This window comes from Capra hircus, chromosome 2 (genome assembly GCF_001704415.2).
Source record: "Capra hircus breed San Clemente chromosome 2, ASM170441v1, whole genome shotgun sequence".
Lineage (NCBI taxonomy): Eukaryota > Metazoa > Chordata > Mammalia > Artiodactyla > Bovidae > Capra > Capra hircus.
The window spans coordinates 7,644,308-7,716,396 of record NC_030809.1 but is presented as its reverse complement, the minus strand read 5'-3'; the positions used below and the strand labels follow the sequence as shown (position 1 = coordinate 7,716,396).

Here is a 72,089-nt window from a genome sequence, read left to right as displayed (position 1 = left end):
CCAGGCACGGAGGCCATCCAGGAAAGGTTAGGGGGTTTGGGAGTGGGCGGTAAGAAAGGGAGGCACCTAGGACCTGCAGTTTCACCACAGACTGCCTCCAGACAGAGCCTGTGAGGAGGGTGTCGTATTTAGTTACTATTTATTGAGCAGTTACTAAGTGTTGGGCACAGCGCCAAAGACTTTATGTCATTTAGTCCTTATAACAACCATATAAGGCAAATGGCTCAGTAATGAAGAATCCACCTGCCAATGCAGGAGACTTGGTTTTGATCCCTGGGTGGGGAGATTCCCCTGGAGAAGGAAATGGCAAGCCACTCCAGTATTCTTGCCTGGAGAATTCCATGGACAGAGGAGCCTGGAGGGCTAGAGTCCATGGGGTTGCAGAAGAGAGTCAGACACAACTTGGCAACCCAACAGCAGCAGTCTGTCCCTAGGGCTGTTGTGCATAGTTGCTCACCGCGCAAGGGGGCCCTTCTGTTGTTCTAGTCGCTCAGCTGTGTCTGGCGCTTTTGTGACCCTATGAACTTTATAACCTGCGAGGCTCCTCTGTCCATGGGGTTTCCCAGGCAAGAATACAGGCGTGGGTTGCCATTTCCTTCCCCAGGGGACCTTCCCAACCCAGGGATCGAACCCACATCTCCTGCAGTAGCAGGCAGGTTCCTTACCACTGGATCATCAGGGAAGTGTCCCCTGGCCCTATCTCTTATCATTCACGTTTCCTCTCCACACCTCATCCCTCTTACCTGTAAAGTGGGTATGTCAATTAGAGTTCTTAAGAAACCAGGACAGAAAGCAACTTGGCTTTCCCTAAACGACAGCAAATGGAATGCCTTGGAAGGGCCTGGGTCTGCCCAGAAAGAATGGGAGGAGGAGCTGAACGAGGCCTTGGAAGGGCCAGCAACCAGGGCCACTCAGGGAACCTGGGCTGGGACCAATGAACAGTACCTTTAAGCTGATTCCCTAAACGATCAACCAGGCCCTGTTATCAGAAGAGGGCGTGACTGTTGTGTAGCCTCAGGCAGCCCGTGTGCACCTCGGAGGAAGATGGTCTGCTCGTAGGCATGGTCTCCATCAGGTGAGCTCTGATGGGGAAGCTCTTTGCAGGCTGTAAACGAGCACGGAGACTAGATGAGCAGGGAGATCAGATGGTTGGATGGCATCACAAACTCAATGGACATGATTTTGGGTAGACTCCGGGAGTTGGTGACGGACAGGGAGGCCTAGTGTGCTGCAGTCCATGGGGTCGCAAAGAGTCGGACATGACTGAGCGACTGAACTGAACTGAACTGAAATGACCAGGAGACCCATGGGCCTAGAGGAAACAGGGCTGTCTTCTGCTTCTGCTTTGCCACTGACCACTTCTGCACCCTCGGGCAAGTTCCTTCTGGACCAGTTTCTTCATTTGTAGGAGGAAGGCGATTATGTTCGAGGCCCTCTTTTAGCTCAATAAGGTGTTGGTGACCCACTTCAGAGGGATCTGGGGATATTGCAGGATGTTTCTGGGAGCCATTGCTCAACTTGAAAGAATGAATCATGAGCACTAGAATTTCAGGCATCCATGAAGATAATATGGATTGGGTGGGGTTTGGTGTGGTCCCACCAAGCGGAAAAGCACCCAGTTCACCTAGAAGACCAAGTAAGGAGAGGGGCAGTGTGAGTGCAGGGCCCTGACCTTGTCCCTCCGGAAACTCTGCCTTCAAATGGTTGTGGAGATCCCCGCTCAGAGGTCAGAAGTTAATCATGGTTGAAATTCTTTTGCCTAAGGATTTATGGGCAGAGGAAGCATGGTTACCTGACAGGAGAAAGGCCCTCTCATGTCGCAATGTCTGTTTTTATGTTTGCTTTTTGTTTTTTTTAACTTTTTGGCTGCACCCCACTGCGTGTGGGATCCTAGTTCCCTGACCAGGGATCAAACCCACACCCTCTACACTGGAAGGCAGAGTCTCAACCACTGGACTGCCAGGGAAGTCCCCAGCATGCCTTTGTTAAAGGGACACATCGACTTGTGCCTAGACAGAGGCACTGTGCAAAGAGGACATCCATGCTCCTCTCTGGGCCTCAGTTTCCACCTCTGTCAAATGGGGAGAAGGTCAGTATCATGCCAGGCTCATAGGGTCTTTCTGGGTGTTTTTTTAATAGTCTCTTCCTGAGGATCAAATGGGACAATACACATGAAAGAAAACTTGAGGAAGCCTAGGGCCCAAGTGCTGGATAAGGACAAAAACGTAAGCCTCATGTGGCAGGGCTAGTGTCTGCCCAGTTCTCAGCTGCATCCTCAGTGCGGTAAGGGCTCCAGCATAAAGATTCTCTGTTGAACTGTTAATAGCTAACATGTAATATGTATTTATGTTTCAAGCACTATTCTAAAGGTTTCCAAGTATGTGCTCTTTTGATCTTTATAATAATATAAATACTGTTATTATCATTCCTGTTTAGAGATAAGGAAGCTGAGGTACCAAGAGATTATGTTATTTGCCCAAGGCCATGGGGGATGTGGGAAGGAAGAGGGAGAATTGGGCTTTGAACCCAGGCGGTCTCTAGAGTCTGGACTGTTAAATATACCTTTCTGTCTGAATGGGCTACTAACTGAGTGAACAGAGTGGATGAGTAAATGAGTGAATGAGTAAATTAGCATGGGCACTGATGAATGAGGACTGCGGTTCTAAGCTGAAGCTTCCAGAAAGATTTCCTCTTTTTTCCTCAGTCTATGGGCAGGCTCTTGTATTTATAGAAGACACTTAGCAAATGCAACATTGTGTCCAGAACTGATCTCATCATCTCAGCCAAACCTGCTCATCTCCTGCTACCACAGAGGGCAGTTGCTCAAGACAGAAACTTCCAAGTCATTTTTGACACTTTCTCTCACCTGGTGAGTCTCTGGCCAACTCGTAAAGGTCACAGCAGAAACTTTTTATCTCACGCCAAGTTCCTCCAGATGTCACTGCTTTCAACCTCCAAGTTTAACAGCTTGCTGGAGGCCCCCCTTGTGCTTTAAGATCTCATGAAAAATGGCCTGTCCCACTGTGAAAAGATTCATAGTTGTTCTCCTATTCCAGTTAAACTGTTGCTGTAAAATGAATCAACCAAAAAACTTAGTCACTTAAAACAAAATCATTTGTTATTATTTCTCACAGATCTCTGGGTCAACTGTGCTTAGCTAGGCTGGGTTCTGTCTCAGGGTTCTTCGTGTGGTTGCGATCAGATGGTGGATGGAACGCTTCTGGGCCTTTTGGCTGAGATCACGTGCAGATAGTGGAGTTGCAGTGTTCTAGAGGCTTCCTCCACTCACACGTCTGGCAGTTGATACTGCTTGTCGGCTGGTATGTCAGCTGGGGCTGTCTGGCAGAACATTTACACATGGCCTTTTAAGGTTCCCTGGGCACAGTATGGCAAGAATAAGTATTCCTGGAAATAGGAAGTGACCTTCTAGTCTCTTAAGATTTGGGTCATTTCCTAAATTCTGTTCGTCAGTCACAAAATCCATGTTCAAGGGGAAGGCGTACAAAAGCCCACGTTTTTATGGGAGGGGCAGAAAGCATTTGGGCACAATGTTTTAGGACCACCACGCCTCCTAATCTCTATGGGGGTTCTTGGGAAGGGGGTCAATTTCCCCTAGTCAGCCTCTTCACTTCCTCCTTTCATAAAACCTACTCCTGCTGAATTCTTGATCACCTTCAGTTCTCCACTCCCGTAAAGGCCCTTTCCACTCCATTGGCAACCCGAACGTTGAACATAGCCCACCCACTTTGTAAAAACTTTCTCCAAGGTCATGTGTGAGGGTGTGGTAGACTTTCACTGATCCATGGGTGATGTGTGAGGGGAGTTGCCTTTCAGTGAAGCTGTATACAGGTAGGAAAACTGATCCCAGAGAGGGGAAGGGAATTTCCCAAACACAGAAAGTTAGATGCCCAGCTGAGGCTTGAACTCAAGCCTCTTCTCTCTCCTGGTCCAGCTTTTGATCAATTTAACTAAGGGCTGATGCCAAAAGGAAAGACAACACTGAGTTTGTTTAGGATTCAGTTCTGTGGAGCTTGCCCATACATGGACTCTTTTCATCTTCTCAGTAACCCTGTGAGATGAGAATTAGCCCCAGCATCGACTTCCCAGTTGGCTCAGTGATAAAGAATCTGCCTGCCAGCGCAGGAGATGCAAGAAATGCAGGTTCTACCCCTGTGTTGGGAAGATCCCCTGGAGGAGGAAATGGCAACCCACTCCATATTCTTGCTTGGAGAATTCCACGGACAGAGGAGCCTGGTGGACTACAGCCCCTGGGGCAGGACGTGACTGAGCAGCTGAGCACAAACGCACACACACAGCCCCAACATACACAGAAAAACTGAGCTTCAAAGAGGATGAGAGACTTGCTCACAGCGGTTCATGTGACTGTTGCTTGAAATGATCAGAGCTGTGTCCAAAACACACAATCGGCAGGGAAAAGGTGGAGAAACACTAGGAAGGAGAAGAATAAGCCTCTGTAAACAATGAGCAAAGAATTCTGGTGGGGGAACTGGCCCAGACCCACAGGAAAATCAGGATAAGAGGAGAAAACACTTGCAAAAGCCAAAACTAAAAAACGACGCCAAACATCTCTGTTCAGAAATGGACGGGGCTCTGGTCTTTGGACAGCCGTCTATAGGTTGGCTAGCAACCAACGGCCAAGCTGGCATGAATGCTCTGGCCAACAGGGGAAGTACTGGCAAGCTAACGAAAGAGAGAGCCAATCACATCCTCTCATACATGAGGTTTGGCTCTACAAGGTGTAAAAATTTTTTAGAAAAAAGCAGAATGAGGAAACAGGTTGTTGTCTTAACTTTAAACTGTGTAAGTGCTGCAGCCACAGATGTGAGCATATGAGCAATGGTGGGTTCAGAAGAAGGGATTACTTAAGAGCCTTCAACAAATAATGAGTAATAAGGGGCAATGGTCCAATGCCGTAAAGAACAGTTGCATAGGAACCTGGAATGTTAGGTCCATGAATCAAGGTAAATTGGACATGATCAAGCAAGAGATGGTAACAGTGCATATCGACATTTTAGGAATTAGTGAACTCAAATGGAGAGGAATGGGTGAATTTAATTCAGATGGCCATTATATCTACGGCTTCCCTAGTGACTCAGTTGGTAAAGAATCTGCCTCAATGCAGGAGACCTGGGTTTTATCCCTGGGCCAGCCATTATATCTACTACTGTGGGCAAGAATCCCTTAGAAGAAATGGAGTGAGTGAGTGAGTGAGTGAAGCCGCTCAGCCGTGTCCGACTCTTTGCGACCCCGTGGACTGTAGCCCACCAGGCTCCTCCGTCCATGGGACTCTCCAGGCAAGAATACTGGAGTGGTTTGCCATGTCCTTCTCCAGGAATCAACAAAAGAGCCCAAAATGCAGTACTTGGGTGTAATCTCAAGACAGAATGATCTTGGTTTGTTTCCAAGGCAAGCCATTCAACGTCACAGTAATCTGAATCAGTGCCCCAAGCACTAAGGCCAAAGAAGCTGAAGTTGAAGGTTCTGTGAAGACCTATAAGACCTATATGACCTTCCAGAATTAATGCCAAAAAAAGGGTTTCCTTTTCATCATAGGGGATAGGAATGCAAAAGCAGAAAGTCAAGAGATGAACTGGAACAACAAGCGAGTTTGGCCTTGGAGTACAAAATGAAGCAGGGAAAAAGCTAAAAGAATTTTGCCAAGAGAGCACACTGGTCACATCAAACATTCTCTTCCAACAACACAGGAGATAACTACACATGGACGTCACCAGATTATTTTCAATATATCAGTATTTTCAATACTGAAATAAGACGGATTATATTCTTTGCAGCCAAAGATGGAGAAGCTCTACACAGTCAGCAAAAATTAGACCGGGAGCTGACTATGGCTCAAATCATGAATTCCTTATCAAAAAATTCAGGTTTAAATTGAAGAAGCTAGGGAAAACCACTAGACCATTCAGGTATGACCTAAATCAAATCCCTTATGATCATACAGTGGAGGTGGTATACATCTCTCAAATATGTTTAAAGGATTAGCTCTAGGAGACAGAGAGCTTGAAGAACTATGGATGGAAGTTCATAACATTATGAACCATAATGTTATGTGACCAGAACCATCTCAAAGAAAAAGAAATACCAGGAAGCAAAGTGGTTGTCTGAAGAGGCCTTACAAATAGCTGAAAAAAGAAGAGATGTGAAAGGCAAAGGAGAAAGGGAAAGATATACCCAACTGAATGCAGAGTTCCAGAGAACAGCAAGGAGAGAGAAGAAAGCCTTCTTAAGTGACTAATGCAAAGAAATAGAGGAAAGCAATAGAGTGGGAAAGACTAGAGATCTTCAGGAAAATTGGAGATACCAAGAGAACGTTTCATGCAGAGATGGGCTCAATAAAGGACAGAAGCAACAAGGACCCAACAGAAACAGAAGAGATTACGAAGAGGTGGCAAGAATGCCCAGAAGAGCTATACAAAAAAGGTCTTAATGACCCAGATAACCACGATGGTGCGGTTACTCACCAATAGCCAGGCACCCTGGAATGTAAAGTCAAGTGGGCCTTAGGAAACATCACTACGAACAAAGCTGGTGGAGGTGATGGAATTGCAGCTGAGCTATTTCAAATCCTAAAAGGTGATGCTGTGAAAATGCTACACTCAATATGCCAGCAAATTTGGAAAACTCAGCAGTGGCCACGGGACTGGAAAAGGTCAGTTTTCATTCCAGTCCCAAAGAAAGGCAATGCCAAAGAATGCTCAAACTACTGTACAACTGTACTCATTTCACATACTACCAAAGTAATGCTCAAAATCCTTCAGTTAGGCTTCAACAGCATATGAACTGAGAACTTCGAGATGTGCAAGCTGGATTTTGAAAAGGCAGAGGAAACAGAGACCAAATTGCCAACATCTGTTGGATCATAGAAAAAGCAAAGAATTCCAGGAAAACATCTACTTCTGCTTCCTTGCTTATGCTAAGCATTTGACTTTGTGGATCACAACAAACTGTGGAAAATCTCTGAAGAGATGAGAATACTAGACCACCTTATCTGCCTCCTGAGAAACTTTATACAGGTCAAGAAGCAACAGTTCAAACCAGACATGAAACAACAGATTGATTCAAAATTGGGAAAGGAGTACAGCAAGGCTGTATATTGTCACCCTGTTTATTTAACTTACATGCAGAGTACATCATGTGAAATGCTGGGCTAGATGAATCACAAGCTGGAATCAAGATTGCCAGGAGCCAATATCAACTACCTCAGATATGCAGATGACACCACTCCAATGGCAGAAAGTGCAGAGGAACTAAAGAGCCTCTTGATGAGGGTGAATGAGGAGAGTGCAAAAGCTGGCTTAAAACTCAACATTGAAAAACTAAGATCATGGCATCTGGTCCCATCACTTCATGGCAAATAGATGGGAAGAAGTAGAAACAGTGATAGATTTTATTTTCTTGGGCTCCAAAATCACTGTGAATGGTGATTGTATTCATGAAATTAAGAGATACTTTTCCTTGGAAGAAAAACCATGACTAAACTAGACAGCATATTAAAAAGCAGAGACATCACTTTACTGACAAAGGTCAGCACAATCAAAGCTATGGCTTTTCCAGTAGTCATGTATGGATGTGAGAGTTGGACCACAAAGAAGGCTGATTGCAGAAGAATATATGCTTTCAAAATGTGGTGCTGGAGAAGACTCCAACGAGTCAATCCTAAAGGAAAGCAACCCTGAATATTCATTGGAAGGACTGATGCTGAAGCTGAAGCTCCAGTACATTGGCCACCTGATGGGAAGAGCCGACTTATTGGAAAAGACCCGATGCTCAGAAAGATTGAAGGCTGGAGGAAAAAGGGATGACAGTGGATGAAATGTTTGAATGGCATCACCAACTCAGTGGGCATGAATTTGAGCAAGCTCTGTGAGACAGTGAAAATAGGAAGCCTGGCGTGCTGCAGTCCGTGGGTCACAGAGTCAGACGTGACCGAGGCGCTGAATAACAAGGGACAATGGATGGCATTGTGCTGTGTGGGTAATAAGGGCGCCATCACAGGAGATACTCGACTTCTTGAATATCTTGAAGGATGGGGGCTTTGAAGGCATCACTTCCTCCACCCTCCACATTCCTGTTAGAGAACGCATGCACGCTGGCATTTTCAGGGTCTGCTCCCACCATCATGGGTCCTGGACGGTGGCCCCTGAACTGGAAGTGGCTTCCAACCCCAGCTAGTGAATCAGAGTCACTCTCAAAGAATTTGAAATTGAAACCTAGACACCAGTCTCAGTTGGGTGTTGGAACGGAGAGGACCTGCACACCTGGGGCTGAGGTAGCCAGGAGTCCTGAGACAGCGAATGTTCAGAGAAGGGGCGAAAAGAGGAGGCGTTCAGCCCAGGTGGGCGGGGTTGGTGGTGGGTGACGTCATTCTTTTTCTCATTTTGTTTCTGACCCTTTGGAGCTCAGGCTGCTTTTCCTGACCTTGCCCTTACACAAGGGTCCTGCCAGTGACCCTCTCCACCTCCTGCCACCCTGTTTATGCTTAAGTAGGCTGAGGGGAGTCTGTCCTTGAAACTAAAGTAAGGTGTGTGTGTGTGTGTGTGTGTGTGTGTGTGCATTGGGGGAAATGTATTAAATGTTGTGTCTGTGAGAGCATGTGTACCTTGTGAGGGATACCCGCAGTAGTCTTCCCATGTGTGACGTCAGTGGCTGAAGAAGAGGCTGTTCTTTTTTTTAAAAATAATAATTTATTTGGTTGCACCAGATCTTACTTGTGGCCTTCGGGATTTTTAAAGTGTGGCATGTGGGATCTAGTTCCCGGACCAGGGATTGAACACTGGCCCCCGCATTTGGAGCAGAGTCTTAGCCACTGAACCACCAGAGAGAAGTCCCGAGACTTGGTTCTGATAGTCAGCTTTCTGTTGCAATTCTAAGTGCCTCCAGAAAACCACCTTCATTCAACAAGTCAGTCATTCTGAAAATGTTTATTGAATGCCTACGATGGGCTAGGCACTGTGCTAGGCCAAAGAATGAGGCAGTGACTGAAACAAATAAACCAGACTTTTATGCAAGGTCAGCCTCAGTTTTTCCATCTGGAACATGGATCAGGGCCCTCAGGCAAGAGACTTGGAACTTGAGAAGCAGGAAAGGTGGGTGGCTGGGGTCACCTCCTGGGCTTGTGTTACAGGCGGGGCTGGGCTTGCTGGCCAGCCTGGCCCCAGACCTATTCCTGACTACTGGACTTCCCAAGCGGCTGACCCTTACCTGTCACTGCTCAGCCATCTCTATCTGGCCTGGGGGCTGCCCCGTGTGTCCTCTGATTCACCCACCTGGGCCTTCTCTAAGCCCCTCCCTTAATCTTTGTGTGTGGTAGGATCCTGGAATACCAGTTCAGTTCAGTTCAGTCACTCAGTTGTGTCCAACTCTTTGCAACCCAATGAACCACAGCACGCCAGGCCTCCCTGTCCATCACCAACTCATGGAGTTCACCCAAACCCATGTCCATTGAGTCGGTGATGCCATCCAATCATCTCATCCTCTGTTGTCCCCTTCTCCTCCTTCCCTCAATCTTTCCAAGCATCAGGGTCTTTTCAAATGAGTCAGCTCTTCGCATCAGATAGCCAAAGTATTGGAGTTTCAGCTTCAACATCAATCCTTCCAATGAACATCCAAGACTGATCTCCTTTAGGTTGGACTGGTTGGATCTCCTTGCAGTCCAAGGGACTCTCAAGAGTCTTCTCCAACTCCACAGTTCAAAAGCATCAATTCTTCGGTGCTCAGCTTTCTTTATAGTTCAACTCTCATATCCATACATGACTACTGGAAAATCCATAGCCTTGACTAGACGGACCTTTGTTGACAAAGTAATGTCTCTGCTTTTTAATATGCTGTCTAGGTTGGTCATAACTTTCCTTCCAAGGAGTAAGTGTTTTTTAATTTCATGGCCGCAATCACCATCTGTAGTGATTTTGGAGCCCAGAAAAATAAAATCAGCCACTGTTTCCCCTGTTTCCCCATCTATTTGCCATGAAATGATGGGACCTGATGCTATGATCTTCATTTTCTGAATGTTGAGCTTTAAGCCAACTTTTTCACTCTCCTCTTTCACTTTCATCAAGAAGCCCTTTAGTTCGTCTTCACTGTCTGCCTTAAGGGTGGTGTCATCTGCATATCTGAGGCTATCGATATTTCTCCCAGCAATCTTGATTCCAGCCTGTGTTTCCAGTAGTAACACAGTGGGCAGGAATCCCTTAGAGGAAATGGAGTAACCATCATAGTCTACAAAAGTGTCCGAAATACAGTACTTGGATGTAATCTCAAAAACGACAGAATGATCTGTGTTCGTTTCCAAGACAAGCCATTTAATATCATAGTAATCTTAAGTCTATGCCCCGACCAGTAACACTGAAGAAGCTGAAGTTGAATGGTTCTATGAAGACCTATAAGACTAACACCCCCAAAAGATGTCCTTTTCATTATAAGGGACTGGAATGCAAAAGTAGGAAGTCAAGAAACACCTGGAGTAACAGGCAAATTTGGCCTTGGAGTATGGAATGAAGCAGGGCAAAGGCTAATAGAGTTCTGCCAAGAGAATGCACGGGTCATAGCAAACACCCTCTTCCAACAACACAAGAGAAGACTCTACACATGGACATCACCAGATGGTCAACACCGAAATCAGATTGATTTTATTCTTTGCAGCCAAAGATGGAGAAGCTCTATACAGTCAGCAAAAACAAGACCGGGAGCTGACTGGGGCTCAGATCATGAACTCCTTATTGCCAAATTCAGACTTAAATTGAAGAAAGTGGGGAAAACCACTACACCATTCAAGTATGACCTAAATCAAATCCCTTATGACTTGACTATTCAGTGGAAGTGAGAAATAGATTTAAGGAACTAGATCTGCTAGACAGTATGCCTGATGAACTATGGACGGAGGTTCATGACATTGTATAGGAGACAGGAATCAAGACCATCCCCAAGAAAAATAAATGCAAAAAAGCAAAATGACTGTCTGAGGAGACCTTAGAAATAGCTGTGAAAAGAAGAGAAGCAAAAAGCAAGCAGAAAAGGAAAGATATACCCATTTGAATGCAGAGTTCCAAAGAACAGCAAGGAGAGATAAGAAAGCCTTCCTCAGCAATCAATGCAAAGAAATAGAGGAAAACAATAGAATGGGAAAGACTAGAGATCTCTTCAAGAAAATTAGAAATCCCAAGGGAACATTTCATGCAAAGATGACCTCAATAAAGGACAGAAATGGTATGGACCTAACAGAAGCAGAAGATTTTATTAAGAAGAGAGCAAGAATACACAGAAGAACTGTGCAAAAAAGATCTTCATGACCAAGATAATCACGATGGTGTGATCACTCACCTAGAGCCAGACATCCTAGAATGTGAGGTCAAGTGGGCCTTAGGAAGCATCACTACAAACAAAGCTAGTGGAGGTGATGGAATTCCAGTTGAGCTATTTCAAATCCTGAAAGATGATGCTGTGAAAGTGCTGCACTCAATATGCCAGCAAATTTGGAAAACTCAGCAGTGGCCATGGGACTGGAAAAGGTCAGTTTTCATTCCAATCCCAAAGAAAGGCAATGCCAAAGAATGCTCAAACTACCGCACAATGGCACTCATCTCACATGCTAGTAAAGTAATGCTCAAAATTCTCCAAGCCAGGCTTCAGCAATACGTGAACCATGAAATGCCTGATGTTCAAGCTGGTTTTAGAAAAGGCAGAGGAACCAGAGATCAAATTTCCAACATCTGCTGGATCATGGAAAAAGCAAGCAAGTTCCAGAAAAACATCTATTTCTGCTTTATTGACTATGCCAAAGCCTTTGACTGTGTGGATCACAAGAAACTGTGGAAAATTCTGAAAGAGATGGAATACCAGACCATCTGACCTGCCTCTTGAGAAACCTGTATGCAGGTCAGGAAGCAGCAGTTAGAACTGGACATGGAACAACAGACTGGTTCCAAATAGGAAAAGGAGTCCGTCAAGGCTGTATATTGTCACCCTGCTTATTTAACTTATATACAGAGCACATCATGAGAAATGCTGGGCTGGAGGAAGCACAAGCTGGAATACCAGACAGAGTTCAAACACCAGGGCCATCACTTTCTGGCGGTGTGACCTCAGGCAAACTTCTTTTTCTCTGAGCTTCCATGTCTCCCTCTAGAAAGTGGGTATAATATTAGCATCTCACCTCACCGTGATGGGATAATACACAGCTGGCACAGTGTTCGTGGAGAAGTAGGGCTGCCTAAGGAAGCTCCTGGTTTCCATAACAGAAGCCACAATTTTCTCCTTGGCCAGCTAGATGACCTTATGCAGGCCTTTCCTCCTCCCATGGCGGACCCTTTCTTCCTGGAAAACAAGACCCCCGTCTTAGCATCCAGTCTCCAGAGGGATCCCACCCTGCAGGTGGGGCGGGATGGGTCTGGGCCACAAGTGAGGTCTGATCCCTAACCCAGTGATGGTTTTAGGCAATTCCGGCTGATGGTAGGGGTTTCCCGGTGGTGCTAGTGGTAAAGAACCTGCCAGCCAATGCTGGAGACATAAGAGACACGGGTTCGATCCCTGGGTCCCCTGGAGGAGGGCATGGCAACCCACTGCACTATTCTTGCCTGGAGAATCCCTTGGACAGAGGAGGCTGGCTGCTTACAGTCCATAGAGTCACAGAGAGTCAGACAAGACTGAAGCCGCAGCACACATGCGCAGCTGATGGTGAGTGAAGGGGAGTGTGCTGGGAGCGCCTCCCAGGCGGGGAAGAGCCGGGGAAGGGCCCGTGGGCCTCTGGATAACAACCTGGCACTCGCCGAACCTACAGCTTTGGAGGTTTTGTCAACTGCATGTATTTATGGTTTAAGCCATTTATTTATTTATTTAGTTTGGCATGGGATCTTAGTTCCTCGACCAGATATTGAACGTGGGCCCCAGCAGTGAAAGCACGGAGTCCTAAGCACTGGGCTGCCAGGGAATCCCCTAAGCCACTTGCAGCTGGCTCTTCTGTTCCTGGAAGCTGACACAATCCTGACTGATAGACGCTCCCGAGCCTCAGGTTTTCCATCTGTAAGACAGAGATGGTCATTTTCACATCTCAGAGTTACGGTGAACGTTATAGGAGAGAACCTGTGTGGAAAGCCTAGTGACCTCTGCACGAGGTCACTCAAGGGGCTCCCTCCCGTCTTCCTCTGCTGGGCCCCCGACCCGGTGGCCCTCATGAGTGCGGCTGACTCACTTCCTGCCCCTGCTCTCCCGCAGCTCCCCGCCGTGCCTCCCAGGCTTAACTGGTTATCCCCAGCCGACCCAGTATGACAAAAGTCGACACAGACGTCATCCCCAGCCACACAATGAGTCAAAGCAAGAAGGAACCAGGGCTGGTTCTCTTCACAGGCGAGAGGCAGCTAGACCTTGGGGCTGAGTCACGGCTCCGTCCCAGCCTACCTGTGTGTCGTCGGCCAGCCGTATCCATGCCTCTGTGTCTCAGCTATTTTATCTGTAAAAGAAGAATGACACCTGCTTCCCAGATGTGCTATAATTAAATGAGCAGATGGGGTCAGGTTCTTGGCACTGGTAGGAGCTCAGAACAGCAGCTCCCTTAGTCAGGAGATTTCAAGTCCTTAAGAGCCTTCAGTTTGGGAGGGAATCACATTCTCTAGCTTTAAAAAAAAAAAAAATATGTACCCATGTATACATTTTTACCTGCCTCTTGATCAAGACCATCCCCATGGAAAAGGAATGCAAAAAAGCAAAATGGTTGTCTGGGGAGGCCTTACAAATAGCTGTGAAAAGAAGAGAGGCGAAAAGCAAAGGAGAAAAGGAAAGATATAAGCATCTGAATGCAGAGTTCCAGAGAATAGCAAGAAGAGATAAGAAAGCCTTCTTCAGCGATCAATGCAAAGAAATAGAGGAAAAGAACAGAATGGGAAAGACTAGAGATCTCTTCAAGAAAATTAGAGATACCAAGGGAACATTTCATGCAAAGATGGGCTCGATAAAGGACAGAAATGGTCTGGACCTAACAGAAGCAGAAGACATTAAGAAGAGGTGGAAAGAATACACAGAAGAACTGTACAAAAACGATCTTCACGACCTGGATAATCATGATGATGTGATCACTAATCTAGAGCCAGACATCCTGGAATGGGAAGTCAAGTGGGCCTTGGAAAGCATCGCTACAAACAAAGCTAGTGGAGGTGATGGAATTCCAGTTGAGCTATTTCAAATCCTGAAAGATGATGCTGTGAAAGTGCTGCACTCAATATGCCAGCAAATTTGGAAAACTCAGCAGTGGCCATGGGACTGGAAAAGGTCAGTTTTCATTCCAATCCCAAAGAAAGGCAATGCCAAAGAATGCTCAAACTACCGCACAATTGCACTCATCTCACATGCTAGTAAAGTAATGCTCAAAATTCTCCAAGCCAGGCTTCAGCAATACGTGAACCATGAACTTCCTGATGTTCAAGCTGGTTTTCGGAAAGGCAGAGGAACCAGAGATCAAATTTCCAACATCTGCTGGATCATGGAAAAAGCAAGAGAGTTCCAGAAAAACATCTATTTCTGCTTTATTGACTATGCCAAAGCCTTTGACTGTGTGGATCACAAGAAACTGTGGAAAATTCTGAAAGACATGGGCATACCAGACCACCTGACCTGCCTCTTGAGAGACCTGTATGCAGGTCAGGAAGCAACAGTTAGAACTGGACATGGAACAACAGACTGGTTCCAAATAGGAAAAGGAGTCCGTCAAGGCTGTATATTGTCACTCTGCTTCTTATTTAACTTCTATGCAGAGTACATCATGAGAAACGCTGGGCTGGAAGAAGCACAAGCTGGAATCAAGATTGCCAGGAGAAATATCAATAACCTCAGATATGCAGATGACACCACCCTTATGGCAGAAAGTGAAGAGGAGCTAAAAAGCCTCTTGATGAAAGTGAAAGTGGAGAGTGAAAAAGTTGGCCTAAAGCTCAACATTCAGAAAAGGAAGATCATGGCATCTGGTCCCGTCACTTCATGGGAAATAGATGGGGAAACAGTGGAAACAGTGTCAGAGTTTATTTTTTTGGGCTCCAAAATCACTGCAGATGGTGATTGCAGCCATGAAATTAAAAGACGCTTACTCCTTGGAAGAAAAGTTATGACCAACCTAGATAGCATATTCAAAAGCAGAGACGTTACTTTGCCGACTAAGGTCCGTCTAGTCAAGGCTATGGTTTTTCCAGTAGTCATGTACGGTTGTGAGAGTTGGACTGTGAAGAAGGCTGAGTGCTGAAGAATTGATGCTTTTGAACTGTGGTGTTGGAGAAGACTCTTGAGAGTCCCTTGGACTGCAAGGAGATCCAACCAGTCCATTCTGAAGGAGATCAGCCCTGGGATTTCTTTGGAAGAAATAATGCTAAAGCTGAAACTCCAGCACTTTGGCCACCTCATGCAAAGAGTTGACTCATTGGAAAAGACTCTGATGCTGGGAGGGATTGGGGGCAGGAGGAGAAGGGGACGACAGAGGATGAGATGGCTGAATGGCATCACTGACTCAATGGACGTGAATCTGAGTGAACTCCGGGAGTTGGTGATGGACAGGGAGGCCTGGCGTGCTGCGATTCATGGGGGTCCCAAAGAGTCGGACACGACAGCAACTGAACTGAAATGAGAAATCTGTATGCAGACCAGGAAGCAAAAGTTGGAACCAGAAATGGAGCAATGGACCAGCTCAAAATCGAGAGAAGAGTTTGTCAAGGCTTTATACTGTCACCCTGCTTATTTAACTTAGATGTAGAGTATATCATGTGAAATGCTGGGCTAGATGAACCACAAGCTGGAATGAAGATTGCCAGGAGAAATTCTAGTAACCTCAGATATGCAGATGATACCACTCTAATGGCAGAAAGTGAAGAGGAACTAAAGAGCCTCTTGAGGGTGGAGAAAGAGAGTGCAAAAGCTAGCTTAAAACTCAACATTGAAAAACTAAGATCTTGGCATCCAGTCCCATCACTTCATGGCAAATAGATGGGGGAAAAGACGAAACAGTGGTAGATTTTATTTTCTTGGGTGCCAAAATCACTGCAGGAAATCACTGTGGATGGTGACTGCAGCCATGAAATTAAAAGACGATTAATCCTTGGAAGAAAAGCTATGACAACCCTTGATTGAATATTAAAAAGCAGAGACATTACTTTACAGACAAAGGTCAGTATAGTCAAAACTGTCATTTTTCTAGTAGTCATGTACGGATGTGAGAGTTAGACCACAATGAAGCCTGAGCACCGAAGAATTGATGCTTTTGAATTGTGGTGCTGGAGAAGACTCTTGAGAGTTCCCTTGGGCAGTAAGGAGATCAAACTGGTAAATCCTAAAGGATATCAACCCTGAATATTCATTGGAAGGAATGATGCCGAAGCTGAAGCTCCAATACTTTGGCCGCCTGATGGGAAGAGCTGACTCATTGGAAAAGACCCTGATGCTGGGAAAGTGAGGGCAGGAGGAGAAGGGGACGACGGAGGATGAGATGGTTGGATGGCATCATGGACTCAGTGGGCACGAGTATGAGCAAACTCCGGGAGATGGTGAAGGACAGGGAAGCTCAGCATGCTGCAGTCCATGAGGTTGCAAAGACTCCAACACGACTTAGCGGCTGAACAACAGCAATACCTACTAAACCATTTATTTATGCACTCATTGATGTATTTCGCGGCATCAGGTCTTAATTGGCGCATGAGGGGTCTTTGCCGCGTCCTGCAGTTCTTTCACTGTGGCGCAGGGACTCTCTAGTTGTGCCACAGGGACTTTGAAGTTGTGGTGTGGGCTTAGCAGCTCCACAGCATGTGAAATGTTTGTTTCCAGACCAGGGGTCTAAACCTGCATCCTCTGCTTTGCAAGGCACATTCTTAACCACTGGATTACCAGGGAAATCCCCTAGCTCTTTTGTTTCTTTTAATAGTGCAACTTTTTCAGATAAAATCACGTGAACTGGAACACTCATAGCAGGAACATGCATTTGCAATAGCTAAAAACTGGAAATAACCCAAATGCTCATCAACAGGTCAGTGGGTTAACAACGGTGGTGCCTCCATAGAACAGAACAGCAGGCAGCCCTGAAAAGGAATGGGGCTACTGATAACCTGTCCCCGCATAGATGAGCCTCAGAGGGATTAGGCTGAGTGCAAGAAACCAGACAAAAAGGAGACCGTACTGGGTGAGTCTATTTACATAAAAAAAAATGTCGAAGATGACCACTGATGTGCGGTGACAGAAAGCAGATTGGTGGTTCTTGGGTAACAGGGGGAACTGGAAAGGGGCACGGGGCAAGTTTTGAGGGGGATGGATACCTCCTCCCTCGTGATTGTAGATGGTTTCCTGCGTGTACATATATGTCAAAACTTATCAAAGCGTACACTTTCTTTTTTTTTTTTTTATTGTTTTTGGTTTCTCTGGGTCTTTGTTACAGTACACCAGCTTCCCATTTTGATGACTTCTCTTGTTGCAGAGCGCTGGCTCGAGAGCAGAGGCTCCACACTTGTGGCGCATGGGCTTAGCTGCCCCACAGCATACGGGATCTTCCCAGACCAGGGACCCAGCCTGCACTGGCGGGCGGATTCCCTGAGAGCTCAGCTGGAAAAGAATCTGCCCGCAATGCAGAAGACCCCGATTCAATTCCTGGACCGGGGAGATTGCTGGAGAAGGGATAGGCTACCCACTCCAGTATTCTTGGGCTTCCCTTGTGGCTCAGCTGGTAAAGAATCCGCCTGCAATGTGGAAGACCTGGGCTTGATCCCTGGGTTGGGAAGATTCCCCCGGAGAAGGGAAAGTCTTCCCACTCCAGTATTCTGGCCTGGAGAAGTCCATGGACTGTATAGTCCATGGGGTCATGAAGAGTCGGACACAACTGAGCAACTTTCACTTTCTTATCCACTGGACCATCAGAGAAGGCCAAAAGTGTATACATATTAAATATGGCAGTTTATTGTGAATCAGTTTTGCCCCGGGAAAGCCTTAAACACACACACACAACAGAAATCCCAGGTCTGCCCAATGCATACAAATTAATAGTGAAGGGCAGAGCAGCTCTGGGGGCAGGGTGATGTTGAGGTCTGAAGTGCCAGCTCCTGCCCTGGGCCTCACCCCACCACCCAGGAATACACACTGCTCACTCTGCTTGGAGCCACAGTGTTCCCTGGGTCTCCATTGAGCACGTTTCAAAGAGCCATGGATGCTTCTGGGAGAGGGGAAGGGGGCTGAACAAAATCACGCAGTCTGAGTGGGGGCAGCTGCGGTCAGAAGGCAGGATTGCCCCCTCTGTGTGGCCAGAACTCTTTCCAGCAGGCTCTGGGAGTGGACTGAGTGTCCATCAGGGGCCCCCAGGATGGCCCAGCAGCACAATCAGTAAAGAGGCCTGAGGTTCACTCTGTGCTGGGCTAGGCTCTGAGGGGAGCAGAGAACCGAGCAGGCCCCCATACTCTCAGCCTTAAGGACCTCTCAGCCTAACTGGGAGCAAGACAGACCTAGAATTCAGGAAGCATCAGAGATACAGAATTATAAAGCTGGCGTGCGCGTGGAATCCCTGGGCTGGAGGACTGTGGCCACGACCCAGAGGGCAGCCTGGGAAAAAGGATGAGAGGGGCACTTTGTGACAGGGGAGCAGGGCCTCTGACTTCACCCCAGGACTGCGGTGCCCTTCCCTGACATTCCTGGTCCACAGCGGGGACACTGAGATCCAGAGAGGGGAGAGGACTGGACCACAACAGAAGCTGGGCGCCCTGAGTCCAAATCCCAGTTGCCCTTAAAGCTGCCGCTCGGGAAGGTTGGGCGCCGGGCCATCACTGCTGGGGTCTTCGGTCCGCGGCTCCTCTTGGGAGGACTGGGCTCTGGCTGGGCCTCGGGTAGGACAGTGAGACAAGGGCTGGGCGAGGACGGAGGCTGCGAGGCCTGGATTTCCGCCAGCCCTTCCGGGCCTCTCTCTGGCTGCTGCTGGCTTGGCGATGACAGCCTTCCTCTCCGCTGAGCCCTTTGGAATGCCTGGAACTCGGTGGTGACAGTTCAGAGTTGCTCTTCCCCTGGAGGCCCCGGGGAGGAGGGAAGTTCTAAAGAAGAATCCGGGGCTTGAGCCTTTCCTCTTGCCCTGTCTCTTCCTTTCCAGGGGACTTGGTGGACGCCAAGTGTGGAAACAGCCTCTCTGGGACACTTGGCCCACCCTGATCGGCCTGCCTACTTCCTGGCCCAGCCCCTGCTCTGGGATTAAGAAAAACAACAGTCTCTTCATTTAGACCGCTCTGAAGTACAAAAGAGATAATCACTTACACACCCTTGCTACGAATATTCCCCACCCCCGACCGCCCCCCCCCCAAGTCCTCACAATTCAGATGAGAACCATTAGCCCCATTTTAAAGAAAAGGAAACTGAGGCTCAGTGAAATGGGAGATTTTTGCCCTGGCCACAGAACTAGTAAGTGTATAGCATTGTTTTCTTTCTTTCTTTCTTTTTTCCAAATTATTGTCTGTATGTGTGTGTGTGTGTGTGTGTGTGTATACACGCACACACCCAGTGTGTGCTAAGTTGCTTCAGTCAGATCCAACTCCTTGTGACCCCATGGACTGTAGCCTGCCAGGCTCCACTATCCATGGGATTCTTCAGACAAGAATGTTGAAGTGGGTTTTGGGAGAGGGGAAGGGCCCTGAACAAAATCACACGGTCTGAGTGGGGGATTCCTTCTCCAGGGGATCTTCCTGACCCAGGGATGGAACCCACATACCTTAGGTCTCCTGTGTTGGCAGGCAGGTTGTTTATCACTAGCGCCACCTGGGAGGCCATTTTTTTAGTGGTGGTGGTGTAGTTGCTAAGTCGTGTCTGACTCTTGCTACCCTATGGACAGAGGAGCCTGGCAGGCTACAGTCCATGGGATTCTCCAGGCAAGGATACTGGAGTGGGTGGCCATTTCCTTCTCCAGGGGAATCTTCCCAACCCAGGAATCGAACCCAGGTCTCCTGCATTGTAGGCAGATTCTTTACCAACTGAGCTGCAAGGAAAACCCTTTTTTTTTAGTGAGGTATAGTCAATTTGCAGTATAATATTAGTTTCAGGTGTACAGCATAGTGATTCCGAATTGTATAGCTTATACTCTGTGTAAAGTTATTTTAGACTATTGGCTGTATTCTCTATGCTGTATAAATATATCTCTAGTCAGGGCTGTGGTTTTTCCAGTAGTCATGTATGGATGTGAGAGTTGGACTATAGAGAAGGCTGAGCACTGAGGAATTGATGCTTTTGAACTGTTGTGTTGGAGAAGACTCTTGAGAGTCCCTTGGACTGCAAGGAGATCCAACCAGTCCATTCTGAAGGAGATCAGTCCTGAAGATTCATTGGAAGGACTGTTGCTGAAGCTGACACTCCAATACCTTGGCCACCTGATGTGGGGAGCTGACTCATTTGAAAGGACCCAGATGCCCGGGGAGGGGCGGGGGTTGGGGGCAGGGGGAGAAGGGGACCACGGAGGATGGGATGGTTGGATGGCATCACCGACTCAATGGACATGAGTTTGGGTGGACTCCGGGAGTTGGTGATGGGCAGGGAGGCCTGGCGTGCTGCAGTCCATGGGGTCACAAGGAGTTGGACACGACTGAGCGACTGAACTGAACTGAACTGAGCTGATAGCTAATTTATTTATTTTATTAATTTTTATTGGCATCTAGTTGCTTTGCCGTGTTGTGTCAGTTTCCACTGTGAAGAACTAGCAAGTGTTCAGTCTCTTGCGATCCTGTCTCTGCATTCCCGGTTCTGCCCCGCCCCGCTCCCCCCTTGTGCTCCTGTCAGCACCAAGAGGGAGTGCTGTGTGATGGAAAACACAGGCAGCCTCCGAGACGCTGGAGCCGCCTCTGAATCCCAGCTCCACCGCTTCCTTTTGCTTCCTTTTCCTTGGACAGTTACGTCACCCCTCTGAGTTCCAGGGTCCTTATCTGGAAAAGGGACTAATAATAGTAACCACCCAGCAGGACTGACGTGAGAGAGAAACAAAATGATCATACATGAAGTACTTGGCTCACAGTCAGCAGAAAGTACTCAGTCATCCACAGTGGCTATTTTATCCCCGCCCTTGGAGGTGAGACCATATCTGTCCTGCAGGTCTGTCTGGTCCTGTCTCCTCACTGGCTTCTGGGAGGATCAAATGAGATGGCAGATGGCAAAGGGCATAGCGTGTATGCCTTTATCTCTGCTAGGATACACCACTGACTGCACAAGACTCAGATTGTCTGAGCGAGGCTGCTTCTTAAATTTCATGTCTCCTCTGGACAGAAGGGAGCTAAGAACATCCTGGAGCAGGTTGTGACATGTCGGTGTAACCTTCACCTCCTTTTTTAAGGGAGGACACTGAGAACCAGAGAGACTCAGGTACCTGCTCATGCTCACGTGGCAAGGCAGGGTGAAGGTGGACACAGAACTCTCTCCCCTTGGAAACCGACAGTCCCCATGGGACGGACTCCTCTGTCTCTCTCCTCCCAAAGGGGCCTGAGTGACTCAGAGAGACTCGGAAACTGTTGCCAAATATCCAAGGGCAGGTTGTGGATGGAAAAGGCATGTTTTAGCAGGAGCCGCCAGTAGAGAAATGAATCCAAAGGCTCATGAGTCAACAGAGCAATGCGTTTTCCCACATTCATCTTCACCAGTGGCCATGGAATTGTGGCACGTACTTTGTTTCAGGATAAAGGACTTCTCCTGGAGCTTGGGCCCAGCTCTTATCGTTGCACTTAAGGACACGGTCAGAAAAGGCAGGTCTGGAGAAGGAGACAAGGCAGACAAAAGCTCTTCCCATGAGGCGCTGGAGGTACTAACCAGGGCTCTTTGGTTTGCCGGAATCAGAAAACCCAGCCCAAACTGGCTTCAGCAACAAGGAGAACTTGAGGACTTCCCTGATGGTCCAGTGGTTAAGAATCCACCTGCCAATGCAGGGGACACAGATTGGCTCCCTGGTCTGGGAAGATTCTTCATGCTGCAGGGCAACTAAGTGTTGTGCGCCTCAACTACGGAAGACCCCGCACCTAGAGTCTGTGCTCCACAACAAGAGAACCCACTGCGGTGAGCAACCCGTGTACGGCGACGATGAGTAGCCCCTATTCACTGCAACGAGAGAGAATCTGCACACAGCAAGGAAGACCCAGAGCAGCACCCCCTCCCTAAAAAATTATAACGACAACAAGGAGAATGGCCTGACTCATGTATCAGAGATGGATCCTCAGGTGTGCGCTTGATTGAGCAGCTCAAGTGGTATCGCTACAGTGGTGGGTTAAGAGCAGTCCATAAGAAAAGGGACCCCTCCTACACTGTCGGTGGGAATGTAAATTGGTACAGCCACTGTGGTCAATCCTACGAAGGTTCCTTAAAACACTAAAAACAGATTTCCCACACTCCCTGGCACATATGTAAACAAACCTATAATTCAAAAGATGCACACACCCCAGTGTTGGTAGCAGCACTATTTACAACAGCCAAGACAGGGAGACAACGTAAATGTCCACTGAGGGATGAACAGGTGTGGTGCCTGGATGCAATGGTATACACTCAGCCATAAAAACGGATGAAGTAAAGCCATTGGCAGCAGCATCGTTGTTGCCGTTCAGTTGCTCAGCCGTGTCTGACTCTTTGCGACCCTGTGGACTGCAGCACGCCTCCCTGTCCTTCACCCCTCCCGGAGCTTGCTCAAACTCGTGTTCATCGAGTCGGTGACGCCATCCAACCATCTCATCCTCTGTCGTCCCCTTCTCCTGCCTTCAATCTTTCCCACCATCAGCGTCTTTCCTAAAGAGTTGGCTCTTTGCATCAGGTGGCCAAAGTGTTGGAGCTTGAGCTTCAGCACTGGTCCTTCTAATGAATATTCAGGGTTGATGAACCTGAAGGTTATCATACAAAGTGAAGTAAGGCAGAAAGAGACAAATACCATATGACGTCTCTGACGGGTGTGCACGCACTCAGTTGTGTCTGACTCTTTGCCACCCCGTGGACTGTAGCCTTCCAGGCTCCTCTGTATCGTATCCAGGCAAGAATACTGGAGTAGGTTGCTAGTTCCTCCTCCAGAGGATCTTCCTGACCCAAGGATTGAACTGTGTCTCCTGAATCTCCTGCATTGGCAGGCAGATTCTTTACCACTAAGCCACCTGGGAAGCCCCAGTTACAAGTGGAATCTGAAATATGACATGAACTTATTTATGAAACAGAAACAGATTCACAGACATAGAGAGCAAACTTAAGGTTACTAAAGGGGCAAAGGGGTGGGAGAGGAATACAGTAGGAATTTGGCATTAGCAGATACAAACTACTACCTATGAAATAGACAAGCAACAAAGTATAGCACAAGGAACTAGATTCAGTATCCTGTAATAAACCATAATGGAAAAGAATATGAAAAAGAGTATGCATATATATGTATATATCTGTATAACTGAATCACTTTGCTATACAACAGAAATTAACACAGCACTGCAAATCAACTATACTTCAATTTTTAAAAAAAGTCTCCACTAAAAAAAAAGCCAACTGGTCCACAGATTCTTCAACTCTCCCTTCAAAGGAAACCTAATGATCCTTCCCTTGAGTGTGGGCTGTACCCAAAGACTTGCTTCTGGAAGACAGTAAAAAATGTAAATAACAGCTTGTGACTTGAGAGACTAGGTTCTAGAAGACATGGTTGGTCCTCCCTTGCTCTCCAGGGTAGGTGGGAGTGGGGGAGCCATGTGCCAAGGAAACGTCTACTTGGTGAGCAGCTGAGGCCTCCTCCCAACATTCATGTAAGTGAGTCATCTTGGAAAGGGATCCTCCAGCCTCAGTCAAGCCTTCAGATGAGTGCAGCCATAGCCAACATCTTCCTATAAACTCGCGAGAACCTGAAACAGAACCACACACATTTAGGCTCTCCAAATTCCCAACCCTTGACCATGTGGGATAATAAATCTTTGCTATCTTTAAGTTGTTAAATTTAGGGTAATTTGTTATACAATAGTAACTAATGAAAAACACAGGCTGCTTTCTATTTCTCAATGAATTCTCTAGGCTCTGCCTGCCTCTGTATATTGACTTTATCCTCAAAAGGAGTCCTCCTTGGGCAGAAGAGCCCCTGTACCGCCAACTCTCACATCCCCTCAGCACACTCTGCAGGCAACCATATCCTGCCCAGTACTTCTGCAGAAGCAAAAAGTAGCTTCTCTCCTCTAAAAGCTGTACTTTTCTTTTTTTAAAAGAAAATATTGAATGTTACAATAGTGCTTTTGTTTTTTAGTGTTTTGTGTTTTGTTTTGTTTTTTGGCAGTGAAGCTTGTGGTATCTTAGCTCCCCAGCTAGGGAACCAAAACACAAGCCTGGCTTTGGAAGGTAAAGTCTTAATCGCCAGACCACCAGGGAAGTCCCCCCTGCTGCCTTCTTTTGGCAGATCCCTGACTCTGGCTCAGGTAGTGTCTGTGACTGAGTGTAAGGGGATGAGGCATTGCCTGGTCCAAGCCATCAGAGCCCACCCTGGAGGCGGAGGTGCCACCCGTACCCCCAGCTAGTCACGTGGGGTTCCAGTAGAGCCAAACATGGTTCCGACATGGGAGAGACGGGGAACATGTGATGAGAAGCTGTGCACATAATAACCATGACGTCACAGTGGTGGTGGTGGAATGCTCAGGAACAGGAAATGAACCGGGGGCTCCAGCATCCTCCAGAGCAAACGGATGGCAGGACGGAGGGGTTAAGATGCAGGCTGTGCCATCAGACAGGATCCAAATCCTGGATCTATACCCACCAGCTTATGTGACTTTTCTGGGATGAGTCCTACTGTTCATTCAAAATCTTCGCTGAGCACCCACTGTTGCTTCATCGTCTCTTTCCATGGCTAGACAAAAAGGCACCCAAGAGAAACACCGTGATCAGGCCTTTGTTGCAGGAATCCAAGTGCTCGGCGTGCAGTAGGCACTTGTGGCTTGAGAGCTGAAGCGTTTGGAGAAGTGAGCACATGTTCTTCGTGGCTCCAAGGAACAGGGCTAACCTGAAAGGAGCTCTAGAGGACAACTCTCAGATAAGAGGAGCACAGATACTGGAAATAGAAAATGAAAGAAAGAATTATAGGTACTATGTGCCAGGGAAAAGCCCGTTTCAGGTCCTATTGTGTTAATTCTTCGCAAACATGTGAGGTGAATACTGTTATTAACCCATTTCACAGGTGAAGAACCTGGATGCAGAAGACAATTGACTTTGCCCATTTACTTATTTACCATATGAGCACCTTTCCTGCGCCAGGCCCTGGTGAGTCACTCATTAACAAAGCAGCAAGGGTCTGAATCGTTCGTTGAGCAAAGAGCAAAACTGGGACATTAGAACCCAGCTGGGTTTATTTTCAAAGTTTGAGTGCTTGACTGTTATATGGATTCCTTGCAGAACAGAAGCCTCATAATGTAGCGAGTTTCCTGTCACTGAAGGTATGCAAGTGAGAACTGAAGAAAGCTAGGGACTGGCTGCCAAAGAATTACAACTTGGGATGGACTAGGTGAGCTGCCAGGGCCCTGGAGCTGTTCTTCAAGCTCTGGAACCCTGCAGAGCGCCTCTGAGCACTGAATCTAGTGTCTCACGGACCTGAAGAAAAACAGGGATGGAGGGAGAAGGAAAGAGAAAGAAAAAGGAAAGAGAAAGCAGGAGAGATGGACCAACATCTAGGGCGTCTGCTCCTGATGCGGGGCCCAGGGTCTGGGCGCCACCTCGTGGAAGACTGTGAGAAGCTGCTGGAACAGGAGAAAAGGAAGGAGCTGGAAGTAGAGTCCAATCGCTAAGTCATGTCCAGCTCTCTGAGACCTCGTGGACTGCAGCACACCAGGCTTCTCTGTCCTCCACTGTCTCCCAGAGCTTGCTCAGATTCATGTCCACTGAGTCGGTGATGCCATCCAACCATCTCATCCTCTGCCGCCCCCTGCTCCTTTTGCCTTCAATCTTTCCCAGCATCAGGGTCTTTTCCAACGGGTTGGCTCTTCACATCAAGTGGCCGAAGTATTGGAGCTTCAGCTTCAGCATCAGTCCTTCCAGTGAATATTCAGGGTTGATTGCCTTTAGGATTGACTGGTTTGATCTCCTTCTGACAAATCATGGTCCACTGGAGAAGATAATGGCAACCCACTCTAGGATTCTTGCCTGGAGCACCCCATGAACAGTTTGAAAAGGAAGAGAGGAGGACAGAGAAACTGAGTGTGACAAATGAGTGTGCTCTTTCTTCAGGGCTCCAGACCCTTCTGTGCATATTGTATATAATGTAAGCTATATATACATTATAAGTTATAGTGTAAGACTCCCTCCACCCCCCACCATCTTCACTTCTCCAGAATTACCACCTGCCTTTACAATGAACAGGATATCACTTACTAGATGGTGCAATAACTCTCACTAATGAAGTCCTCATGATGCTCCAGGCACAAACAAGTTCAGCCCTCGACGTGCGTTAGCTCATTGACTTTACACCCATTTTACAGGACAGGAAACTGAGGCTGGCGGTAGGTCAGAGGACACGAAGCTCATCTCCCCCCACAAACACAGCGAAGATGAATGTACACGTGGGACAATTCTCACAGGACGCCAGCTGGGAACAGGCCGAGGCAGGTGAACTCGCTTGCCTCATCTCGCAGGATGTCTGGCTGAGACGCTGCTACACAGCGTTACTCCTGAGCAGTGGGACACTGCACTGCTCCTCTCTTGTATGTCCTTGAGCATGACGTTTCATCCCTGATTCATCATCCCTCTTCCCAGCCATGTGCCAAGAGCTTCACTGGGGCAGGGACTATGTTTTGTTCATCTCATTTAATCCTCCTCCACCCTGTGAGGTGGGTACCATGATTACCATTTTACCCATAGAGGCAAGAGTTTAAATAAGCTAGAAGTATCTAATACATACATAAAAAGACTAGATATTAATAAGGATACAAAAGGGAGAACTGTAGCTGTTTTTGATGTTGGCCTGAGTTAATTCACTATTTTCCAAATTTCCTGGTTGTAGAAAATCTTTACAATGTATCCGCAATTTTAGTTCATGGTATGTTGAATGGAAAAAACAATTACTAAATTTTACAAAGGACTTCTCTGGTGGTCCAGGGGTTTGGAATCCGCCTTGCAATGCAGGGGACGCAGGTTCTAGCCCTGATCAGGGAACTAAGATGTCACATGCTTTGGAGAACCAAGCCCTGGTGCCATAAATAGAGAGGCCCTGCACCCCAACCAAGGACCCCACATGATGCAACGAAGACCCTGCGTGCCACAGTTAAGACCCAACACAGACAAATGAACAGTGATAAAACACTGTATATACATGGTTTCATCCTGATATGCTCTGTGAGTACTTCTAAATGTATTTGGGGAAAACCGGGTTTGTTCCATATATTACAGGAGGGGAGCTCAGTGATGGGTGATTGTTTTCAAGTACAGTAGTTGACCTGAGCCTTTGGTTGTATTTGGATGATGGGATTGACAACAATTTCTTTTTTTTTTTTTTTGGTGGTGGTGGTTTAGGGGCATGCTGCTGTGCTGTGTGGCTTGCAGGATCTTAAGTTTCTAGACTAGGAACTGAACCCAGGCCCCCACAGTGAAAACCTGAGTCCTAACCACTGAACTGCCAGGGAATTTCCCAAGTTTTTCTCTTTTTATTTTCCAGTTTCTCTAGAAGTGAACATCAGTATCAGTTCAGTCACTCAGTTGTGTCCAACTCTTTGTGACCTCATGAACCGCAGCACGCCAGGCCTCCCTGTCCGTCACCAGCTGCTGGAATTCACCCAAACTCATGTCCATTGAGTTGGTGATGCCATCTAACCATCTGATCCTCTGTTGTTCCCTTCTCCTGCCCTCAATCTTTCCCAGCATCAGGGTGTTTTCAAATGAGTCAGCTTTTCGCATCAGATGGCCAAAGTATTAGAGTTTCACCTTCAACATCAGTCCTTCCAATGAACACCCAGGACTGATCTCCTTTAGGATGGACTGGTTGATATGTATTTTATAGTTAGAGACCATCATCTTAAATACATTTCTAAGTCCCAGAAGGACTTGGACATTAGGAGACAAGAAAGGGTATCCCAGGCAGAGAACAGCAGGAAAAACGCAAAAGAATGGAAGTGGGAAATCACAGGGTGCCTGGGGGCTGCTCAGCACACCTTGGCTGTCTGAGTGGGTCCCACTGGTTGAGGTGAGCTTCCCCCTCCAGGTGGGGTCCAGACTCGGCAGGCTTACCACCCTGTCTGAGCCTGTGGGCTACGTAAGCCAAAGCCTCCATGCTTAAAGTGCTAGAAAGGTCCCCACCCAGATACGCTCTAGGTAAGGAGCAGATGTGGGACTTGAGGTTCACAAAGGCCACTTTTGCACATCCTTTTCTGTTTGGGAGTTTTTCCTTCCACATCTCCACTATTCACTGCAAGCTACTACTACCTCTGCCTCAGAAGCCCCTGGGTATTCTGTTTCCTTCAACTACAACAGAATTAAAGCTGCTGCTAAGTCGCTTCAGTCATGTCGCACTCTGTGCGACCTCATAGTCGGCAACCCACCAGGCTCCCCTGTCCCTGGGATCCTCCAGGCAAGAATACTGGAGTGGGTTGCCATTTCCTTCTCCAATGCATGAAAATGAAAAATGAAAGTGAAGTCGCTCAGTTGAGTCCAACTCCTAGCGGCCCCATGGACTGCAGCCTACCAGGCTCCTCTGTCCATAGGATTGTTCAGGCAAGAGTACTGGAGTGGGCTGCCATTGAATTAAAGCTGCTGCTGCTGCTAAGTTGCTTCAGTTGTGTCCGGAATTAAAGCCAGGGGTCCTCAGTTCCTTGAGGGGATGGAAATAACTCTGTATCTTCCCTGTAGTAGTGTTTAAATGACTGTATACATTTGACAGGGCTTCCCTCGTGGTTCAGCTGGTAAAGAATCTGCCTGCAATGCGGGAGACCTGGGTTCAATCCCTGGGTCAGGAAGATCCCCTAGAGAAGGGAATGGCAACCCACTCCAGTATTCTGGCCTGGAGAGAATTCCATGCTCTGTCCATGGGGTTGCAGAGTTGGGCATGACCACATTTGACAGAGTTCATAGAATGATGCTCCCTGGAAAGCTGGATTTTACTTATGTAAATTATATCTCAATAAACCTGCCTTGGGCTTCCCTGGTGGCTCAGACGGTTAAGAATCTGTCCGCAATGCAGGAGACCCGAGTTTGATCCCTGGGTCAGGAAGATGCCCTGGAGAAGGGCATGGCAACCCACTCCAGTATTCTTGCCTGGAGAACTCCATGGACAGAGGAGCCTGGTAGGCTACGGTCCACGGGGTTGCAGAGTTGAACACAACTGAGCAACTAACACTTTCACTTTCAAACCTGCCTTAACAACAAAAAATAAAAACACTGAGTGCCCTTAGCAGCCCCTGGCTGAGGCAGTGTTGGGGATGGCAGGGCACCTGGAGTGAGGGAGGCTTTACTTTGGGGCAGTCAGTTCCCCTTTGCAGTCTCTATCTGTTGATCACCAGGTCCAAGCTAAATGGCTGGTTTTCATAGTTTTGGTTGTGGAACCCTTATTAAACCAAATCCAACAGAGAAATTCAAAGTTAAAGGGAAAAAAAAACATCAGAGCAGAGCAAGGCCCTTGCAAACTTTGTGTCATCTCAGTCTTACCTGTATCATATCTCAGTCCCTCAAAGAAGACTGGTATTGCTAGAGACCCCATCCTACAGAGAAAATCTGAATCACAACACTCAGGGCTCCTCAGAGCTGTTTAAAAGCTGGTAGACTAGGCAATCTGTGGGGTAGCAGTTTTCCATTTTGTTGACTATATTAATCACATTAGAATACATTTTAATTGTAATCCAGTAACAAACACACATGCACATACATACTTCATGAAATAACACTTAACCTACTATATGTGATTCATACTTAAATTTATTATTTCTTCTTTATATGCTGGTTGTGACCCGTTCAACTTTACAATTCACTGCAGCGTCTCAACCTGCCATCTGCAAAACACTTCCTCTTAAGGAAGTTGCCAGCTGGAGTTTACGACTGCCCTGTCAGGTGAGAGGTACCCATAGTCCTCTGTACACATGGTGCCACTCGGGAAATCAGTACATCAACTTCTCCTACCATGATACACCTGAAATAAAAGGGCATCGTGGCAAAAATCCCTTATGATGTGAAAGCGTGCCAACTTAACATCATTGGCATATGCGACATATGATGTGAAGCTTGACAAATGTGGAAGGATTTTGCAAGGAGCTCCGGAAAAACCTGTATTTCAGATCGTATCTTTCTTTTAAAAACAGATTTGCATAGACCAGTTAGGAATACAGCAATAATTGAGTTCCTAAAGGCCAAAAGACATGTTTTGTATGAGCTAAGATGGATATTTATGAAAAATACTGCAAATAAGCTTTCAAAAGACAAAATCGTCTTAGACTTTTGGAGCTGGCCTTTCAGGAAGGAACGAGCAGAGCTGGGCCTTTGGAGTATTAATGCCTTTCAAAGTTCAGCTTCTAAACTTGAATTTTTCAGAGTCGTAAGCTCTGAAAATCCTTAATTCCAATGCCTAGAGTTTCTACTTCCATCATCTAATATGATTTTAATACCAGGCAGGTATATTGGGAAAAAGTGTTCTCTATCAGATGATAGGAGGGACAGTATCAACCAGACCTGCATGTACCTTACGTCACAGCCTTCCTGAGTCTCCTGATCCTCTTCACAATATGGGAACAAATCTCTGTACGGCCATAATCCCCCAGCCCCAACCTCTGCGACAGGCACTTTCCAAACGCACTGTTGACCCGTTTGCTGTTGTTGGTCACTTGGTCGTGTCCAGCTCTTTTGCAATCCCATGGACTGTAGCCCACCAGTCTCCTCTGTCCATGGGATTTTCCTACTGGAAGGGGTTGCCATTTCCTCCTCTGGGAAATCCCGACCCAGGTATTCAGCCTCCATCTCCACTGCCTACTGGATGGCAGGTGGATTCTTTACTGCTGAGTGCTACTCTGCAGAAACCCCAAGAGCCTACAATTTCTGGAATATTCTCGTACAGATACAAATCTGCCTTAACATGGCATTGAAGTCTGTCAGCACATGAAAAGATGCTCAGCATCGCTAGCCATCACAAGACAAGCAAATCAATCCACAGTGAGATACCAGTTCACACTCACTAGGCTAGTCATTAAGGATGTGAAGAAGTGATAATCCTCATATCTGCTAGTAACAATGTTAGGACAGTACAGCTGTTTTTGAAAATTGTCCAGCAGTTTCTTAAAAAGTTGAATTACATATGACTCAGAAATGCCAGGCCTAGGTATACCTATATATGTATATACATACCCAAGAGAATATATGTCCACATGAAAACTTGTATGCAAGTGTTCACAGCGGCTTTATTCACAATAGCTGGAAAGCACAAACAGCTCAAATGTCCAACTGATGAATGGATAAACAAAATGTAGTACATCCATATAAGGCAATACCACTTAAGAAAAAATATGAAGCACCATTGATGAACCTTAAACACACGATGTTGGGCTTCCCAGGTAGCGCAGTGGCGAGAATGCACCTGCCAGCGCAGGAGATGCAAGAGACGCAGGTTCTACCCCTGGGTCGGGAAGATCCCCTGGAGGAGGAGATGGCAACCCATTCCAGTGTTCTTGCCTGAAGAACTCCATAGAGAGGAGCCTGACAGGCTACAGTCCATGGGGTCGCAGAGTTGGGACACAACTGAGCAGTTTATAACTTAAATGACAGAAGTCAGACACAAAAGGGCACATACGAAATGATACCAATGAAATGTCCAGAATAAACAAATCTATAGACAGCTGGGTCTGCTAGGACTGTCAGGAGAATGGGAAGTGACTGCTAATAGGCAGTTTCTTTTTAGGGTAATGAAAATGTTCCGGAATGGTGGTGATGGCTGCCTAACCTTGTGAATATACTAAGTACCACTGAACTGCACACTTTGAAATGGTGAATTTTAAAGAAAAAATTACATCGAAAAGAGATGATTAAAATCCCTTTCGGACAGCCAAACTAAAACCTGTCATAGTTAACAGAATGACCACGTTATGTTACCTAAGAAAATGGGGACCTCGTTCCGTACTATCATACTTTATATGTATTAACTCACACATCTAACTCTTTAAAAACTGAGATAGTTCCATTATTTGACTCAGATCCAAGAAATGGAAACACTTAGAGGTCAATTAACTTTAACCAAGGTCACACAGTGGAAAGCTAAGGTAGAAACTTTGGCCTGCCAGGCTCCTTATGTTCTTGCCCACTCCAGATTGTTTATCCCCAGGAGGCAAATACTAGATAGCTGGCAGCAATCACCATGCCTTCGTTTTCCTCACCTCAAGCCCTAGCAGTGCCTGGCAATGACCGTCAATTACACTTATTTCTCATCTGTTCATCAAGTATTTGTGCTTCTACAGTGTACTAGACACTGGGGGCACAGTCCCAAGCAAGACCAAGTTCCTAGGGACCAAAAATACATCATTTCAGGTTGTAATCATCACTATTAATGAAAAAAGAGAAGTTAGGGAAGCCTGTCTGAAAAAACCCTAGTAAAGGAACAGGTCAGATCGGGCAGTGAAAACAAAAGCTTTTAGAGAGAACTTTGATCAAAGCAAGAGCAAGGAGGTAGATATGGCTTGAGCAGACTGAGGGGAGGAGATGAGGATGCCCAAGCAGGTGCTACTGGGTCTTGCAGGCCAGAGTAAGAAATTTGGATTTTCCTGAGGCAGGAAAAAAAGAGCCTCTTGAGGGTTTTGAGCAGTACTATGATCTGACAAGACTCCCTGGTAGCTGAGTTGATAAAGAATCCACCTGCCAATGCAGGAGACCTGGGATGGACCCCTGGGTTGGGAGGATCCCCTGGAGAAGGGAACGGCAACCCCCTTCAGATTCTTGCCTGAAAAAACCCTGTAGACAGAGCAGCTGGGTGGACTACAGTCCACGGGGGCGCAGAGAGGCAGACACGACTTAGCGACTGAACTGCCACCACGCTCTGACAGGCTACTGGGAGCATGCCTTGTGTGCATGAGTACTGGAGGGTGAACAACGCTGTCACTGTCAACTCAATTTTGAGTGAATGTAACGGGCGCCAAATGAGACTGAGATGCGATCGGAGGACACATGCAACTTGGCATGCCTTTTAGACACCCAAATGAACTTATCAACCGGGTAGCTGGATGGGGTCTAGGTCAAGGGGACGTTTAACTGGGAAGTTTGACACATCAACAAGAAGATATTTAAAGGACCTAGGGATTCTTTTGTCTTTGGCAGCTTTCTCTCCAGACTCCCATCACATCACATTTTAAAGCATCCAGGAGAGATAAAAGAGCTAGTGAGGCAGGAGGAAACCTAGCGTTCCATCTAGAAGGTAAAGTGTTTCAGCAAAGGAGTCAGTAAGTCAAAGTCTGCCACTAGGGCTAGTGAAGGATGGAAACTGATCGCTCATTTTGGCAAAATGAAGGCTGCTGCTCACCATAACAAGCAGTATAGTCAAGTGGAGGAATGAAAGCCTACTGAATAAATGAGATAAGTGAATAAATGGATTGAATGAGTGAATGGCTAGACAGAAGTATCCCCAAATGATGTTCATGGGTTTGTTCATATTGGAAGGGGTAAGTCAGGAGTAACCACCTTAGATACTGGGTATTCTGTGCATTACCAAATTATAAAATCAAAAGGAAGTCACATGGAAGATCCTTGAAAGCTCTCTTAAGTTGCCCCATACACAGAGAAGATGTGAGTGCTACTGTTTTACCTTATCAGCTTCCAAGTTCTCTCAAAGTGTATCACTCTCCTCAATCTTAAAATTAAAGTATGGCCTGTAGGGAGCCAAACACCACACACACACACCAGACACCACCCATACCAATCACCCCACCCCACACATGCACACATGTGCCTCTGATAGAGGGAGACTGCTCCAGTCATTTTTTAGCCTTCATTCACTTCCTGGAATGTGTCAGACTCCTTCTGCCTTGGGGTAGACATACTGTGTGCTCTGCCTGAAATTCTTCCCTTCCCCTACGCCTGGCTGACCTGCCCATTATATACGCTCCAGTCTCACTGTGTACTTCCCTCTCATACACTTACCATATTAATTACTAAAGATGCCAGCACAGTTTCATCACCTTGTATTTCCCTTGCCCAATCCTCCCTCTGCCAGAGGTGCCAAGGGGGTAAAAATACAGGCCCTGCAAGATTCCCAAGGCGGGCCTCCTGCAGTGTTCAGGTGGTAATAAAAGTGAGTGGCCAACACTTTTAAATTTAGAAATTTATTCTGTTTAATCCACAAGCTTTATATAGCTTTAGTTTAAAAAAAAAAAAAAAAACAGAAACAAAAACAAAACAAAAACAGTGAAAACAAGACACTATTTCAAAGTCTGGGCCCTTCCAGCTTTCCAAATACAAGAGCTCTGAAAGTTGTATATACCGACTGGAACAAGACAAAATTATGAATGGAGCCATGACATTTCATGAAACAAAATTTTATGTAACTGAAGGATCCTTCCTGGGGCTAATTAATTGCCTTTACAAAAAAAGAGAAGAGAATGAAATTCCAGTGTTCCAAATCAACTTGTTACACATCTATATAAACCCACAGTGTCCTGGCAAACAACATGCTTTCATTTTCTGTCTCATCTTAGAGCTCGAATCCTGATTCATTTCAGCAGAGACTCCACAGGCAACAGGAAAGATCGTGGCATTAAAATATTCATTTATACTTGTGTGGTAGTTCAACAGTGGTCTTATTTCTGGGCAAGCTTGCAAACCATCAAGGTTGAAAGCATCATAACTTAAATGGGTGCTAAGACTCAAATGAGAAAAAGGAAAAAGGAAAGAAAAAGTAGAAAGAAAAACCTCTGGGAATAGCCAGGGGTACTTAAAGGAACCATAAGAATGCCAACAATATTTAAACCCCCTTTTTTAAAAAGGGGATTTTTCTTTTTTGGCTTAAAATATTTCACTCTAAACGAATTTATGTCAGCTGTCAATGAAAGAATGTCACTAATACACCGTGGACACCTTTTGCAATGTAAATCCATGCCCTTTTTTTTACATGGTGAACTTCAACCTAGCAATTATTACAACAAATGTTATAGTCTAAAGCTCAAACACATTTTAGCAATTTTGAAATTGAATCGCGTACAAACCAAATAAAATTTACATCGTAACAAACATTTCCACCTAGGACTGTGGGGACACTTGAGCCTTCCGCATTGATCTCAGGGCCTTTTCACGCAGGTGCTTTTCTAAGTCATCAAGGTTATCTTCAGCCTCACTTTCAGTCTCCTACAAAAAAAAAACAAACCCAGAAAGGTTGTATCGTTAAATCTTGAGACAATGGTTGGCAATGTTTAGTCTCATCTGTGGTGATGGCAGCATAACTGTATGAATATACTAACAACCATACTTTAAATGGGTGAATTATATGTTTAATAATATCAAAGTTCTTTTCAAAAATATACATTAAACTTTTTGGATATTATTGATATTCTTATTTAGCCTTAGCAAATTCCTGCTCTTGGTAAGTGGTCCTAGAGAAACCAATCAGAACAGAGTTAACACTGGGCATCTAATTATTAGAAGAAAATTACTAAGCTACTTCTGCAAACCAAATGACTTAGCTACTTGTACAAACTTCAAGACAGGGCCCGTAAGTACCTTCTTAGGCTCTGGCTCTGCCTCTGGTTCTTCCTGTGCTGATGTGGTTGTGGGAGCAGCTACAGCTGCAGGGGTTACAGCAGCCGCAGCAGCGGCAGCTACAGCCTTCTCCTTCTTGTGTTTTTTGTGCTTCTTGTGCTTCTTATCCTTTTTGTGTTTCTTGTCCTTCTTTTTCTTCTTTTTCTTTCCACCTCCTTCTGGGTCTGAATTCTAGAAATCCAGAAAAACAAAAGCAATAAAATCAACCTGTCCAAAGAAACATTTTATTTCAAGGGAATAACCAGCTGAATTAATCTCAGGATTTCATAGGGCATCAGGCGGAAGAAGGTCCAAGGCCAGTCACCACCAAGAAAAGTACTCCTAAAGATGGGAGCAAAGACTTCCAAGAGCTGAAATGGATCCTGAAGGCTCAGCAGTGAAGAATCTGCCTGCAATGCAGGAGACGTGGGTTTGATACCTGGGTCAGGAAGATCCCCTGGAGGAGGGGATGGCAACTCACTCCAGTATTCTTGCCTGGGAAATCCCATGACAGAGGAGCCTGGTGGGCTACGGTCCATGCGGTAGCAAAGCGTCAGACACGACTGAAAAAACTGAGCATGCAGGCACCTAGCTTCACACTAAACCAGGTCTCCCAATCACAGACTGAATCAGGTCTCCAAGACTGGCCTGAGTCTGGGTCTACTTCCAGATGCAAGGACAAGCTCCATGATGAATAGGAAGAAAAGTCTCTGAACTCACCCAAATTGAATTCTGGTTCCTGAACCTACTGGTCAACCTCACACAAATTGTTTAACTTGTTCTGAAGCCTTTTTAATCAACCTCAAATGGGTATTACAATCCCTAATAAGGCTGTTTACAGTAATTAAATGGGAATATCTGTAAATCACCCATCATACCAGCCTAAGTAATAAAAAACTATTACCCTAATTGTAAGTGTGTGTGATGGCCACATCTCTAGTCACTGATCTCTAGAATGCAGGGTTATTTATTCTCCACTGCATATATTCCACATTTAAGCCAAGGGTAGGCTCTGCTATAAATGCATCTAGTCTGTAATGTAATTTTTAAATCTCATATTTCCAAGCAATTACTTAAAATTCTTCATCATTCAACTAGTCTGCACAATAACACAACCCGATTAGGATGAACAACTAACTATTGATGTTTTTTATACAATGTAAGAATCTGCCATGATTAATGAATCACAAAGAAAGGAAAACAGTTTAAGCTCTGATATTTTACTATCCCAATGATATGTAAGCTTGATAATGTAAAAACAAGAATGTTACTCTTATTTATATAGCCTGCCAAAGATAAGACTATCTGGGTCAATAATGTACTTTCTATTTCATCTAAGATTTCACATGTTGCAAGATTCATTTGTTATTACAGAAATAATGTATTTCCACTATAGGAAAAATTAAGAGCATTAAAATGTAAAGAAGAAAAATTAAAGATCACTCATTATTCTCCTCTAAAACCACTGGTAACATTTTGATATCTTGTGATACTTTTCTTAAAAAATAATGTAATCATACTAATAGACATGATCCAAGATCAAAACTTGCTTTAATTGTCCAATTGTAACTATCCCCAAACCTGTCAAATACTAGAGAGAACAGAAACACTAATTTTCTCCTAGATAATATTAGAATCACGGTGTGTTTTTCCCTGTTTTTCTAATTTATCTATATAGCTCAACCTTCACCACCAAGATTATAGAAATTAGTGGATATCTACAGAATATTAAGCATGGGCAGTGATGCAAACACCACCACTTATTATGCGCCTCCTTTTGAAGTCCATCTGAATCACAGAAAATTATGCTCCTCTGAACTACAAAAGATGAAAACCTCTCTCCTTGCAAGTAACCATTTACACTTATAAAGGAAGTCCACAACAGGGCAGACATACTCTTGCCGGTGATGGGCTTGGTGTTGGGCTTTTAGCCTTTTTAACCGGTACCGCTGGTGACCAGTTGGTGGAGGGTGACTGAGACTGGACAGGTGACGGAGGTGCTGGGGGCTTTTTAGCTGCTGGCTCAGGAGATCCCGAGACAGATCGGGAAGATGAGACCCTCCTTACTGACTGAGGGCTTGGTGAGGCAGCTCTAGAAACAGAAAGGAAAAACGAAACATTTAGCATTCAAAACAGAGATCCTTCTTTAAGAGAAAACCACCAACTACCATTACACAACTAGATCACCAACTTTACTATTTTACAGCACTTAGTTTGCTGGCTGATTGTATTGACACAATTTTTATCATCTAAGTCTCCTGGAGAGTAGTTCCAAGCCCTACTATCCTCTACCCATTCTATTAATGGTTCTTCCTGTAGGAAATTAGTAATGCCAGTTGCCATATTTAACACTGCTTTTATCAGTCTTACAGACATGCAAGAAGCATCCTATGCATCACTTCAGAGCTGGGTTTGGAAGCACACTTCTCAATTAACCTGATATCCTTAAGAACCAATAAAATCCTCATTTAGCTTATACCACAAGGAACTATCCTGAAAACAGAAAAGGATATATGAATAGGACTGAGAATTTGCCTTAAAGTTTGTATTCACAGCTGTTCTTTCCTGTTCTCAGTAAGTGTGTGTGTATGGGGGGGGGGGTGGGGGGAAGAGAGTAGCTTCCAAACATAAAGAGTTATGCAAGTTAAGTGTTCCTAACCAAAAAAGATAAAACATTTTTACTTTTTTATCTTTTTGGGTTCCGGAGTCCTGGAGACTCTCCTAATGGGCCTAGAACTTGGAGATGGGGACTGCCTTCTTTGGGGTGACGATGATGCTCCTCTTCGAACAGGTGGAGGACTTGAGGTCTGAGGAGCGCGAGGCCGTGGTGAGGGCGAATGCCGTTTGTTTGGCTGCGGTGACCGGGCCTCCCGGGCAGATCGGCTTGGGGAAGACCCTTTCCTATGCTTTGATGACAATGAAGGCGAACGTCTCTTGGTGACTGGGGGGCTTCTTTGTTTGGGAGGTGGTGAATGGGAGACCCGACGCTTTGGTGGTGGAGATGGTGATGCCCTTCGTTTAGGAGGGGGAGGGGGCGAAGCCGTTCTTCTCTTTGGAGGTGGAGAAGGAGAGTATCTCCTCTGTATTGGAGGAGAGTATCTTCTTGGGGACGGTGAGCGACGACGTGGAGGAGGAGACGGAGTCCTAGGAAAAATACATCATGAAAGCTTAAAGGTCTAACAGACTAGAAACAGAATGCAAAGAAAATTAGGCACTTACAGCACCAGAAAAAGAGAATATTTCTAAGTGAAATGCCATGCCTTTATCCTTAAGTTAAAAAAAAAGAAATCACTTAGTAAATTACTGTGTATCTTAGATGATTACAAATAAGACATTCTGGTTAGTGGAGATACAGGGTTCAGATTGAATTCAAATTTGTCAAGTCATTCAGCAAAATCCATGTAGAATCAATTTAATATTTTTTCAGAAAAGAATCTTGCATTTCTCTGAAGAAACTGAAAATCCATTACTACTATTAGTAACCAGAAAACTATATTCATAAGATTCTACTGACTGTGCAACTTGAACTCAGGAAGTCTGCTTTAAAGAGCAGTCCTATGGAGAACACTCTACACTGGTGTTTGGACTCTGTATTAATAATTAGAGTTCACTTGCACAAGGTTTAAAAGACATCACCCTGCCCTCACCGAAAGACTTGCATTCTGGGGGTCAAAAGAGTAGTATTCAATGGAAACCTACTGCTAGGGAGAATGCATTCCTGCTGAAGTCCCACTTGGCCTTCCCCTTAATGCTTAATCCCTATATAACCTTAACATGCCTCTTAGAAACTAAACCTCAAAGTAACATTCAGCTTCAACCACTTGCTTTTCTCCTGAAACATTCAGACCCTGAGCTCAAAGGTTTTACTGTCTAAAAATCATCTTTGGGAAAGGCCATACATTGTGCAACATCACAGAATGCATTTCCATTTAACTCTTACTAGTAACTCTGAACCCAGATTTCCTCACCTGGAAAATGGGAATACCACTATTAAGCAAGATCATCTTACAGACTAAAGATAAACTACATAAAGCATCTAATGGTTCAGCTGGCACATAAAAGGCATTCAAGGTGTAGTCACTATACCGCTTGATAATGTGAGCAATTCTCTTATATTTCTTCCCTTTTACTTTGAAATCATTTTTTACTGACAGAAGAGCTGAACAATAGTAAAGACTTGCCACTTAACATCTCATACAACTATAGAAAACCCACCAAGACTATAAAATTAACCTTAGTGCTAATTTGCTATTAACTAAAAAATACTAATGCCACCTCAGTTTTCCCCAGTAATGTTCTTCTTCTGCTCCAGGTTCCAAAAATCAGGATCCTACATTGCCTCCAACTGTCCCATGCCCTTAGTCTTTCTGCCAATCTGTAACAGTTTTTCAGTCTCTCTCACAGTCGACTTTTCTTCGAAGAATGCTCATCAGTTACTACATAGAATAGCTTTCAATTTGGGTTTGTCTGAGATGGTCAGTGCTCTGTGTTCAAAGACCCAGTATCCAGAGATTTAACCAACCCATATTTAATGGGTTGAAAATATTTGAACATAAAAAGGTTTCCCCTAAAATCACTAGAGTGATTCTATCTTTTAATTTACTTCACCTCTTTTAATGGTATACGGTTTACAAATCCTAAAATTCACCCAATTTCAATTGTTTTAGTATACAGGTGACCCCTGAACAGAGGTTTGAACCACATGGGTCCACTTTTGTGTGGATTTTTAAAAATACACACTGCAGTACTACACAACCTGCCGCTGGATGAATCCACAGATATGGAAGGCCCAACCGTAAAGTTAGTTAGAGTCAGATTCTCAGCTCCTCGTCGGTACCCCTAACTCCTGACCTTGCTGAAGGTCAACTGCATTCAGAGTCTTCAACCACGAAGACTCCCATTCCCACCCCACCCTGGCCATCATCACCAATCCACTTTCTCTCCGTCTAGACTTGTGTGTCCTGGACGTGTCAGGTAAATGGAAATGTATAGTATGTGGTATTTTGTAACAGCTGAACAAGGCCACGCGAATAAATACTCCAATCACAGAAACCCAAAGTTGCCCCCATCAGCACCCACGAGCCTGTCTCATAAATACCTCCGTCGCGGTGGTGGCGTGGGAGACCTGCGTCGACGAGGCGGAGGAGCAGGAGAAGGAGAACGTCGCCTTCTGGCGGGTGGTGGGGAGGGGCTTCTCCTCCGTCTACCGCTAAACCAAAGAAGAGTGACAGTTGGCTCAGAGTCACTAACATCTGTAACTAAGTGATCGAGATGATTTAGTTTCAGTCACTGTCAACCCAAAGGGCAGCAGCCATCACTCCATCCCTAGAGCAGTGTTTTTCAAACTACACTGAAGTCAGCCAAAACTCGGTCAGAACAGATTTAAATAAAAAAGAAAGAAAAGAGAAACTAAGTGTTTTAACTATGGGAAATTTTGTTGTGTGAAACTTTTGTTGCAGTATATAAATATACAGTCTGAGTTACATAAAACATTCTTAACATGACACAAGGTAAAAAAACTGTGATAACACTACCTCAGGGAGTTGCTTTTTAACTGGACTGTACATTGGAAACAGCTGGGAAACTTATCTGAACTTTGTGTTCACCAGGTCTTGGCTATGGTCCAGCTGATACAGGTTATTAATAAAAAGGTTCTTCAAGTAACTTTTGATTCCTTGTTAGGAACAACTGTAAAGCCTAGAAAAATACAATGTTCTAATACAGATATTTACAATTAAAGGCCCAAAATCTGGGTGTCAGTGCTCCAAGTTCTTGATTAAAAAAAAAAAATACATTCCTGTGGTTGAACAAGAGTTGCAAACAATTAATTAAAAACACTACTCCAAAGACAAAGAAACAAAGCTGCCTGAGCACTTAAGCCATCATGAGGAGCACTGTGGTCAAAATATAGGTAAGATCACAGACCTTCATTCCGAGCTCTGATGCACAACCACAAGAGGCACACTTTCTCAAGTTTACTTGTCTTGATTCCCCAATAAAACTAAGCAGAGTTCATTAACAGAACAATGAAAAGTCTAACATTCATTAATAACCTTGCTTTTTAACTTCAACTTGCTTATGCTTTGTGAAGACTAAGACTTCACTTTAAACAGATTTAAGATATAAACTACAAGAGGCAATAGGTCAAGACAGATAAGCTTCAGATGACATGCAGACACCAAATTTTTTATTACAAGAAAGACAGTAAAGAAGAAGTCACTTTATTAGCAGGGTTAATCTGAGAATTAAGGACCTAGAGAAACAGGGTGGATTACTATACTGTTTCAACAGGTAATGAAGATTTCAAATGGGTAAAGACGTCTGGGTTTTGACTCAAAAAGAAAAAGGTTTACATTCACAAACCTGAGTAATGAGATGATACAAAGCAAAACTCCTAGTGTGTTATCAGTAGATATAATAGCACAAGAGGCTATTCTGTTGATTATATGGCTCCTCTTTTAAAATATTCTCATAAAAAAAAACAACTCAGATTAGAATCTATTATGATATACTAATGACCTGAGACATTCACCCTGTGCCTCAGTTTCAGTTGCAAAATGAAAGGCTTGGCATTACAAAAGGTCTCTTTCAGTAATGACTTCCAACGTCCTGTGTTCCATGCGAGAAAATTGAAAAGAGAATAAAACCATAACCTGTTAAAAATGATGAAGTAGCCAAACTAGCATACTTAAGGAGCTACAAGAGAAACGGGATAGTCCCTCGTAACTGGAATCTTGACACCAAATAGGTCTCCAGCTTCTTTAAGCCGATATGACACACACCTCAGGGATTTAAAAAAGGAAAAGACAAACATCTTCCAGTTACTCTCAACACTTAATGCCAACCCAAGCCTTCAACTGCGTGGACACTGCTGAGTACAGAAGTCCCCCCACCACCCCACATTATGTAAGAACCAGTTTCATTAAGCCTCAAAACACAAAGCAGCCCTCAAGAATTAGGAATAGACAAGTCTCAGAATGAAGACAGCTTGCTATCTGTGCAGTGACCTCTTTAGAACCACATCATCTCCTTAGTCACACTGGTAGTGAGGACAAGTTATACACGCAACAACTACTTTTTTACACTAAGTATGATTAATATTTGGGCTTCCCAGGTGACACAGTGGTAAAGAATCTGCCTGCCAACGCAGGAGATGCAAGAGACGTGGGTTTGATCCCTGGGTTGGGCAGAGTCCCTGGAGAAGGAAATGGCAACCCAGTCCAGTATTCTTGCCTGGAGAATTCCACGGACAGAGGACAGGCTACAGTCCATGGGGTCACAAAGAGTCAGACACGACTAAGCACATGATTAATTTATCTTTAACTATTAAGGAAGGAATGTTCAACAGCCAAAGACAAAAGTTTAGAAGCATGAAAAATATTGCTTTAAGCCTTACAGTCATTTTTTAACCTTTTAAATGTCTCTCCCAAGTTTCTCTTGCCTTCCCTATCATCATCACAAAGCTCCCCCCCAACCCAAATCTAAAGAGCTATTATTACTGTCCTACCTCATTAATTTGATGTGTAAGAAAATATAATTAAATCAAACCAAAACAACTGAGGAACTTCTCCACCATCATAACCTGTAAACCTAGGAACAGGATGTTACCTAAATAGTAAATTAATTCACTAGAACTTTGACATGTAATCCTAATTTACAAAATAGCATCTAACCAACCTTTTAGTCATTGGCGATTGCCATCGCTTTCCCATCTGCATCCTGAGAGCAGTGGAAAAAAACAAGTGTCAAGAATTCCATTCACCAAATTAATAGATATATATATATATTTTAGATGTTCAAAGATAAGTCAGAAGTAAATGCCATGATTTAACTGGTCTATTCAGGTCATGCACATGCATGACATGCTGGTATAAACTTACTAAATTCTCATTAAACAGTAATAATCACCGAACAAAAGAAAACCCAAATACCCCAAAATCTGACCATTTCCTACTATAAGCGCTAATGAAATGGAATTAACCCAATTCTAAATAAGCCCACAGCGCATCCCTTAAGTTATGAAGCTTTATCACAACTACAGATCAAGAGTGAAGACATTACCGAGGGGAAGCCTCCTTCTGGCGCTTTCGAGGTGATGGAGAGGCACTCCGGGAAGGGGAATGTCTCCGTCGCCTGCCTACCTCACCATTCTTCACATGGGACCTTTTGGGTCGTTCATCTTCTGAGGAAGAGGAGGAGCCAGAATCTAAAATTACACAACGAACAAAAATTTACATCAGATGTATGCTTAAAGGCCTGTACCTGTTTTTGGAAGCTAAGCAGAGGGAGTATCCAAATTAGCATATCAAGTTCACTAATATAAGTGAGCACACATACAAGCCATGAGTTCTGGAAAAAAGACTATTACCAATATGTGCTCAATGACTTCAAAGTCAAGCATACATAAATATACAATTATATAATTATTTTATACAAATCATTTCCATAGCACAAGCAAGAAGACAGCACTCCTTAAGAATCTAGTGATTTTCCAAAAAGCTCAGTAAAACTTAAAAAGTATCTTGAGCAATTACTTAATTCTAGTTACTCTAAGCACTTTTAAGGCTACTGAAAGCCCGACTGGGGTCTGAATAATTTACTTCATATCCCTATCATTTATAAACAAGATATATCTGACAATTCCTATAAATACCAAAAAAATATCCAAAACATAATGCATTTTCAAACATTTCCATAATTAACCACATCTTAAAGGAGTTGCAAAAGCTATATAGCTTTAACTGACTTAATGTCACTGTGGAATGCTTTGGTTTCCATTTTATAAATGAAAAGGAAAGTCTAGACTCCGTCACAATTACCAACTGAGCTAATAAAACCAATATATCTGACTTCAAAATCAGGTTTCTGTGTACATACTTTTAAATTCAGAAATTATAGATACACTCATATAAACACATACACAGAAAAAAAACTAGAAATAACCTAAATGACCAAATAGGCAAGTGGCTCAATAGTATATTATCAATATTTTAAAAATGTAGCAGCCAGTAAATAAATGAGGTAGATCCTTAAGAACTAACAGGGGAAGATGTCTAGATACAGTAAGTTAAAAAGGCAAGCAATATAACCTACAGTCTGAGCCTGTTAGGTGTTTTGGGTTTGTTTTTAAACTACAGATATTTAATACATGCACAGAAAATTTCTAAATAAAATCTTTGGGGAGTAAGACTGAGGGTTGAGAAAAGAAACATACTTTTCCAATTTTTATTCCTGTTTTAAATTTTGTACTCTGAAGATCTATTACTTTTACAACAATCTAAAAGAAAATTAAGTTTTTAAGGAAGCTTAATACCAAAGCTCCAAAACTAACAATTCCTCATATTTCTATGAAGGCACAAAAATATTTCTCCTAAATACACTCACTACACTTCTGGATATTTTTATCTTAAGTACTTTTATTAGGACATGCAGAGAAAAAGAGCAGGTCCTCAGTGTCCATACCAGACGAAGACTGCTGGTTCTGTCGTCTATACTGGCGCCTCTGCTGCACAGAATCTGCTGCAGCCATTTTGCCACCTTTATCTTCTTCTGAAAGAAGGATGCATTTAGAAAGTGTTTCTTTAGTTATGCATACAGAAAATATAACATATTTGAGTTGGGAAATATTCTCCTAAACTTTTATTTGTGATAGCTGGGTCAAGCACTATCTATTCTTCCCCCGCCAACAAATAAAGGAGGAGCTTAAAATGCCAATTTAGATTATCTTCATTCACCAAATATAATGAAAAAATAAACTTATCTAGGCATTTGTGACAGTTCGGGCTGGGTGCCAAGCACTTATAAACATTATTTCAGTTAACCACCAAAGACTAAAGGATGGCACTATTATGCATTTCAGAGATGGAGGGGAGAGGAGAAGAGGCTCAGATAAATTAAGTAATTAAAACAAAACATAGTGGAACTTGGGATTCAAACAGGCCAGTCTGACTTCCAATCCTAGCTCTTAATCATTAAGCCATAAACTATGATTAATCTTTAACCAGAAACAAATTCAGCTTAAAACACAAAACAAACACAAAACACTTACCCGATTCAGATAACTCTACTTTCCGAGGCTTCGGTGCTGGTGAAGGGGATTCTCTTTTCTCAGTACCTTTATGTTTTGTCACTAAAAATGAGGAGGGGGGAAAAAGCCCCACTTACATACATTAAAAAAACGAAACAAAAGGCTACACATTTTAATGATACAAAAGAAGTGTGACTCTTCTCAAAAATAATTTACTGACAATTAAAAAGTCCTTTTAAAGATCTTGTTGTCATTATCTGAAGCAAAAGAAGTAATTAATAAATGTCTGGTGAAAAGCCTCAGAAAGTTCTATAATGATTTTAAAACTTTCAAACTTTCTCCCAAGAGAAACAGTTAAGAGAATAGCAGTTCAGTTCAGTTCAGTATGCAGAAGGAAATGGCACCCCACTCCAATATTCTTGCCTGGAGAATCCCAGGGACGGAGGAGCCTGGTAGGCTACAGTCCATGCGGTTGCAGAGTCGGACACGACTGAGCGACTTCACTTCACTTCAGTTCAGTAAACCTCTATGTGCTACCTTAAAATTTCAAGCACACACTCTTGACTATGTAAGTACTTGCAAGCACCACTACAGGTTGGTCCAGAAAAGTAATAAAGATGATAAATGATTAAGACATAAGATCTGATGAAACTTTCACAGAGAAAAACATGTGATCTGGAAATCTGAGGAACAAATTGGTCATCAAAGAGACCAAAGGCTCTTGATGTAGAGAATAGCCTTCAAAATAGCAGGAGGGACTTAAACTACCTGCAAAAAAACTTCAAAAAAAGTTGGTCTTCCCTGGTGGCTCAATGGTAAAGAATCTGCCTGCCAATGCAGGAGACACGAGTTCAATGCCTAGTCTGGAAAGACCCCACATGCCACGGAGCAACTAAGCCCGTGCACCACAACTACTGAGCCCTCCTCACACCTCAAGGTCTGATGCCCACACGCCCTAGAGCCCAGTTCTTAGCTACAGAAGCCACTGCAATGTGAAACCCGTGCATGACTAGAGGACAGCCCCAGCTTGCCGCAACTAGAGCAAAAGCCCAGGAAGCAGTGAGGGCCCAGCACAGCCAATAAATAAAATTATATATACAGTCAATAAATACAATTACATATGTATATATTATATATATATATATATATGTAGACCTTCACCATGGTAAAAATATTAAACGCTAAGACTGAAGGTTTCTTTCTAAAGCTTAATTAAAAAAAGTAACCTCAACCAAAGTCACCCAAATAATTCCAGCGAACTAGGATCTGAATCCAAGACACTATTTCTATGGCACAGGCATAAGCTTTAATTTCTAACAATTACTATTTCTGTTTATCCTATCCATCCCATTGCTTCAACTAAAATCAAATGTTTATACATAATCATTAATCTTACCCAAGATTAACCTAAAATATCAGAGAACAGTCCTCTAAGAACTAAACCTGAAGACAATATGATTGCCTCAGGATCCTCACATTTGTTTTTGTTTCACTGAAGCAATTAACATGGAATGTTTAACATTTATATGATTTTGTTTAACAGACACTCATATTCAAATTTCTCTAAAGATTTATTTTAAGAGGCAGTAATGGCCATCTAATCATCTTTGCTGAGGCAATCCAATCAAAGAATTTAACTATACTTTTTATTAATTCTACCTAATAATAAGCCTTTTGGACAAATCACTGGAATGGCTACAGAATCTAGTGATTAGACAGTCCAGTGATTATTTAATTAGTGATCAGTAGCAAGACTGCACTTAAAAAGTATTAGCCTCCAATTAAAATAAATAAATTTATATTAAAAAACATGCATTTTAACAAATTCAAATAGAAAGGCCTTTAAAATTTTAAACATGCAAAGCTCTTTTCTGGATAGGTCCTCTTCATTTTTAAGTGTCAGTGACTCTTCAACTCTAAAAACAATATTTTAGGGAATCTAGTTTATAAACCTGCATATCAAAGTGCCACTTTAGAGAACTGGGTTCTGAAATGTGTACTTGGATGCCAAAATGCATTTTCCTCTAAGAAACATTAAAAAGTGGTTATGTTTGCTATATATTTGGCAAATAAATGCCTGTAGAGTAAATAATGCAATTGAGCTATAACATTATATTTTCCCCCCACAGAAGCTTGTATTTGGAGTTTTATCCTGATTTAATCTCTACAATGGCTTGGCTAAAAGTCTTGAGTCATTACTGACATAATCAGTGCTAAACATACTCCCTACTCTGGCTTCTTTAATAAGACTAACTGAATCATATCATTATTAGTACTATGTTTCATCAGTGCTTGCTTGTTTAGGAAAGATTTTTCAACAGTTCATTTTTATCTTAAAAAAAAAAGGAGCTTATTTTTATGTTGATGTTTCATTTTTAGTATTCAAGGGGGAAAATCATTCTAGCATGAAGTCTGAAATCTCTGAAGTCACCGAAAAACCAGTATTTTAAATTTATTTCAGTAGTCCTATTAATCATTAATCTTGCAGACTTGCTTGAAAGATCAATCTGGTAAAGATAAGTCACTCTGTGACCAGAATTAGTAAAAGAATCATTAAGTATTTACAGAGCACAATTTAAATTGCTGCACTGATCTCAACTTAAAATTATCATCACCACTATAGGTATAGATCCTCTGGAAACATATTTCATTAAATATTTCACTGATTTCAAAGCACTGTTTTATGTACTAAGATAATGCCAATTTAACTATGACATGCCATTGATTACAAAATGCTTCCTTTCAGGTAAGAATGTGTATTACATTCCAAATAGTTTACCTTTAATTCTCCAAAAGTTTTCCTTCTTTCCTTCCACTCCATCCACCCACTATTAACAGTAGAACCTTAAGGCCCTGATTGATAACTACCACAGGAAATACGAAAGTAAAATATATCACTTTTCAATGGTATCACTACTCTTATTAGCAGTGGAGACACGAAAGGAATTTCTAAAATCATACTACCAGGTACAGAAGCTGAAAAACTTGATCCTGCCTCCATCTCTCTCCCCTAGCAATCAAAACAGGCATTTGGGGTTAGGAAAGCTGGGAGACATTTTTCAACTGGGAACCCAAATTCTAGTCCTGGCTGGTTGACCTTGACCATAATCACTTAACCTGAGAACCTGTTTCTTGATGACAATCTCTCAAGTCTTTCCTAGCTCTGAAATTTCATCACAAAGGGTTGGGATCGCTTTACTATAAAAAGCCATTTATCTCCAAGTAGTTAGAACCAATGTTCAGCTTCAGTGGACAAAAGGCAGCTCTCACTACACTGCCCACAGTCTGTTTCTTTGGTTGGGTTTTGCTTGGACATGGAAGACCTGCCCCATCAGCTCCAGGAATATAACTGGTCCCCTGCCTTCCACCTTCCCTTCCCTTCACTGTGACTTGTTTTCAAAAAGCAGCAGTCCACTCTTTCTGACCACATATCAAAACAAGAGGTGGTACCTGTGCAGACCCTAACAAAGGTAATAAATAATGCTTAATCAACCTATTTAATAAGGATTCAGTCCTTCCGCTCAGGTACTTTTTTATTCTTTGGTGATATGATGTACATAGGAAAATCATAATCTGATATATGTCTGCAAGGTAACATTCATAACATTTTTTTTTTTTACTACACAACTTTCTAGCTCTAGAGAAAGGAAAGTATTCAGAAGTGCAAAAACTTCACCAGAAAAGAAAAATAGGTCAGGACAACAGGCATCAGTGACTGGAAACTCCTCAACAGAAAGTAATATGGGATGTGATTATTATGAAAGTAAGTCATCCTAAGATACCCATACTTAAGTCTGAATCTGGAAGACCTAAATGTGTCTCTGTTTTTATCCAGCTGTCAGTCTGATGAGTCAAAGCAACAAAACTGACTGCATAATATTCATGTTATCAGCAAATTAACCTGCTGAAGTTCAGAAATAACCTATACATCTTTACATATTACCATCTGACAGTATCCTCACCCCTCACTCTGACAGCATGTCTACACTTCACAGTAACAGACTGCAAAACAGCCAAATCTGTCTTTCTAGATATCACCATATTGCAGTTGTGGGGACAGGGGCTGGTGGAGGGGTGGACACAAAGAAAGCAGCAGGGTACTGATCAGAAATGCTGCTCTCGCCAACCTCAGAAAAACACAGCAGTCAAGATTCTGCCTGGGATATCCCCATGTTTTTTCATTTATAACCTGAAAACTTAAATGAGATCAGAGCAATCCCAGTATATACTAATCTACAGATTGCTCCTTAAAACCCAGATACTCTAACATTTCTTTTATGATCTCACCCTTCCCCCTCTACTCACCTATCAGGTTGCTTATCATTCCAGCCCTAAGTACCAGAGGCTCAACTCAAATGGATACCATAGCTTTTCTCCATTGTGTATTTAACACTTAGGAAACAAACACCAGCAGACCACAACCTTCACTCAAAACTAACATAGCATTCTACTTGCCTGGCAGGATCACAGATCATAAATTCCTCAGAAATCAATCTGCAGAATAAAGCAAGGACAACACTCAGAAGAACCTTGCCTAGAGCCTAAATTAAAAAAAACAAACCAGCTTTTAGGAGGACACCATGTCCCTCCCTAGAGAGTACAATACGCCACAGAAAGGAATTAAAACAGAATATTAAGTCCTCCAGTAAGATATCAAACAAAATATCTGTAGGGTATAAAAAAAGTTAACTGGTCTCATAGTAATAAAATGATCCCTTTACCATGACAACACAAACTTCTGGTAAGTTACCCCAACTCTACCAGCCCACGGCTGGTAACAGCACATTTTTCCACCTACTCAACGCCAGAGGGCAATGCTAAAAAACAGAACCATTTTACAGGTAAACTCCATTTCAGCAAACTCCCAAGAGCTTAGAGCAGGAAAAAAAAGGTGAGAGCCTAAGCAAATTTACGAAAAACATGACACAAATATCACCCAGCTAATTCATCCTTTGAAGGCAGTAGGGACAGCATGAAGAAGAACATACTGTTTTTATGTGATTTTTACCTTTACCTGAAGTTCTCCCTGGAGAGACAGAAACACGACTTTTCCTTGTACGGTTTGACTGCTGGGGTGTTGGGGAATGACGAGTTTTTGGCGGCGGAGTAGCTGGAGGTGATGGCCTATGCCTTCGCCTCGGAGGACTTGCTGAAGGAGATAACCTACGAGTTTTTCGAGGAGGGCTGGATGTCCTCTTCGGAGGCTTCTTTGGCGGTGACCGGGAACGAGACGAAGAAGATGATGAACTACTCCCAGACAAGGATGCCGACGAACGCCTTCTTCTGTGGAACAAAGTCCTCATGTTCATTAACTGCATGCTCAGAGAGAGTGACCTTACAGGTATGTATGCACAGTTTACACAAAAATACAGCTATTTTTATCCAACTTTTGAGTTTATGTAGCTAAGCACATAAATGAGTTTGCTTTTTTAAAAGAGTATGAAACAAAACCATAACCCAGGGTAGGAAACAGCTAGTTCTGAGACTAACTAAATAACTTATTCTGATAAATGCTTCTGTTTGAGTTGTCTCTCCCATAGTTGTAAAATGTCAAGTGCTATACAACTAACCGGTCTCTTCTTGCCTTAGGAAGAATGAGTGTTTTGGAGTCTGCATACAAAATTGGGGTGGCAAAGTATTTTTTCATTCAATAACACAATGTCAAGCAACCTTTTATGTTGCATTAAAAAAAAGCACAATATTAGGAATTCATTTAGCTACATAAACTTAGAAGCAGGGGACTCTCGAATTCTGCGGCAAAATCTGTGGTAAGTTCTGTTGCAATTATGTGTACCTGCAGAATTCACCTTTGGCGGAAGAATTCCTGAGAACCTGAAAAAAAGAAACCCTACCTTAAGTGTGAGACAAAAACTGGCTGAAAGGGAATCTTACACAATCTGCAAATTATCTTGACTGCTAAATGGCTTAGTAAGCAATTCAAACACACTGTTTGCAAAACTCCAGTATGAGAAGTAGCTGTTTCCACTAACCTTATACTACAAAGCACCAGCATTACTTTTCTCCTAAGGAGGAACAATAAATTTTACAAAAGTGGGATGCCTAAAATTGACCGACCATTTACATCTTTAGTCTCTTCACTGTAACATCAATTCCATAATTTCTAGTAGTACTTATAAAAAATGGTCCAACATATCTTGACAACTCCTCCCTGGAAAAAAATATTGTCTTTTTTTGGTCTGTTTCTGTCTTATTTTGGCCGCACTGGAAGGGTTGTGGAATCTCAGTTCCTCAATCAGAGACTGAACCCGGGCCACATTAGCTAAAGTGCCTAATCCTAACCACTAGACCACCAGAAAATTCCTCCAAAATATCTTCTTTAAAAATATGGGATTCTGGAAAACTTCAGACTGCAGAAACAAAACAAAATTACAGAGCTTATTATCTCCAAGTTGATTTGGTTCCTTGAAAAACCTGAATAGACTCAAAACACAAAAAATTCTGTCCTAAATATAATCTGAAGCACAATAACCAGTTCCTTCTAAAAACAGGTGAAATGCATAGTCAAGAAGGCACAAAACTCTGCTACCAGTACACTACACCTCTACTCGAAGCAGGTGTGGCAATAATCTTTTTGTTCAAAGTGTTTGATCCTAACATTTTACCTTATGCTAATTTAAAAATTATTTTTAAAAAAGAACACCAGTATTGACAAAGTGACTTTTATGCCAAGTCTCTTCAAAAATTGGACCAAACAGCCATTAATGGTTATTATCTACAGAATGAGACTAACTTTCAAATCATTTCATTTCTACTTGAACTGTTTATTGTTAAGTACTCATTATTTCTTTAATATGGAAGAAACATTAAGGTATAATGGATTATTTTAACACTCCAGCATTTTTGCCTAGGAAATCCCATGGTGGGCTACTGTCCACTGGGTTGCCAGAGCTGGACACGACTTAGTGACTGAACAGTAACAGAAGCAGTTTACTGACTCTATAGTCATCTATATTCAGAAGCTAGTGGTAATTAAAAGCCAAAGGGAGCAGGTGGACAATTCCCTTACTTGGTTAAGATTTCCTGGTAGGGTCCAAAAGGGTAAAGATTAACACAAATACCCAACAAGATGGTGAACGTCTTGTTTTTTTTTAATCTTCTAGCACTGGATAAGTGTTATCAGTCAAAAATAACAGCATTACACCTCAAATGAGGTATCCCTTCATGAGACATTACCTATTATTGCTCATGAGTTCTTTTTTTTTTTCTTTCCTGAAGAAACACTAACTCAAAAATTAGCCTGAAACAAACACAATGCACTTTTGTACACCTGACAGCTCCAAATTTAGAAAAACCACCCCCCCGAACCCCCAAATGCTCACCGTCTCACTGGAGATCTACTCCTTCTATGCCTTGGTGGAGGAGGCATTCGTCTCGGTGGGGTCCTTCTTCGAGGAGATGGCCGTCTTCTTGGGCTTGGCCGCCTTCTAGGTGAGTAAGATCTGCCACAACAGAATTAGAATCTGAATAAACCATACGCAAGGAATGAATTCCTTAGCATAGTTTTCTCAACAGCTACATTTAAAAAATGGATTTCAAGGGACACCATTTTTTGTGTGGAGACTTTTAATAGAATGTAGACCGTGTTCTCAAATTATCTCTGAAAATCCAAAACATAAACTGTGCTAAATTATTTTCTACTGCTTTGAAATAATTTACCTAATTCTACCTAAGAGAACAACACATAAAAATTCAAGATCTATTCAGATCTTAAAGCCACTACTCACCTTGATCGAGATCTATGGCGCCTTCTTGGTCTAGTATGAGAAGGAGAGCGAGAACGTGTCCGGGATCTTGACTTGGAACGTGACCGAGATCTTGGTCGGGTCTTCTCCTTTTCCTTTTTGGAGTTTTTCTCTGGAGAAGGTTCTTTAGGCTCTAGTACTGGTTCAGTCTTGGGAACTTTCAGGATGTCACTGTGGGGTGGGGGGAGGGGGTTGAAAAAAAGCTTATTTTGTGCCTTTTCTACTTAGACTCCTAAGTCTTAATACAATGATATGAAAAAGTTATCTCTCTCTAAAAAGTTTTCAAAATCTATGAAGACATCGAGAAAGATGTATATACATCACTGAAATCCAGTGAACAACCAACAATTTTAATCACATGTATTTTTTAAGAGTGCAAAGGTGTCCGTGATATGGGGGATGGGGGAGCAAGTTACAGCATATAAAATCTCTGAAACAACACAACCGGCAGATAGCAGTGGCCACCTTTGGGTCATCTTACTTATACTCTATTACAAAATTTGAATTTCTTTTCAACAATCTAACTTTATAATTTTAAAAACCTGTAAGGAAAACAAGTTTACGTTTCTAACTCACAAGCATATTTATTGTCACTTAATAATAGCCTAAAACTGTGATATTTAAAAATGAATTTTTATGTACTTGCCTAGTAGAAGTGGCCTCTTGTACTGAAGCTTCTTTTACTTTCACTGATGGCTCTGGGAGCTCTGGAGTTTTTTCCTTCTTCTCTGGAGCAGGGGAAGGGCTCCGGCTTTTGGTTCTGTGACGGGGAGACCGAGAGTGACTGCGCTTTCTCTCTCTCCTGACAGGGGAAGATCGTCTTCTGGGGGAAGGAGATCTGGACTTGCGTCTAGGATGAAAGCAATTTTTTTTTCAGGTTTTTTAAATAAAGTGGACCAGGGAAAAGGGTCAAAAGAAGTGAGGTTAACCTTTTACGTTCACCGTTATTGTCTACACCTGTGCAACTCCCTATAGATACAAGATATCCTCTCACGTTTATTTAATAGGAAAAGGGCAGAGAAAACACCAGAAAAACAAGCCAATGAAGGAGAACATTCTCTCGTGTAACAGTTTTAAGTGTTAATCACTCAGTCACGTCTGACTCTCTGTGACCCCATGAACTGTAGCCCACCAGGTCCCTCTGCCCATGGAGTCCTCCAGGCAAGAATACTGGAGTGGGCTGCCATTTCCTTCTCCAGGGGATCTTCTTGACCCAGGGACTGAACCTGGGTCTCCTGCACTGCAGGTGGATTATTTACTGTCTGAGCCACCAGGGCAGTCCCATAACAGTTATAAGAGAGGAACATACTGACTCAGGCTCTAGATTTAGGTTCTTAAATCATTCCGAGAGTTGAGAAGACCAAAGGACTTTTTACAGGAAGAGGATGTGTAAAAGGAATGAAACAGCTAATAATAAGAAAGCTGTCTGTTGAAAGTGAAAATCACTCAGTCGTGTCCGACTCTTTGTGACCCCATGGACTACACAGTTCATCGAATTCTCTAGGCCGGAATGCTGGAGTCGGTAGGCTATCCCTTCTCCAGGGGATCTTCCTGACCCAGGAATCGAACCAGGGTCTCCTGCACTGCAGGTGGATTCTTTACCAACTGAGCTATCAGGGACGCCCTGTATATAAATCAGATTTTAAAAAGCAGTTTACATCCAGAGAGATCCCATCGAAATTCATCAGGTACTCTTGGTATTGCACAAAAAATGACTAGGGCAATTAAAGCAATATGCTCTTCAGAAAAGGATGAATATATCAAACTTGCCTAAGAGAGCTTTTTGGGAAGAGAAGCCCCTTTTCCATTTCAACAATTGTTTCCCTAACCTGAAATAAAAGAGTAAATCTGGTTCACTTCAAATAGTTACCACTATGATTTGTGCCTAACTCTAGAAATACTGCTTCCCTGCTAACAGCTTTTCATATCAAGTATATCAATAAAAGGGACAAAGAAATTACTTGCTCTCTTTACTAATTCCAGCCAGCTAATTTATGAAAATATTAGAATCCTAAAAACGGAAAGCCTAATGGAATTCTCACCAGCACAAATACACAAGTTGAATCATGGATTAAAAAATGGGAACCTAACCATAGTCTCAATGGAAGGAAAAACAAAGCAAATATCTGTTTTGCATTCAGTACAACCATCTAAGAAAAGTACAATATGAAAGGCTAGTAGGTATAGAGTTCTAATTGAAAAAAAAAACAAAGAAAAAAGAATTGGAGTACATTAAAGTAACTCCAAATAATTTAAAGCAATATGAAAGACAAGTCGAGATGTTGATTTAGGACTTAAGGGACTGACTAATTTACCTAGATTTTAGAGATAATTATTATAGTCAAACGATGATCTGTCTTAAAAAAAGAAGTATCTTAGTCCGGAGGCAAGCCATAGCACACTATGAAAACTGTATGATGGAAAAATTTCCTGAATTGTACGTTAGCTTCCTTTTCAAACTATGTAACTTTCTGGACACAATATTTTAATACCTAAGGTATTCATAAAACATTAGGTATGCACCATATGTAAAATAGATAGACAATGGGAATTTGCTGTATGATTCAGGGAACTCAAACCAGGGTTCTGTAACAATCTAGAGGTGTGGGAAAGAGGTTCAAGGTGGGGAGGACATATGTGTACCTATGGCTTATTCATGTTGATGTATGGCAGAAACCAACACAATATTGTAAAGCAATTATCCTTCAATTAAAAATAAACATAAAAAACCCAAAACACCAAGTATGCAGATTGTGCCGTACCTTCTTGGGCTTCGAGAACGCTCCCTTTTTTCTCTGCTGCTTTCTTTTTCTTCTTTATCCCTCTTATCCTTGTCTTCATCTTGCTTTTTCATAGATGCCAACTTTTCTTGTTCAATCTGTAAAGATAAGGTTTTCAACGTAAACAGTTGACCATTTGAGATTAACGAGCAAACTGAAGACTGTACATCTGATAAAAACCAATGTTATATATAACTGTCTTTCACCACCCCAATTTTAGGTAACTGTCATTTCATCAGTCTCTGCTTTTCAGTAAGACTGGTCTTTTTTCATCCATACTAGACTGAATAACTGATGGCTCAGTGGGTAACGAATCCGCCTGTAATGCAGGAGATGTAGGTTTGATCTCTGGGTCAAGAAGATCCCCTGGAGGAGGAAGTGGCAACCCACTCCAGTATTCTTGTCTGCAAGATTCATGGACAAGAGGGACCCAGAGAGTTACAGTCCATGGGGTCACAAAGAGCTGGACACGACTGAGCACATGGCACTACAGGCAAACTTTCTGATTGATACTGAATACTTGCTGAACTAAAGAGAATGGCTGTTAGCTGTTCCAAGCTTACTAAGAAAAAAGAACTCATTTTCACATTTGTATTATCCACTCGTGATTTAAAATGTACTGCCCATATGAAGAGCTGTGCTTACCTTTTACACTGTTACTAAAGTTCAATTTTCTCTTAAGCTAAATGTAGCTAGATGTACTATATATATATACATACACACACACATATTTTCAATGTATATATATATGTTTGTGGTATGTTTTATAATATATATACACACACACACAAAACATATATTTTTAATGTTTATATATATAATCTACCAAATTATTGGACTCTGGGACAATGACATTTTAAACTCACTGTTAGGGCGTGGGGGAGGAATATGAAAGTGAGAGAAGTAGAGAACTGAAGTCGGACATTCAAACATATTACAGTAAAGAAAAACATACTGACCCTAGCCAGGACATGTAAAATTTAAAGTGTCTCAGCAGTCTGGATACTACTCTCTCAAGTCAAACATTACAAAAAAGTAAAGGTGATTTACCTGTCTCTGTTTTATTTCTTCCTTCTTCAGTTCTAGGAAAGCAGAAGGGATTCCAGCGATGTTTTCTTGTGCACTTAAGAGTAGGGGCCACAGTTCTCCCATAAATTCTCTAGCATTTTTCCCATTCAAAAACCCGGTCAGGTTGATTTGCATCATTTTCGAATCTGGATTCTGCAAAAAGACATGACAGGAAGAAAGACAGGTTACTTCAAAACAAACCAATCAACCAATCTAAAACTCATTTAAATTAGTATTTTTAAGTCTATCATAGGGGCTTAGATACATATATTCTTTACTATTTTAAAAATAGCTTTCCCTAGTAGTTTCTCAGCAATGTAATCTCTAGGACAGATTACCAAATTCTCTCTCTCACTCTACCAAAAGCCATCAGAGCAGCCTGTTAATCCTTTGTGGATTTCATAAGTATTTTTAGACTATGGCTGTTAGTGGGCCTTACATTTATCAACTTTAAAAACCAACATGGAACATCCACAAATTCTTGCATTTACTAACAAGGAAAGTATCTGCTTGTCTGGAAATTCTCCCTCATTGAGAAACAGAAAGTATACAAACTGTTCACTTCTAACACTGTGAATAGCTCTCTATAAAATATCTATTGTCCAGTTATGCATGCACTCTGTACCTTTTGAAGACTAAGCTGAATGTTTCACTTCTATATAAGGAAAATCTATTATAACAACACCTCAAATTCTCAACTGTCCACAAAGGGCTCAAGAGGTCATTATTTCTCAGAAATAACTGGGTTTTTAAATGCTAAATCTGTTGGTCAAGCAACAAGGTCCATATAACAAGCACAGCTCAATAGCACAAAGCAAGTACAGATTCCAGGTGTCTTCAGTTTCTTCTTGGAACCTTGGGGGTTTGGAATCGCCAAGTCCCCTGTAGAGAAAGATGTTCCCTTGGCTTGCTTCCGACTCCCTACTGCAACTCAACCACCTTGAGTTTAATGTTATATCATTTATCTAAATTGCAAAAGACGAACAAGCAATAATGAGTACACAACCACAAAAAAAGAAAAGATTGTTTAAAAAAGTTCTAAACTTTAATCTCATGCTCACTATAAGGGGAATACTACCAGATACTTAAGGTTTTTAAATGCACTAAAATACAAATCAGTAAAGCATTTCTCCAATAAAATCTATCTTTAATCATCATTTAAAAAACGTTTTCCCATGTTCCTGGTTTTCTAAGTAAAATGCATACATTTTAAGAGAAATATGTTCTTAAAATTAAATACTATTTGCAAATATTCAAAACAAAATGTAATTACCAAATTATGTCTTAAAAATAGAAATACCTTATCAGTTGAAATGCCAACTGTTCTGTCAAAACACAAGGGCGAACTCTTTGGGAAAAGGATTAATGTAAAAGTAAATTCACATTGGTATATTTGCCAAAAGGTTATATGGTGCATCTTACTCTCCTTTGGGTTGTCGTGGCATAACAGCAAACTATCTTATAATAAACTTGTTTTTAAACATCAATTCTATTGTCATCTCATATCTCATGTATGAAGAAAGGAACAATCACATCAATTGGGTCTAACAATACTGTTAATTTATTTTAGTCTGAAGTTTAACTATAATGCAAACAAAATATTCTGTGCCTAAAATGTAATCGCTGACTAGCTGACATGCAGCTACAACTAAAAACTTTAGTTTCTTATCATTTTAAAAACAATATCCAATCAAATCAGAATTGCCCCTCATGCTTCACATAAAAGTCCATCTCATAATAGTATTTCTAAAGAGCAGTGTATAGATTTACCCATTGCTCTTTCCTGTTTGTATTTTTTGTTGTTGTTGTTGTTGATGTTCGGCCACTTTACACAACTCACCTCCAAACACACACTGCATCATCAAGGGAGTTGGGTCAGAGCGACATTGGGACACTCACTCTGCTGTGACCTAATAAGGTGATGGTGCTATACTTCAGACGCAAGGAATAACTTCCATTTTGGTTCAGGCCTTTTAAATCATAAATCACATTATCATTAGAAAATTGCTGTCAAAGTAACTTAACATGTAACAGCAAAATTACAAACAATAAGTTTGATTTTTCACCTGTGTATCTTTCAAAACTATGTACCTTCACTAAACTTCCAGCCTTAATAGTTGTTTACAAAGTGAATTCTTTTCACAACAAACATTGTAAAATAACCCTCCTATATTTGTACTCCATAGAAAAATTCAGTTTCCATAGATTCACAAAATTATGTCACATATTCAGAAATAAGAGCCATCTGTATATTATTACCTTCACTTCCAGCTGGTTGAATATAAACTCAATCACAACATCATCTTCAAACCCAAGGATTTCCGTTACTCGTTTTGTTATCCAAGGCTTTATAACCTCCAAATTTACTTTGCTCATGTCCACCTGATAAAAGATGCAAGCAATTATTACTGAGTACAACTTCACAATCCTGAAAGCTCACATAAGAATTTTATTTAACAAAGTTCCCTTGCTTATGATTCTTTGGTTTGGCATGATACAATTTTATTAACAGCTCGTTCTTATTTGCTTGTGCCAGTCTCCAAGTGTTTGCTATTGTTGCTAAAAGATGGAAAATGTTTAATTATAAATGTTTTCCTAAGTAGTCATGTTACAGTCCAGCTCCAAAACAACCAAAATGTCTGAATCAACTGTGCTATAAAAGTGCAGAACAGTTTAACCAAAAGAATACCTTTTTTTCTAGGCATTCTGCAAATTTCAGCTGCTTCAGTAGCTTCTTCTGTTTGTTGCTGAACCGATTATCCTGTTCTGCACTTGTTCCCTGTAGGAAGAGAAGCACATTTCAATCAAGAGCTCAAAGTTAAAATCCTATTTTTTTATCTGCTAATGATGGCTATGACCTTTAGTTTTGAAATAGGGTAATCAAGTAAACAGAAACATCACAGCTAATATTCACAGGTACAAAATGTACACTCTTTCCCCAACATAGCTAACATTTCGAAAATGACTGTATTTAAAAATTACAAAATATATGCTCACTATAACAAGTCAAACAAAATGCAGAATATAGCATAAACCTAACATCTCCCCCATAACCAAGTTACATTTGATGTATATCTTTTTCACCTCTTTCTATGCTAAGACATTTAAGGTTCTTCTTGGTTTGTTTTTCTAAATGAGAACAGACTGAAATATAGTAAATATTAACATCCTTTTTAAACAAAACCATTACGCTTCATCCTCTTCTGAAACCCAGTAGCATGCTTGCAAAATTATTGTGACAATGCATATCAACAGGGGGGAAAGGAAAAAGAACACCCTGAGACTATGTTTAGGTTTCACAACTTTTAGAACTTGAGATGCATGAAAAACACAGTAGGTTTACTTTAATAAACTCAATTTCTGCAAAGAAACTGGAAAAATGAGAGCTTTCAAACACTACTTGGACCATCAAGTAATCACTATGAGTTTTGTCATTCCTAATGGCCCAATTAAATACGGAAATAGCTGGCTGTGCTATGAAAACTACCGAATGGTTCACAGAGTTGGCCACTGTCCCTTGGAAAGTGATCAAGAAAATTCTTTCAGGAAGGTAAAGAACGTGGATCAGAACCCCAACTCTGCCACTACGAAAGTCATATGTCCTCAAACTTACTAAACCTCTCTGAGAATGTTTCCTTACTTGCTAAAATCTATTCAATATCTCACAGGGCTGTGTATATCAGAAATTATATACTTAAAGTAACTGGCAGATGGCACTAGTCCAGCAAATGAAAGCTACTATTTCTATCTTACTACCTGAATGGCCGTGTACTAAAGAATAACCACCCTAAAATCTTAACTCAGCTTAAATCCAATCAATCCCTCTAAGGAACTGTGGGCAGTATATATTGTACCCTTCCAAATTTTTACCAACACTAAAAGCAAACCTCGTTTTTAAATTTATCAACCATCTTGCTCTTTTCCTTTAGGAATTCTTTTCCATGGGAAATAATGAAAATATCAAAAGAACAGGCTTATGTTTAAAAATATTACATTAACACTACAAGAAATACTCAGGATTTACTACAAAATACTTTGATAGAATTTGCAGTGTGAAACTTTGATAAACTCAACTGAAACTATCATTACATAAATAACTATAGTACTGTTTGCATAACCTAAAAACAGTCATATACAGTCAACACTGGCTGTGTGGAGTCAAACGCCTGGAATAACACTTCAACATTTAATGAAAAAGTAACACATTTAAAGTCAATTGAAAAGAAATTTCAACGCTGGTTCTGGAGTGTCAAAAGCTTTCTTTACTGAAGTCCCGGTCTTCCCCTCTTTTAACTTTTCCATTACACACACACACACACACGCTGCATATTTCATACTCCAGGGAGTGGAAGAGCCAACCTATATTCTGACTTAGATCAACTGGTCTCTACACGGTCCGTTCAGCATTAAAAAGAACCTGCAAACGCTAGATCTCTTAGTGTCACTTGCCAAACCAGGATCTAGATCTCGACTGGGTGCTCATTTCCTACAAAAGTGAAAAAGGGGATGAACAGGCTCCAACACGCGCTCGATAAATTATGGGCCCTGAGGGCTAATTTCGAGGCGGTAACGTCCCTGCTTGCAAGTGATGGGCCCGCAGACCCTTGAGAATCTAGAGGCATCTTTCCTACAGCAGACTTTCAAAAGAGTAAAAAAAACTGGAGAGGTGGGGGGACGGTGAGCGGGAAGGAGAGGAGCAGATCCGTTCCATAATCCCGCCTTCATATACGCGCACTTTTTGTTGCGCTCTCTCCCCGCAGAGTCTCGAATTCAAACGTTTTAAACACAAATTATCCGCGTTCCCCTCCCTGAAAGAGATATCAAATTGGGCGGGAGCTCCCGCGAACTCTGACCCGGAGCCTTCCCGAAGGCTTAGACCCGGGTTGGGGGCGGGGAGGGGGGTCGGCGCCCGCTTTCTCAAGAAAAGCTGCTCAACGTCGCTTCCGGTCCACGCTCTCCCGAGGCGGTACCCCCAAACCCGTCCTCCCCAAGCCCCTTCTGCAGCCAGTCACCTCAGGGTTTCCCTCCGGCCTCCCCCCAAGGACTTCCTCCTCGCGGGCCCACTAGGCCCCAGGGCCCGGCGGGACGCGAGGCTCGGTCTGCAGGCCCCGTCAGGCAGGCCGGGAGGCGAGGTATCGCTCCCTGCCATTCCCGCCGCCATTTTCCGGCGACCGTCGTCGCCGCCGCGTAGGGGGGACGATTCCGGAGGAGGAGACTGCGCAGGGGCGCACCGGTCCCCGCCGCAGGGCAGGGGGGAACGTCCGTTGCCACCGAGGATCCTCAGGATCTTCGAAGTCTCTGTTCGCCGGCTACCCCGTCCTGAGCTTAGGCGTCCTGCCGGGCTTTGCAGATAACCCCCCCACCTCACCCCAGGTCCCCGCGTTCCTACTTACGCGGAAGAATCCCGCGTCCATCTTGCTGCCTCGCTCGGAGATCGCTCCCTATCCCAAGGTGCACCGCGCCGCCGCGACGGAGGGCGGGACCGGCAGGGAAAGCCGAGCGCCGGGACGCAGCGCGCGGCGCTCCACCCGCCCCTCCAGCCAACACGAAGCTGCGCCTGCTCAGTATGATGAGCGCCCGTCACACTTGCGCACGCGCGTTTTGTAAGGCGGGGGGACTTGCTACCAGGCTCTGGACCTCCCCATTGGCCGGCCGGTGAGGAGAGCCTCGCGATCTCAGCCAATGGGAGCGTGCGAGAGTCACTGGCTCGCCCTGCCCTGCGAATCCTTTTGTGGTGCTTGAGTAGCCCCGTTCGCCGAGATGAATTGACCCATCCTTCTACCCGTAGTCGGGGGCCTCCTGCTTTGGGGGTTCCATGGAGCGTTTCAAGAAAAAGACTGTTACCTCAGAGTGACGCTAGTGAGGCCGCCGTTGCGCAGAGGAAAAGCCTACGGCCTCCCCTGTCGTTATGAAAGTTGTGATTGTGTTGGTTTTACGAGCTTGCCAGTTACTGACTTCGGCCCTGAAGTAACCGAGCTACGTAGTACGAGTGAAGTTTGCATTCTAGCCCCACTCCCTCTGCTTGCTCCCGTTTCCGTACAACTCCTTAGCTTTAGGGAGAAGCGGGAACTGTCCTTTAGATGAGTTTCGATTTCGGCTGCCCGGTCCCCACGCTTACGGGCAGGAAGCTGAGGAATGCTCTGAGGAAAGCTGTGGCCCTGGGGGCCTGACGAGGCCAGGGCGTCGACCTCGCTGGCCCAGCTCTGCCTCTCCAGCCATCTGCTCCGACTGTGAGGACTCCAGCATCGATGTCTTCTGCTACACTTACTCTTTTTCTCTGATAAGCATCTGACCCTTCTCTGACCACCTTTTGTCACTCCTCCAACACACACTCTTACCTCCCTTTGCTGCTTTATGTTCACAGCACTCATCTGCAGACTACATTCACTCTCACGGCTTTAAACACCAGCTCCCTCCCAGCAGCTTCGTAGATTTCCACCTCAGATTTCACTCCCGAACTTCAAAAGTGTGTTGGCAACGTCCTCCTGGACGTTTCCACTGGGAAGACATCGCCTACTTAACCTGACCCGAAACTGAGCTGCTAGTTCCTCTCCCTCTCTCTCGAACACCCTCCACTCCGCCAAAAACCGACCCTCTCCTCCCGAAGTCGTCCCTGCCTTGGTTGATGACAGTTTTGTTTAATAAGAGATAAACACCGGTGTTGTTCTTGACTCCTCTTCCTATATTCCACTTCCAAACCATCAAGAAACTCGCTCTGCTATCATCCTAGTTCAAAACTCCATCATCCTCGGCCTGAACTTCTGCCCTGGTCTAACTGGCCTTCCTGCTTCTACCCTTGTCACTCAGCATCTGTTCTGAATATAGTAGTCAGAGTGGACCCTTTAAAAAAAAAACGTAGAAGTGTGTCCTAAGCTCAAAAACTAATAGCCCCTTGTATTTCCACCTGACATCCCCTTGTTTCTTTGATCTCATCTTCTAGTACCCTAACATAGCTCAATGCTTGAACTTCTTAAGCTAGCTTCTGCCTCAACGTTTTTGCACTGGTTTTAACTTCTGCCTAGAATGTTCTTTCCCCCAGATACCTTACTTGCAAATGTCAAGATTTTCACTCAAGAATTACCTTCTCAATGAGGCTATCATGACTGCCCCATTGGAAATTAGTCACATACTCCCTATGCATCCGCGATACCTCCTAATTTACTTTGTTTTCCCTATAGCATATATCACTTTCTAGTATTTGTTTACCCATGTTTAGTGTGTTTATTTTGTCTGTTCCCCACACTAGAATGTAAGTTCCATAAAGTCAAGGTGTCTGTCTTTTTTGTACACTGATGGTACAGAACAGTGTCTGGCACATGTTAATAGCATAGGCTCGATTTTGTTAAAGGAGCAAAAGCTTTGTCAGAGGGTCAAAGATGGGGAAGTGGCTGGTTTCCACAGAACAAGCCAGTTAACTAGATGGGCCTATGAAGTCACAATGCATGTCTTACTGTTCTCTGTGATTCCGATCAGTCATTCTGTTTTATCCTTCCTTAACTGCTTTTGTTCTTTTGCTGCCTATCTTGTACAAGTTGGTTTTCCTTCTGGTTCTGTTATTGACTCTTTCTCTCAAAAAAAGAAGGTGACCTATCTGTCCTCTCTTGGTTTCGATTACCTTTTTGTCTCTCAAACCTACGTATCTTGGATATAGGTCTGCCCCAGACCTGTATTTTCAACTTCCTGCTGACATTTGCTTGATGTCTGTAGGTAGCTCAAACTGAATTCATCTTCCTTGTACTTGTCTCACCCTCTGTTTTCTTATTAATGAATGACACACCTTTCTCCCTGTCATCATTCTTCTCTTCACATTCTACAACCATCAAAACTTGCCTTCTCACCTCAACTTCCTTCTAGCTCCATTGCCTCTTTAGGCAGTTTGGGTTATTGTCTGGCTCATTGCACTAACCCATTGACCATTTTCCCTGCCTTCAGGGTTGATATCTCCATCTTATATACAGAGTGAATTTCTAAGATGATAATCTTGATTCTTTTGCTTCCTTGCTTAAAATTCATCAGTGTTTCTTGGCTATCCTCCAGATAAAGTCCAAACTAGTTACAGCGACTCACAAAGCCCTTTACAGTTTGTTTACTGCTCCCTTCTCCAGACTCATCTCCCGGGTTAATCAGCTCCCTTTCCCCATCTCTCACTTCTAAACTGCAACCACACTGAGCTACAGGCTCTAGTCTTAACTGTGAACAGGTTAGGTTTCAAAAGTCAGTTTGGGGTCTGTATGTTGGTAAGCCAAAAGTGACTTAAGAAGTGACTGAAGTGTCGCCTCCTCAGATATGCCTTTCCTGACCAGTCTTGTGGAAAATAGCAGAACCCTCACCACCACCACCACTCCCATCCTACCTTGCTTTATTTTTCCTTTAGATAAGAAAGTCTTCTTCAGCAATCAATGCAAATAAATAGAGGAAAACAACAGAATGGGAAAGACTAGAGATCTCTTCAAGAAAATTAGAGATACAAAGGGAACATTTCATGCAAAGATGGGCTCGATAAAGGACAGAAATTGTATGGACCTAACAGAAGCAGAAGATACTAAGAAGAGGTGGCAAGAATACACGGAAGAACTGTACAAAAAAGATCTTCACGACCCAGATAATCATGATGATGTGATCACTAATCTAGAGCCAGACATCTTGGAATGTGAAGTCAAGTGGGCCTTAGAAAGCATCACTACTAACAAAGCTAGTGGAGGTGATGGAATTCCAGTTGAGCTGTTTCAAATACTGAAAGATGATGCTGTGAAAGTGCTGCACTCAATATGCCAGCAAATTTGGAAAACTCAGCAGTGGCCACAGGTCTGGAAAAGGTCAGTTTTCATTCCAATCCCAAAGAAAGGCAATGCCAAAGAATGCTCAAACTACCGCACAGTTGCACTCATCTCACATGCTAGTAAAGTAATGCTCAAAATTCTCCAAGCCAGGCTTCAGCAATACGTGAACCGTGAACTCCCTGATGTTCAAGCTGGTTTTAGAAAAGGCAGAGGAACCAGAGATCAAATTGCTAACATCCGCTGGATCATGGAAAAAGCAGGGGAGTTCCAGAAAAACATCTATTTCTGCTTTCTTGGCATCTGGTCCCATCACTTCATGGGAAATAGATGGGGAAACAGTGGAAACAGTGTCAGACTTTATTTTTTTGGTCTCCAAAATCACTGCAGATGGTGACTGCAGCCATGAAATTAAAAGACACCTACTCCTTGGAAGAAAAGTTACTCCTTGGAAGAAAAGTTATGACCAACCTAGATAGTATATTCAAAAGCAGAGATGTTACTTTGCCGACTAAGGTCCGTCTAGTCAAGGCTATGGTTTTTCCTGTGGTCATGTATGGATGTGAGAGTTGGACTGTGAAGAAGGCTGAGTGCTGAAGAATTGATGCTTTTGAACTGTGGTGTTGGAGAAGACTCTTGTGAGTCCCTGGGACTGCAAGGAGATCCAACCAGTCCATTCTGAAGGAGGTCAACCCTGGGATTTCTTTGGAAGGAATGATGCTAAAGCTGAAACTCCAGCACTTTGGTCACCTCATGCGAAGAGTTGACTCATTGGAAGACTCTGATGCTGGGAGGGATTGGGGGCAGGAGGAGAAGGGGACGACAGAGGATGAGATGGCTGGATGGCATCACGGACTCGATGGACGTGAGTCTGAGTGAACTCTGGGAGATGGTGATGGACAGGGAGGCCTGGTGTGCTGCGATTCATGGGGTCGCAAAGAGTTGGACACGACTGAGCAACTGAACTGAAGTGAACTGATAGTACATGACTTTATTATCTATTTTATTTACATGCTTACTGTCTTTGTCCTCCCCCGCCCCCCACCTTTTTATTTTTAAAAAAGGAAGCTCTATGAGAGCAAAAATCTTGTCCATCCTGTTCACCATTAAAGCCTTAGTGTCTGGAACAGTATCTAGCACATTCTTGGACATCAATAAATACTTATTGAATGAATGTATGAGTGAGAGTCTAAGGCTTAGTCACCGAAAGCATTTCTACCAATGAGTGAATCTGGTCTTTGAAATGTAACCATTAATTCTATAAAAAAAAGTCCACATTGAAACTTTGCTGAGACTGAGAAGCCTCCACCCTAGAGGTGCAGTGGAGATACTTCTCCACTTGGCAGTGAAGGTATTTACAGACACCATCTCCTGTAAACTCTGATGCTCTGCAGTTGAATATGGGCCTTAAACCAAGAAACAATCCCCAGGGAGCCATTATTGGTTCTTGGCTATGCCTGGTCTTTAAGTCCTCAAATTCTGAACTTCAAAAAGCTAATAGGCATCCAGCCTTGGTGCTGATCCTCTAGGCTCCATTTCCTCTATCACTTATTCTCATTGCTTGTTGATTGCTTGTTCACTTGTTGCCGATTGCCTCTCTCCTCTAGAATCACTCCTACTGAAAATACATTCACTGCTGTGCTCAAAGACACTTTCCAGCACAAAATGTATCAGATTTTATCCATCAGGCCTTTCTATTCAGCTATGAGATCATTTTAGTCTATATAGCTTATTTGGTAAATTTCTGTTTTGTTTTGAGAGTGATAAATCTCTCGGGAATAAAGGAAAATAAAAGTTGAGTGTATCATTAATTAATCAAGCTATCCCAATTGTAAGATTTGTGGTTGTGTTTGCATATATAAATGTCGAATTTATGAAACATAGAAGTAGCAACCTAGGATTTTCTGAACCTCACACTTTCCTGCTGCTGCTGCTGCTAAGTTGTTTCAGTTGTGTCCGACTCTTAGCGACCCCATGGACTGCAGCCCACCAGGCTCCCCTGTCCCTGGGATTCTCCAGGCAAGAACACTGGAGTGGGTTGCCATTTCCTTCTCCAATGCATGAAAGTGAAGAGTGAAAGTGAAGTCACTCAGTCCTGTCCGACTCTTGGCGACCCCATGGACTGCATGCAGCCTACCAGGCTCCTCCGTCCATGGGATTCTCCAGGCAAGAGTACTGGAGTGGGGCGCCATCAACAAGAGTCGCTAGATGGCGATCTACCCTCTCAGGATAACATACCTCTGGCCAGAACGTGACACTAGAAATAAGTGTCTATCACAAAGACATATGGTTTGATTTATTGTTTTTTCCCCGAGCCTTTACTCTATGCTCAGCATGGTGTTCTTAGATATAATAAGAGACACAAAGGAAATTTAAGGCAGTCCTCAAAGAGCTTATAATATAGCCAGAAAGATCACAGCAACTGGCAAAGAAGAACACTGTTAATTGTCTGTCTCGCTTTCTAGCCAGAAGAAAGTCCCCCCACCGCTCCCCCCCAGATGCTATGTTCAGATGTTGTGCTGGCACGTGTTTAGCGGAAGGACTTGAAAACCACAAAATATCCATTAGATGGGAAACGACAAGCCATAATTGGGAGAGTTCTCTTTTTCCATCTGCATTATCTTGTGTTTCAATGACAGTATCTTTTATATAGGGCCACAAAATAATAGCATTTCCCATTTTGTGGGACATACTATGTCAGTACGTGTGTCCATATTCCATCATGTCCGACTCTTTGTGACCCCAAAGACTGTAGCCTGCCAGGCTCCTCTGTCCATGGAATTCTCCAGGCAGGAATACTGGAGCAGGTTGCCATTTCCTTCTCCAGGGGATCAACCCAACCCAGGGATCAAACTGGCATCTCCTGAGTCTCCTGCATTGGCAGGTGGATTATCACTGCGCCACCTGGGAAGCCATGTCAGGCTCTATATTAATGCTTTAGACACTTTAGAAAATTCAGTCCTCACAAACAATACCTAGTTGGTTGTTTTGTGCTGAACTGTGTCCTCCCAAAATTCAGTATTAAAAGTCCTAAGCCCAGGTACCTCATAATGTGATTGTATTTGAAGTTAGGGTCTTTAAAAAGATAATTAAGTTAAAATGAGATCATTAGAGGGGCTTCCCAGGTGGCTCAGTGGGTAAAGAATCTGCCTGCAATGCAGGAGATGTGGGTTTGATCCCTGGGTTGGGAAGATCCCCTGGAGAAGGAAATAGCAACCCATTCCAGTGTTCTTGCCTGGAGAATCCCATGGACAGAGAAGCCTGGCGGGCCTCAGTCCAGAGGGTCACAAAGAGTCAGACATGACTGCAGCGACTGAACACCCAGGCATGAGGTCATTCAGTTCAGTTCAGTTCAGTCACTCAGTCGTGTCCGACTCTTTGTGACCCCATGAATCGCAGCACGCCAGGCCTCCCTGTCCATCACCATCTCCCGGAGTTCACTCAGACTCACGTCATTACGTAGGCCTTATACCAATATGGTTGGTGCCCTTATGAGGACATGGACGCTATCATTATAGAAAGAGGACCATGTGAAGATGCCAAGAGAACGTGGCTATCTACAACCAAAGGAGAGAAGTTTCACTAGAAACCCACCCTGCCAACACCTTGATCTCAGACTTCTGGCCTCCAGAATGAAAGAAAATACATTTCTGTTGTTTAGCGGCTTCCCTGGTGGCTCAGTGGTAAAGAATCTGCCAATGAACAGTGCAGGAAACATGGTTCAATCCCTGATCCAAGAAGATCCCACATGCCTCGGAGGAGCTAGCCCCATGAACCGCAGCTACTGAGTTTGTGCTCGCGAGCCTGAGAGCCACAACTGCTGAGCCTGTGTGTTGCAAATACTGAAGCCTGGGAGCCACAGAGCCTGTGCTCTGCAATAAGAAAAGCCACTGCAATGAGAAGCCTGCGCACCGCAGCAAGAGAGCAGCCCCTGCTCTTCATAAAGAAAGAAGAAAGTGGGAAGTGAAGTCGCCTTTGCAACCCCATGGACTGCAGCCCGCCAGGCTCCTCTCTACCCATGGAATTCTCCAGGCAAGAATACTGGAGTGGGTTGCCATTTCCTTCTCCAGGGGATCTTCCTGACTAGAGAAAAACAAAAAAAAAGCCCTCACAGCAACGAAGACCCAGTACAGCCCCAAATAAATTAATAAATATAATTAAAATAATTTCTTAAAAAAAGTCCACCTTCTAATGCAGCTGAAGCCATTTACCACAGATTGAGACTTGAACCCCTGTGCTGAGACTCGAACCCAGCCAAAACCTTTCTTAGGACTCAAACCCAGCCAAAATTCTATTTGGGGCTTGAACCCATGCGGCTGGAACTCAAAGTGAAAGTGAAGTCGCTCAGTCGTGTCCGACTCTTTGCGAGTCCATGGACTGTAGCCCACTAGGCTCCTCTGTCCGTGGAATTTTTCAGGCAAGAGTACTGGAGTGGGTTGCCATTGCCTTCTCCCCGAGCCACCTGAAACCCACCCAAAACCTTGCTTGGGACTCGAACCCACGTGACTAGAACTTGAACCAACCAAACTCTGCTCGGGAGTCCCAGCCATGTGGGTTCAAGTCCAAACTGGGTTTTGGCTGAGTTTGAGTCCCAGCACATGGGTTCAAGTCTGAGTCTGTGAGAAATGGTTTCACAGGGGACATGAGTTTGATCCCTGGTCAGGCAACTGGGCCCATGTGCCACAGCTACTGAGCCCGAGTACTCGAGTATGCATGCCACAATTTAGAGAAGGCACACAAGGAAGTATCCCCATGCCAGAAAGAAGATCCCACCTGCTACAAGTAAGACTGTGCATGTGTGCCAAGTCGATTCAGTCATGTCCACCTCTTTGCGACCCTGCGGACTGTAGCCCACCTGGCTCCTCTGTCCATGGGATTCTCCAGGCAAGAATACTGGAGTGGGTGGCCATTTCCTTCCCCAGGGAATTGAACGCTGGCCTCTTACATCTCCCACATTGGCAGGCAAGTTCTTTACCACTAACACCACCTGGGAAGCCAAGACCTGATGCAGCCAAATAAATAAATAAAATTTTAAAAATTAAATAAATGAATTTCTGTTTGAATCGCCCAGTCTGTGTCACTTTGTTGGAACAGCCCTCACAAGCTAATGCGTAGGGATTATCCTCATTCTAGAGATGAGTAAAGTGAGACCTAGGAAGGAGAAGATACTTGCCTAAAATCACAGAGCTGACATACAACAAACTCAGGTTCAAGGTTTGGTTTATCTGCTGGGGGTTGCAACCACAACATTACAAATGGCTTGACATTCATGTCGGTGTTAAGCAAATGACTGGAGGAGGGAATGTAGACAGGCCTTATCCTATTGGTCAGTAAGCAAACAAGTTTGGTCAATGAAATGCCTCCCAGTCTCACCCAGGTGAGAGGAAGGGAAAGCCAGAGAGGCCTGGATCAACTTCCTTCACCTTCTGGCCCAGAACTCTTCTGGCAGTGGTGACCATAAGTGGTCAGTGACTGAAGATCATTCTTGATTTCATTTAAAATGAGCAACAAATTCTGTCATTCTAAGAGGGCATTCTTTTTTTTTTTTCTCTTTATCTCCCACAACCAAATTCCCTCGATGCGGTCCAGTGACCCACGGGCAATTGATAAAGACATTTAGACCAGATGTAGAATGTATGAATTATGAATTGACCCATTTGCTTACATCCCAAAGAGGGTCACCATGTCTTATCAATTAATCAAGGTTATTTAACTTACCTGTCAAACCTACAACCAGATGAGCGGGCGTGGTAGAGCCAGCATACGCACCGATCATATCTAGACACAGCAGGAATGCCTGTCATTCCTCCACTCTCCTGAGGCCCAGGCAGCAGCTGGAAAAAGAGGAGTTTCCATAATGGCACCCCACTCCAGTATTCTTGCCTGGAAAACCCCATGGATGGAGAAGCCTGGTGGGCTATAGTCCACAGAGTCGCAAAGAACTGGACAGGACTGAGCGACTTCACTTTCACTTTCCATAACTGCAAGGCAACTCATGGACCCAATAGAGGCT

At 43.4% G+C, this 72,089-nt stretch overlaps 1 protein-coding gene across 5 annotated transcripts; it reads right to left on the bottom strand.

The window, feature by feature from the left end:
- Nucleotides 34,235–62,796, bottom strand: SRRM1 (serine and arginine repetitive matrix 1). Of its 5 annotated transcripts, XM_018055960.1 has the most exons (19): nucleotides 62,693–62,735; nucleotides 59,989–60,078; nucleotides 59,559–59,681; nucleotides 59,140–59,269; nucleotides 57,282–57,452; nucleotides 56,214–56,329; nucleotides 54,098–54,301; nucleotides 53,434–53,622; nucleotides 53,029–53,148; nucleotides 50,697–50,971; nucleotides 45,710–45,790; nucleotides 45,124–45,210; nucleotides 43,723–43,867; nucleotides 43,339–43,380; nucleotides 40,760–40,870; nucleotides 38,344–38,805; nucleotides 37,558–37,753; nucleotides 35,644–35,853; nucleotides 34,235–35,271 (listed from the first exon to the last, which is right to left on the bottom strand). In XM_018055960.1, exons 5-19 carry the CDS (start codon nucleotides 57,435–57,437, stop codon nucleotides 35,167–35,169), a joined length of 2,499 nt encoding a protein of 832 aa, XP_017911449.1. In that variant the 5' UTR covers nucleotides 57,438–57,452; nucleotides 59,140–59,269; nucleotides 59,559–59,681; nucleotides 59,989–60,078; nucleotides 62,693–62,735; the 3' UTR covers nucleotides 34,235–35,166. The 5 variants fall into 5 exon arrangements, with proteins under 5 accessions (XP_017911449.1, XP_017911423.1, XP_017911431.1 ...); XM_018055934.1 differs by lacking the exon at nucleotides 59,140–59,269 and having other exon boundaries at nucleotides 62,693–62,796; XM_018055942.1 differs by lacking the exon at nucleotides 59,140–59,269 and having other exon boundaries at nucleotides 45,124–45,207; nucleotides 62,693–62,796.

Coding starts and splice junctions, on each gene's coding strand:
- SRRM1 (XM_018055934.1), bottom strand. CDS start 62,713: ATGGACGCGGGATTCTTCCGC. Junction 45,211..45,709: donor AGTAGAGTTATCTGAATCGG/GTAAGTGTTTTG, acceptor TCCTTCTTTCAG/AAGAAGATAAAGGTGGCAAA. Junction 43,381..43,722: donor CAGAAGGAGGCTTCCCCTCG/GTAATGTCTTCA, acceptor CACTGCTCTCAG/GATGCAGATGGGAAAGCGAT.